This window comes from Biomphalaria glabrata, chromosome 18, assembly GCF_947242115.1.
Source record: "Biomphalaria glabrata chromosome 18, xgBioGlab47.1, whole genome shotgun sequence".
Taxonomy (NCBI): Eukaryota; Metazoa; Mollusca; class Gastropoda; family Planorbidae; genus Biomphalaria; species Biomphalaria glabrata.
In genome coordinates, this window is record NC_074728.1 from 5,283,534 (window position 1) to 5,344,481 (window position 60,948).

Here is a 60,948-nt window from a genome sequence, read left to right on the forward strand (position 1 = left end):
AAAAAACAAAAAGCCCGCATTACAATGCTCTCCCAGCCCAAGCATTTTTTTCTGGTCCTTAAATTCTATAAGACCCCCTTTTTTTTTGTTTTTGTTTTGTTCTTTCATTCTGAAATCGAACGGCCCGCACCACCCCCCCCATAGAGTATACACAAACGCTTCTTATACCTTTTAGCTGTAGCCTTCCCTTCCTCCTGTATTGTGTTGCCCCCCCTCCTATTTCAAAATGAAACTTACCCCAAAAACACACTTTTTTTTTTGGCCCTTGTATCATCTAACGGAACGTCTGGCCTGGTCGTGCGGTTTGTGCGCTGGACTGTCGTTCGGATTTATCGAGAGTTCAAACCCTGCCCGCTCCCATCCCCCGTCGTCCTGCGGGAGGTTTGGACTAGGAAGTAAACTATCTTCAACTCTGAAGGAACATCCGAAACACGTAAAACATTTTTACAAACACAGACACAAAACAATCCACAAACGTCTTAGGCCCTTGAATTCCAAAAGCGAATAGCCATAACGCATTTCTGGTTAGTTTCACCTGAATCTTTATTAGTATTATTATTATTATGCTAGAAACGAAAGAGTATTCATTCTCTGACGCTGCCAGGAAAGAAAAACAAAATTCATCGTAGTCCCTTTATGAGCTTCCACTGAGGAATTTTCTGGTGATGTGGCAGGTCTGCAGCAGTACCGCCCGCTGACAGGCAACGAGAATGTTCCTAGGATTGTTGAGGACTTTGAAGATATCTGTGAGGTCAGTTGTTATTATCCCCTCGGTTGATATAACAATGGGGTATATTGCTATTTTGGATAACTTCCATAAACGCTTAATCTCCAAGCCTAGGTTCCCATATTTTCTTTGTTGTTCTATTTCAGTTTTTCTTAAATTCTTCATATTATTATTATCCTTATTCTTATTATTGTGTTAGAAGCGAACTATTATTCATTATTATTATTCATTATTTAATAGAATGTTCTCATTCACAATCATGAACTTTTTGGCAGCATCCTACAACCCCCCCCCCCTTTTTTTTCGTCCCCTCAACGGAAAGGCCATTAATGCAAAGTTGTAAATAAAGTACACCCTTCTTTAAATCAGCCATCGCAAAACAAATGCCCACTCACTGCACACATTAGTGTTTGTGAATGAGCACATTGATACCATGATAGATAAATCAGTTTATCTTCACTATCTTTATCTTCTTATAGATTACATATACAGACGTTACTTCAACGAACAACAACAGCTTGTGTTGAAGCAGACCAGAGCCCTCCATGGGCTGTAGTGCCACTGGGATGAATGTATGGATGAATGGATGGACGTTACTTCAAAAAAGAAGATAATTAAGTCCTCTCACCTCCTCTCTCGAAAAATACTACTGAAAAAAAAAAAGTACATTAGATCTATATACTGAGACAGGTCGTAAAAATCTTTATTTGTGAAGAAGCGTCTGAAAATCCGAAAACAAAGAACAAAAAACTGGCAAACGATAAATAATGGCTGCAGTGATGATGAGATGTTTGCGTCAGAGAACTTGAAGTGACAGCTGACTGCTCGAAGCGACACGCATCATGAAACGAAGATGCAAAGAATTAAAAAAAAAATCTTTAAAGAAAAGAAAACAAAGCTTATCTAAGAGAAAGAATTTCGCACTTACAACTATATCTCGCAATACTGTATAAATTATTTCATTTATTCGATATCAAACTAAATAATCAATTAATTGACGAATTGTTTAAAAGAAAAGTATTACACAAGCTTCTTTCCCTTTGATTCTATTTTCCCCCAGTTACCCACAATCTCCAATTCAACTGACCTATACAAGATAGTGAAATGTTAAACTGTTTCCTTTATTCGAAATCAAACTAAATAATCAATTAATTGATGAATTGTTTATTTTTTTTTAAAAGTTGAATCATATTTTGTTAAGTAAATTTGATCCGACAACGGGTGGCTGTCTGGTCGTGTGGTTTGCGCGCTGGACTGTCGTGTGGACATATCGATGGTCCCGGGTTTTTCAACTCTGAAGGAACATCCGAAACATATAAAATTTACAAACAAACATTTACAAACATTGGTGTGGGAGGAATATCGTGTTCAATTATCTAAGGGGACGAAATCATGCATATTTATCCGAATCTGTTAGTAATGAAGGATTAATTTCCTTGTTGGTTTCCCATTTACAAATAATTAATTACAAAACTTGGTCCGAGAATGGGTGCGGGAAAATAACCTAGTCAGACAGACAAAATGAATTGATATAAGCTTTGTTTTTTCCTTAAAAAAAGCAGTACATCAGTTGTTTACAAGTAAACAAAAGGATTGTCCATTTTAGATGTTTCGGGTGTTCCTTCAGAATCAAAGATTATTACATCCTGGCCCAAACCTTCCGCAAGACGGCGGCGGATAGCGGGGAAAGCAAGTTTGGAAACCGGGACCATAGAGATGAAAGTTCAGATCGCATACCACAAGATCAGGCAATCATCCAAAGTCAAAACTTGATAACTGAATGAAAATAAAGAACTTAATACATGCACTGACAAAGGGAGGCTACCAATTTTTGAAGCAAAAGAAAAGTTTTATACAAGCTTCTTTACCTTTGATTCTATTTTTCACCACAATCTCCAATTCAACTGACCTATACAAGATAGTGAAATGTTAATTTTAACCGGAAGCGGAAAACACGATTTCGAAAGTAATTTTTTATCAACACTTTATAAATAAATTCATGTTTATCACATCCGTAACTGTGACAAATAATTACAAATATCTCGGATCTGCTTATCTTACCACGCAGTTGGATCAATACAGCATAAAGAATTAGAGATCTGGCTATTGTTTATTCTAATTAAGGAATGGGTTTTTAAAGAACTTTCTGTTTTTGGTGCTATAGACTAGTATAGAATCTCATTAATTGTGTTGAAATATGGCGGCGGATTACAGTTCTGAAGACGAAGAGAGACAGGGCTTAACTAGCTCATTCCGTACTCAGATGGGTTACGGAACGGCTCCTTCAACCGCGATAATAAAAAAGTCAGCACCAGTCACTCGAAAGTTTATATATAGAAAAGTCAACAGAACGGATACTTTGATGGGCATAGCGTTAAAATATGGAGTAACAGTAAGTCACTTATTCTAACTAAGACATGATAAATGATATTGATCAAATTCTTATCTTATTTACTTAGACTTAGAGTAGAGTAAGACTTAGCATAGCTAGAATCAAGTCTAGATCTACATTAGATATCTAGTTATCTAGATCCTAATTCCTAATTACTTATGTAAAGAAGTGTGTTATTTAAATTATGGTGGCCCGGCTTTTTCAGGTCAATAATTTGGCAGCTTATTAGTTTTATTAATAATACAAACATAATGACAACATAATGCCTTTAATTTCATCAATGATGAATACCTAATCATCAGGCTAATGGCTTGATTCCTTGAATCCATTATCCATTGTAATAAAAGTTTTATTATTATTAGAAAACTTCAAATTAGATGTAGAAATAATCTAGAATGTCTAGATCTATATTACTATATCTAATTTAAGTAATATCTAAAGTCTCTAAAGTTAGATCTAGGCTTGACCTCTTTAAGGGGCCCCTGCATTTTAACATTTGACATCATAACATGAGATAATAGTGTAATATTTAATGTAAAAACACATTTTGGAAACTATTTGGGTGCACAGGGAGGATTTTCAAACTCAGATATATTGTGAATTGAATACACTGATTCCTAGCATCCCTGGGTAATCTGGTTCCATTAAAAGATGGTTCCACCAAGGCACCACCTTGAGGCCATGGTAACTGGAGATCTTAGCAATTAGGGCACGGTCACCTGCTAAAACATAATGATAATAAAAAAAATGTTTAAGAATATATATTGTTGGGTTTTAGCTCCAGACTGTTAAATCCATCTCTATCATGTAGGTATATCACTTAATTCTCATACCAATTTAGAAGAGCTCCAAACTTTTTTATGAACAAAATAAACTCTTTTTTGAACAAATATATTATATACAGGCTTTCATTCTCAGATATACAAATAACAAAATACAAATTAAATCACAAGATTTAAAAATATATCTCAACTCTTTAAAAAGCTATTGATCTTAGCATTCAATATTCACATGTGGGTCCGTCTCAATCTTCCATTTCATCAGCATTTTGCTTTTTTTATACACCATACATTCCATCAATCATTTTAAAAATTACTTATAACCTAATACACACACACACACTCCATATATAACAAGTATTTTAAAATGTGTTCTTGACTGCTTGTGGATTTAGTAATTTTTTTTTCATGTATTTTATTTGGATGACTTTCTGGTTTTTATGTACGAAATTTGTAAGCATTGATGCACTGGGCATTATAGGGTTAGTGCACAATTGTAGTGGACATAATTATTTATTTGAATCATTTGAACTAGCTTAGATTTATAATTGTTGTCTGGTACTTTGACCGATGCTCTTCCGTTTTGTTGACTGGCTATTGGGATGAATTTGCTGGAGATCAAAACTTCATCATTTTCCACATACTATTTCTGCTGATGGTATCACAAATATGTAAGATAAAAAAGTAAATACACAGATCACTGTGCTGATCTTGGGATATTTCAGATCTCTGATTTTCAGCTTTTTCTTCGTTCTCCTGTTCTCAGCAAACATATCTTCACTATTGTTAACCTCTTCTTAAACAGTATATGTTATTTAAGTTATACAGTAGACACGATTGGCTGCTTGGTCAAGTGGTATGCAGTTTAGATGTTGTCAATGGCCCCTAGTTAAAACCTCAGCTGCTGTCATCTCCTGCTGTCCTACAGGAGATGTGAGCAAGGACATCATAATCTTCATATCGAAAAGAATGTACGAAACTTGTAAAACAAAAACATTACATTTTTTAAATGGGCATACGAGTTGTATACATTTTTTAAATATAGATTAGTCTAGCTTGCTCACTGTTCTAAAAGTAGTTTATAATAGTTTCTTCAGTATAACAAAAAAGTCATCAGATAATGTATGTAAATTGAAATTTATAATATACGTTTATTTAATATTTGTTGTTGACAAGCGCTGGTGACATGAATACAATTATAATGACAACTAACACAATCCATAACTCTCAATATTGAATTACCAAAAAATAAAATTAAACAGTGACTCATCTATAAATTTGAATTGTATATATCATGAAAATATGCACAACATGTTTTTGAAGGAAAATGTTGTTTTTATGCTCAATGATTTTTCAATTGTAATTTTTTAAAAAATGTTAATTAGTGTTAGAAGCTTCAAAGTAAAATTAAATAACTAGAGAAAGAAATAGCAACCTTGAAACATTTTCAATGATTCATTAGACCAATACTGTTTAATTGAGCACATAGGACAAGAGTATGGATATTTGGTTACTTAGAAAAATTTATTATCTTTACTGATATCTTAAGAGTGGCCTACGCTTATCTAGGCCAGTGAACCTCTTAAGTCAAGTCATATTGCAAAGCTAACAAGAAAGAAAATGGGAACTAACCCTGTGAAGATCTATATTGAAAGATGATAACTTGTAAAGCATTTATTTTCAAGGTCACTTGATATATTAATTATATAAGTCATTCTTTTATTGCCTGTTGTATTATAGTAGATTGTGAATAGGTTTAAGCTAATAACGACCCATTGAAGATTTTCTTTGTCATATTGTAGTACTTTGCATTAAACAGTAGGAGTTGATTTCTAAAGTTATGATTTTTTTTCTAGTTTTTTCAGACTGAGATGTCTTGTAGGTGTTTGTGAAAGAACCGGCTTTACTTAATTCATTTTTGTTTTGCTAGAGATGTTGAGAGAGGATTCTGGGTTTAAAAACCAAGTGCTCTTACACTCAACTCACCCATAATATTTTTCCACTTAATATTAGATAGAATTGTTGAACTTCACACCTAGATCTAGTGGTTTATTGTGTAGCATCAAATTAAGCTCATTTGTGTTAGTGGCAAATGGGTAACAACAGTGTCATGTGACCATCATATTAGCCAGCTGACTTTACTTTCCCTGTCTTTATGGCTCCTTCTGTCTCGGAAGACATTGGATGCGCCCAGATGAGTCACTGGCTTTGGTTTTGTCTTGAGACAGGGCAGAATCTGAGGTGACTGATCAAGCTAGTTCTGGAGCGGCAGAGTTTGCCACATTTCGTGCATCTATAGGCATCTGTCCTAGGGCTAGCTGACAGGGCAGCATTCTTTTTATTTCTCTTGACTGATGCAGCTTCGTTTCTTTTGCTCTCAGCAAAGTTCGTACCAGCACGTACAGTCTGTCTCCATGCTGCCTGGTCTCCCACATACTTTAGTCGATGCCCGTGGCTCTCATGCCATGCCACAGGTCAGTGATCAGGCCTTCGATGGCGATTGGTCTCGATTAGACTCAGGGAATCCCAAAAATGTTTAATTTAAAATCCCAGCATTCTGGCATTCACCTTAACCAGCTAAGTGCTTGACCACTTTGTCACTTGACCCTACATGCACAATGTTTATGATTTTAATTTAGTCTGTCTTGTATCTAGAGGCAACATCAAAACAATAAAAACATCTCACAGAATGTATAATAGTCTATGAATATTTGTTAATTTTTTTCTAACAGGACAATGACCTGCTTGACTCATGTGACACAATTTTTCAAGTGTCTCATCCTCCTCCTCCTCGTAATAAATCTAAATGTAATTCACGTCTATGTGAAATGTGGAGTATTCAGGGGGCGTAACTTCGGATCCCTTTAATTATTGATTGGGTTATCTCCTCTGTCATTTATGGCTTGTGTATTTGCAGAGTACTAAGAACGCATCTGTTGATTAATTATTTGTATGCTTACATGTAATTGCATTATAATAAAAAAACAACAACAAAACAACGAATAGCTCTTGCCATTTACGTCTTTTCTTTTCATCTTAGCCGGATTGACTTTGTATCGATACTTTTGTGGACACGTGGAGATAGTGTGGTATAGAGATATACACATTCTCTCTACAAATAGACTGTGAATCTGAATTTACACAATGGCACAATTCAGTTTTCTGCTGCCTCCCAGTTCTTCAGTGTCACCTCGGATAGACTGGAGATATTTTCTTTAGCCAACTTGTGAACACTGAATTTTCTATGGTGACAGGAAAATTAAAATAATTGATGCATTTCACTCAACATAAGCGAGTTTTTTTTTTTTTTTTTTTTTTTTACAACGCTTATATCAACTCATTCTGTCAGTCTGGCAAAAAAATTTGTACACATTTTTTCTCCCACACCCAATATCGGATTAAGCTGAACAAGTGAAGAAATCGTACTTGACTGATGTGGTAGTATAAGTTTAATTAGTCCCCTTGAGGACTTTCATGCAAACATTCACCAAGATACTCCCCTTTCTACCCCCCCCCCCCCCAACTGGTCCAGACAATTGATAGGATCATAGCGCATTGAGAAAGCTAAAAGCTAAAAAAAAAAATAATTGCATGGCTGATCCAAACTAATTGATACAATTACACTTTATCTAAGCTTTTTTTTTTTTAATTATTTTTTTAAATGTTTTTCTTGTTTTAATTTTTTAAAAATATTTAACTTTAAAATCGTGAGAATGGAGAAGAAAAAGGTGATCGACAACTCTGTTATCATTTATTCAATGATGATGATGATGATGATGATAGTTACGATGATCTGTGAAGGTTTTCGTGCGCTAACGTCTCTCCCTTTGTGTCACTTGTTGTCGTCCCTGACAGTTGAGCTGAATGTTTTGCCTTCAACACCCGTTTCATCTCATAGTAAATAGTTTCAGTTGACTTGTACACTGTGAAACACTTATTTAGTGATATTAGTTCGTACAGAGACGCACCATAGTGGACAGACTTTGAACGTGACATTTAGTGAAGTCACGACTGAGTTGGGTTAGAGATTATTTATGTTAATATAGTCTCAGTTAGTGTTAGGATTTCAGGGGATAACGTGATATCACAGACAAGAGACTCCACTGTGGCCTTTACCATATTAAACGTCATCTGAGTTTGTATAACGGTTTGGGCTTGTTATATGTGTAGGTCTTGTTACTTGTTAGCTTGTAAGCTTCGTTTTATATTTAACACCATTGACTGCCTCTTCTTGCGTAGATCCAAGGTTGCCTACACATAGATGATATTAGGCCTAACTAGGTTATGCAAACATTAGACAGAATTGGTTCACTTAAGTCCCAGATAATGAAATTAAAAAAGTGAGTTTTAATTAACAGAAATTACAGTTGTTTTTTTTCTAACCCGAGCGTATTATCAAGTCATTCCGTCTGTCTGTCTGGGGTGGAATGTTTTACACGTTATTTCTCCCACTTCCCGTTCTCGGATTAAATGGAAACTTTGCACATTATTCAATGTCGATTGTGCCTGGACCATAGTGCATCGAGCATGCCATAAGAACGAAAGCAGCGCTAAACAAATTTCATCCGAAATAAAGGTCAACGGTCAACCCAAATTACCAATATGATGACAAAATGACTAAGATAGGTAAGGAGTGCAGCATGTCACGTGGCTATGCAGTCCCAGCTGCGACCTACATATTTTGAGAGAGTACTCGTTTTTTTTTTGTTTTTTTTTTTCAAGAACTGTCACAAACATTACTGCCTTCAAAGCTGATTTCATTGGAGTTCACGAGTGCCGGAACCTGAGCATTATTAAGAGACATTTCAGAGATCTGGTAGAGCAGTAAAACGGGGCGGGGTAACCTGCGCAGACGTCACCGTGTTAACGTTTTTAAATATTTCTTGTCACTAGTGACGAGTTCAGTGACTTAATTGTCCTTTGGTTACTTATCGCTATTCTAACAAGAGGATTGTGGTGGAAGGCCGATGACATGTTGTTTAAATAGTTTTTTTTTTTTTTGGCAGGGGGCCCAATCACGTGATCAGAAAATAAGGGTGAAAGAGAGGTCACTGCCTCGAGCATAAATGCAAATTTCACAATGTTTTGTAATCGTTTTAGGGAGGGTAATGAGGGAGAGCTGAGGGGTGTATCACAGTCCTCTCAACCTTTTTTGTTGTTATTATTGTTGTCAACCGTCTTGAGACGTTTTCTGACATTTTCTGGTCTCATGGGAAGCTTCTATTTCTTTTTCTATTTTAGCTATTTCTACGCTTCCACTCATGTCTAGAACCATGCCACACGATCTTATGGAAAATTTCAAAATAATTAAATGTTTTCCTTTAAGTTGACTCTTTATGAAATAAAGTTACTTTCAGGAACTTTGACAATGCTGACATCGTGTGTTTTGTGTGTCATTCACCGTTGCAGCACCCATCAGCCTGTCTATCTGATAAAAAGTTGGAACATATTTTTTCTCCCATTTCCCCATTCTCGGATCAAGTTGAAACTTTGCACAATTATTCATTGTACCTGACAAGACATGAATCTTCATCAATCAATAAAAAAGAAAAAAAGTATTAATTATCGGTGATTAATTATTTTGTTTGATATCGAAATACGGGGAATAACTGCTAGTCAACGAGAGATGTTGTTTCTATGGATTTAATCCCCTTTTTACGTTTTGACACGTTTTTTTTAATCACTTCCCATTATCGGATCAAGTTTTACATAATTATTCATAGTCGATGAGAATACACACATCAATTCAAAAATTAACCAATTCGTTAATCAATTAGTACTAATTAATTAATTTTTGTTTTATGTGGCAGAAAGGGAGCTAAACCCGGCCATTTTCAGATAAATAGCAGTAATTAGTGGTTCTTCCCTTTATATAAGCTTTTTTTTTTTTTAAGTAATATTTTTTTAGGTAAATCTCCATATTTATCCTTACATTGTTGGTGTATTGTGTGTGTGTGAATAATTAAGTTTTGCGTTTTTGTGTGTGTGTCTGTATTGTTTTGTCTGCGATACGATTGGTTAAAAATTCAAATTGAATTCCCAAGGATAAAGCAGACGCTATTTGTTTTCCCGCTAACCGAGCGTAATCTTAATCATTTTGCTGAATACATCGAATTGTCAACGTTACAGCTAAACTGTTGGTGTTCAGAAGTATTCCTGGGCGTTGACTGTAACTAAAACAGAAAAGTATTCGTTGGGTGTGGGTTCGAAGTCCATTAAATTGCAAACGTTTGTATGCATGTATATACAAAGGATGTGGCATTATGTTAATAATAAATCAACTTAAAGCTATTTGTTATGCATTAAATGACGCCGTTGGCATGACCCCAAGTGCGGACCAGCCACGCCCACTTTTTTTTTATTCAAGGACATGTACGCATATGACCAGTTGGTTTAACTCAAACCTTCGCAATAAACATACATAAAACATTAATAACTCTGAACTCGTTTCCCACTGCTACAAAGATCTTTGGGTTGAAGGGACATGGTAGACTGGAAATAAATCTCTCTAGACAGTCGGCATTCTTCACAAAGTTTTCAGTCTGATCCTCTCAGCATCTCGTTAGTCATCGCCAGTTGATTGGAAAGTCTTGGACATGCCATGCGAGTGATTTATGTTTCGTCCCGGTCTTCCAGCGAGGACTTCACAACAAATAGGAATGTATTTCTCTCAAATTACTAACTTTATAGGGAAATATTTACTGTTTTATACTAGGGCTGAAACATAAATTTAGAACAAGAAAAAATACTTAAAAAAAACACAACAAAGATTATATTAAACATAGTTGTATCAATAAGTTTGGATCAGCCATATAGTTAAATTTGTAATAAATCTAGACTAACAATTAAAAAAAAAAGCATTTATAAAACAAAATGGGAGAATGACCTGATTTCGAACTCATTCCTCGAGCCGACATTGTAACCACTCCGCTATGAACATAGAAGATTGAATAGTTATGTATTCTTTCTATAGTCTCGTCGTATCATGTTTGTTTTCACTCAGACGATGACCTATAAAGGGGACTAGTTCAGCTCAAATCACAGCTTCAGCCAAGTACAGTTTCTTTCCTTTGTTCGAGATATCAATCAAAATAATTAATGACCAATAGCTAATTAACTAATTGTTTTATTATTATTACCATTATTGATTCCTGTGTTGTCAGGTAAAGGAAATAACTGTGCAAATGTTCACTTTGATCCCAGATTGGTTGTCGGAGATGGAACGTGAAAAAAACATTTTACCAGACAGAAGGAGTTTATATAAGCCTTGTAAAAAAGGTTTTTAAAAATTGATTTCCCGGTATATCATTGGTTAAGTTTTGCATGACCGTTGACGGTGAACATGCAGCAGGTAGAACTCAACATGACCTGGCGAAACGACCCCCAGCATACAGCACAATGCTCACATGACTTTGTAGCTTCATCAGGATGAGAAAGAATAAGATCCAGTAAAAAAATGTATTCTGGCCATATGGCAAAATAGTCATTAAGTTCTGTTTTTGTTTCGGTTTTGTAAATACATTTTCTGTACCTATCTTCTTTTACTTTTTTTTTTTGGCTTGGTTTGAAGATTAATTATGCATTTATCGAATTTTTAAAAATCAAAAAATGCAATTGTAATGTAAAATGTTTGTTACCAGAACAGAGATCCCTTCCAGAACAATAAATGGAATGTAGTTGCATGTGTGCAATAGGCACCTCCACACGACTGAAGACTATACTTTTATTTTCTAAATCTATTTTTAAAAATAAGATTCCAGAACTAAGCAAACTTGTTTTTTTTTACTAGCCGAGAAACAATCGATGGGTAAAAATACACAACACCGGGTGAAGTTTGTAAGTCGATATAGATCTAGGTCTTAGTGAACACCTCGTGATTCCGAGGGAGGGACACGTCAGGTCTTAGTCTGTCACATGATGGCTTAATGTCACTTTGTGACAGCTTTAAATCACATTATTTTATTTGTTACAGTTGTGTGTCATTTTGTCAGGTGACACTTGTATTTCTGTTTGAAATTGTCTAGAGATTAGCCGATTTTTTATTGTTGTCGCTGTCCTGTTACTATATCGGAATCTATTCTCTCTTGCATAACAAATATCGTCACTAAAGGTGTGCACTCTTCGGTATCTCTATTTGTTGTCACCTTCATGATCCTGTCCCATGTTTAGTGAAAGCGTGGTCGAGAGGCTAAGTGCGCTTGAACTTGGCTTGTCTTGGCTACCTAGAAGGGGGCTCGAGGTTCGACTCCCGACTCGGGCAGAGTTGCGTTTACTGAGCGCCTAAAGGCAGCACGGAAAACCAACTCCTAGATTAACCCCCCCTCCCCCCAACTGGTCCACAAATGAGATTGGACCAAAGCGCTCTGAGCATGCTATAAGCATGAAAGTAGCTATAATAATAATGTTTATTTCTTAAAGCACATACGCGTTATATAATATATATAAGACGTGGGCGATTTAGTTGAATACCACGGAAACTTACAATTTTTCTAAATTTTTCCCATTTCCTGTCTCTGAGAAGTTGTCGCGGGGAGGTAGAGCTGTCGGTCAAAGGCCAAGTGTGAGGCATTTTCCTTTTTTTAAATTTTTGCTTTCATGTACCGCTTTTGTGACAAACTCGTTGCTCAGAAGCGGAATCCTCGACATGGGGTCAGAAGCCACGGTATATATTTCTTTCGTTTGTACATATCAGAGTAGTATTAGTTCTGCTCCCGCATCTCTTGTTTCTACCTACAAAATGGTACAGGCATCTTTGCAAGGTAAACCTTACTAAAGCTTACTAGTAACAGTTATCAGTCAAGGTAGAACCCACAAGTAAGTGGAAAATTAAATCACTAACAGTTAGACGTTTTTAATTATTGCGGATTGAATTTTTCATGAGCCCTCTGTGCTTTTTAAAAAAGCTAATTATGTGGTCTACAATATCATGCCCCAGAAGACAGACCACCCTAAGTATTCAAAGACGACCGCCATTGTAGTGCGCCCACGATACTACTGAAAGTATAACCAACAAAATGCTGTTTTATATGAGGAAAACGAAAGTGTGCATATTAACCATATTTTCCTGTATACAATTCCCCTTTTATCCCGAGTACTTGTCTGCGCCCTAATGCCCTAACACTTAGAAATGTGTACCAATTGGTCAAAGTATTATTGTGTTATGAAATGCTAAGTTACTTTTTATGCCATGATGACCATGTGAACGCTAAAACTTATTTTTTTCTGGCGGACGTATTTTTGTTTCAGTTTTGTTACCTCGTGCGAGGCAAATTTCTTGAATGTTTTGTAAAAAAAACAACAACAGAAAAAAAAAAACAATAACATGAATAACTCTTTCTGAGTAAGGCGCCAAATTATATAAATAAATAAATAACTATACTTACTTAATCATTTTGACTCCCAGTGGAGCGTAAAGCCGCTTTCTCTGGGCAATACTCTTCATTTGGGTCCATGCCCACCCTGCCGTCTTTACTTCTTGTTCTGCTGATCTCTTCTATGTTAGCTTTCGTCACTCATCCCTTCCCCCCTGTGGGTTCCAGTCTAGAGCCTGTAGTGCAATATTTTCAGTTGCTTTTGAGACTGTTATGTCCAAGCCAACCTCCATTTGGCGTCTTTTGATTTCTTGCTGCATTCGTATTTGCTGGGTTGTTTTTCACAACTGTATTTGCTGGGTTGTTTTTCACAACTGTATTTGCTGGGTTGTTTTTCACAACTGTATTTGCTGGGTTGTTTTTCACAACTGTATTTGCTGGGTTGTTTTTCACAACTGTATTTGCTGGGTTGTTTTTCACAACTGTATTTGCTGGGTTGTTTTTCACAACTGTATTTGCTGGGTTGTTTTTCACAACTGTATTTGCTGGGTTGTTTTTCACAACTGTATTTGCTGGGTTGTTTTTCACAACTGTATTTGCTGGGTTGTTTTTCACAACTGTATTTGCTGGGTTGTTGTTCGCAGATAATTTATTGGCCATCTAACATCCATTCTATGTCGCAAGTTTCGCAAGTGTTTTTTTGTTTGTTTTGTTTTTGGCATGCCCGAAGCTTGTCAATATTGCTGTTTGTTACTCTGCGCCATATTTCGTGTCAACTTATATGCATTTTTTGTTATTATCAGTGGACATTGAACACAAGAAAAGCCTATTTCTCCCTCCCCTCTTGTCTTTTTGTATCAGAACTGGCACTATCTCAAGAAATGGCCTTCGTTATTAAAAATAGAAACCAGTCAGTGAACTTGGGGGGGGGGGGGGGGCACGTTGTTTGAACAAATAGATCTTATATACAGGAGAGCGACACAAGTACGTAACGATAGGCGAGTAGTGCTAAAATGGAAGGTCGAGATATACCGGCAATGATCGTCTGCTGAGAACAGGGTCGCACGTAGACGAAGTTAAATTATGAGGCTCCTGCGGTACAGGCGCGTAGGATGTCTTTTTGTTTTGGAGCAAAGCTTAGATTAGTTACATGTCGAAATAGAATTAGTGTATTAAATCAATTTCATGCACAGTATACATACAGTGAAGCTTTTTTAATTTATCTAATCTGATGTACAAAAATATAGTAATTGTTGAAGAACAGGATAATAGATCCACACTCTTTAGTACTACAGAATCAAAATTTTCAGCTCTTCTATTTGTCAATGTTATTTAGTTGACAATGAAGTTCAATTTAGCGACTCTGATCTAGTTAAGTTTATCGTGAACATCTCATATACGTTTTGGAATTTTTAGAAGTTAAATTGGATGACCCAAATGGGGTAGTTCCGAATCTCTTCTCAGTCACATGGGTGTGTTGTTTACATTAATGACCTCATTGATTTCATTGTAATTTAAACATGAAAATAGTCTAGATCTAGACATCTTTAAGTAATTCACTAATTTTTATGATTATATTTAGTAGGTCTACTAGATCTAGGCTAGCACTAAATCTAGATCTACATCTTATCATAGGAAGATATTGCCATGTATAAGACCACAGTCACGTGACTTTTTATAAAGTAGGTCAGAGATTCGGAACCACCTCATTGCAATGTATGCTGGGAAATGCTATTAAGGTGAAGAGCTTAAACTATTAAACATGAAGTTTGAATCTTATTGACTGACCCCGCTTATTGTATTGTCGTGTGTATATGCCTTCTCTAAAAATTAGCTTCTATAATTACTACTAGACAATAAAGAACCAGAACCCTCTATTGGAGAGACCCCTGCTTATTTCTAACCCTCTTGCGCTTCTTTGTAATTTGAAATGTACTTTCGTAATGTAATCATGTTTTTAATTGTTTATACAATTTAAACCACCTTGACCTTGACACTTATACTACCTGACATGATATTCCTCCTACTCCTCTTTTTTTTTTTTTTAATTTAACAAAATTGTACGGGTTGAAATTAATGTTATAATGCTAGCAGCATGGGCTGTAGCGTAAAAGCAAAAGCAGGTCACGGCTTAGCCGAAGACAAGGCGGGCGGCCCCCTCACCATGTCCACGCTAAGGTAGTGCCTTGCAGGAGAGTGACAAAGGATAACACTTATTACAGAGCTTTATATTAACTCACTCTGTCTGTCTGGTAAAAAGTTAGTACACACCCATTCTCGGATCAAGTTACAACTTTTGCTAAAATGATTAATTGGCATAGACAAGACATGAATCGATAAACACAGTTAAATAAACAAAATTAGCCAGAGAGTCAATTAATTACTGGTAATGAATTTATTTGTTTGAATCGAATTAAGGAAATAACGTGTACATCATTAAGAGATATAGTTGTAAGTGTGAAGTTATTTCCCTTATATATATATATATATATATATATATATATATATATATATATATATATATATATATATATATTTAAAGATTTTTTAATACCTGCTTGTTTTTAATCTTTTTTTTTTTTCGTATGCTCGTCAATATTTCAATGACATTTCCATTTTTAGCGGCCCCCGAAAGTGGAAAAGACACTATTAGTTTTGTGTGGAATGTCTGTGCGTCCGTCTGTCCGTCCGTCCCGTTTAGATCTCGTAATCTAGAAAAGATAGTGAAAATCCGACATCATGATATTTTAGACTATTCAACGGCTACTTTTTTCTTTTCTGAAAGCGAAAAATCTAATTTTTTAAATCACCTATGCAAGCAGTTTTTTTCATAAAAATACACCACTTTTACAACTATTCATTATTAATAGTAACAAACACGGGAGGCTCCTTAGTAGGGAAGATCACAATTTACCATATTTTTAACACATAAATGCAAACGGTTTTAGATTTTTTGTCAAAATTTTTTTAATTACATTTGTACTGCTTAGTTAAGTTATGTTATACTAACTACTACATTTACACACACACACACACAAAATGTTTACTTTTTTTAAAGAGAAAAAATCTATTTAGTATACATATAAGTTGGACATAATTTAAAATAACAATTGATAAGTAGTTTTTCATATTATCGCGTGAATTGCAGGATGGATTAGTATCAATAAAATACTAAACTAAAGGAATTTTTTTTTTACGGAAATGTTTCTCTCTTGAGGAATAAGAGATTGTCCCATTACAAAACAATTAGATATTCATTATAAGACATTAGTTAGGCTAGGTTCACATCCAACTTCACATTAACTTTCCTCTATCCTTTCGTCTGTAGACCGCTGGGGCACCACATAAGATCCGTCTACTTTCTTTCTCCATTCTTCTCTGTCATTTGTCTTTGATAGAATTTCATTCTGTTGTTCTTTCTGAAAATATTGAAACCTGCCCTTTTTTTTTTGTTGTGGATCACTTCAGGGGCCGATTTTGAGTTTGTGTCTCCACACAAACTGTCTTTGTAACCTTGATTTTTTTTTTCGTTCCTTTTATTTTAATGTATTAGTTTCAGTGTCGTAAGATCTCAACGATGAGATCTCTAAAACTGTTCACTCAATATTGCTTTCGGCGAGGGAAATCGGTCGAATTTTTGTTTTTGTAATCGCGTCACAACTTTAATAGACGATATTTTAATTCGCGTTACAACACCAGTGAAAAGTGAGGAAAAAAGTGTGTGTGTATGTGTGAGTGTGGGGGGGGGGATCTATTTTACTCATCTTTTTACCGCTTGCAGATCTGCAGTGATCAAACTCCATACAGACTGTTGTTATAATATCTATTATTTTTCGCCGCTTTTTTGTTTAACTCCATTCGTCTGGTTTAAAACATAGCGTTTAATCTTTTTGGGGCACGTCAAGAAACAGACGGATTCATACAACGACCACGTTGTAATTTAAAGTGAAATATGAGGGGGGAAAAACGAATTGCTATTTCATATGGTCGATGTCGAACACAGTGCTCTAAACATAATAGTGTTTTTTTAGCGCACTAAAATACAAGTGTATTTTAACAAATATTATATATATATATATATATATATATATATATATATATATATATATATATATATATATATATATATATATATAAGTTTACCATTAGCTCTATCTATACATACGAAAAACAAAAACTGCAGTAATAACTTTCCGGTGGTCATAAGGCACGCACAATGTCTCTGTAGGAAATGCAAGTCCTTCAGAGTAGAAATGTGAACGGCGAACATGCTCACCTCCAGCACGGCATGTAGTAATATCCAGGTATCTCATATCTAGACCCTTAACAGGCCCCCATTTAGGGATGTCATTGACGCGATCTTTGATCAACAAAAAGATAAAGCTAACAACAAAATTTTTTTTTTTGTGCTCGCTTGGTTAGAGGAGCAAGTCTAAATATAACGGAGTTCGTACACCTTGGATAATGGGAGAAAAAGTTCCACGAAAAATCGGGATAGAAATGACGTTAGTAAAAGCTAGTAGTTTAATAATGTAACCGATGTATGTGCGAGTTGTGACTTAATGTATTTTTACAGTGCCTAGACAATGATCCTTACATGCTTGGGTGTACTGTATGTTGTATTACAGATGCGAGCACGAACCAGAAGCATACATCGTCACAAAAAGGATCATTACATAATAACTAAGTTAAGTCGTGATGAATAGAATAGTGAACTTTATTTCAGAATGGGCCCCAGTTAAGTCAGTAACAAAATAGGATGTTATCCTGTCGAGAGCCTAGCAGTAACTGTCCGAAAATCTACACATCGATAATCTGTAACCCAATACCTAAAAATGGCGCCTTCTAGACTAAACTAAGTGCCTTAAAATAAACACACACAAAATTAATTAAACAAATGTCACTATTATTAATTAAACTATTGCCACTTTGAGCACTCTCCCCATTGTATTGTCTATGGCTTACATAGATTATAATTACATCAAAGTTGCAAAGTTCTATTTCATTGCTTTCCTGTCTACTCTGACACTGCTGACCAAAACATTTCAACAAAAGGCGCTGACCTACTTTCTTTGAAGTGGCCAATCATAGTTTGACCTAGTTCGATACATTTCGTTAAGGGACTGGACTATAAAACACTTAGCAAATTAATTGCAAAGAATGAAAACGACACAGAAAACCCGTTTGTCACAAAATGTTTTGTATCGTCAAGTCTTAAAACGCTAACCTGGTGTTTCTACACTTAATCGCGTATTTTTTTTTTAAGCCAAAGAAAGTCACCTTGAAAAAAAAAAAAAAATCGCCGCGCTTCACCACTCGTGTATAAAACCAAGGGAGAGAACGCTCGACGATTAAAACTCCAAGGACCAGACGATCAAGCGACGTGTTATGATTCTGTGTGATTATTATTATATTTGTGTGCTTTTTAAATATATATAGATGTAGATTTATATATTGTAGCATTAGATTTAAATTTTCGTATGAAATTTCCTAAGGATATTTGGTAGAAACTGGGATTTATTTACATTCGTGTTCATTCGAGTTCTACAATAAGTGATAGAAGAGGCTAACCTACATTCAAGTCTACTTAGATGTATTTAAAGATTTAGTTATAGTTTCATAATCGTCTTGGCTTTGAAGTCAGTTGATTCAGTAGAGGATAGATCTAGATCTAGTTGTGGAAAAAAAGCAAAACAACTTTTTTTTCAACGTATTAAAACATTTTTTTTAATCCCTAGTATATAGTAGTAAACTATTTTCCTGAAAGTTTCACTTTTGCACCCTATCAGTCCCGCCCCAGCTTCAACTGTTTATGAAGATAGGGCAGGCTATTCTTATGAGATTTTTTTTTTCGATGTTTACATTCGTGGATATATTGTAAGATAATTGTGAGAAGAAATTGCGCCTGTAGGTTTGAAAGTGTGTAAAGTTCATTTCGCTACTTAAAGCGATTTTTTTTTTCTCAACGATTTTACAGACACCCGTTTTCAAATCTCAACCTCTTTTTGTTAGAATTGTTCCGTCGCTGGTTTCGTTCTGAAGTTTTAGCTATGTGTGGAACAAATACTTAGCGAAATGTTGCCGACGTTGTGATATTGTGGTTTGTAATCGTTCTCTACTGTGTATAGTCTACACTGCATGTGAAATAGCAAATGTGCCTTTATAGTTGTGTCTTTCTGTGTATTTCATTAGGTTCTGGCCTGTGTATAATTGCTGATAACTTTTGAGTTTTCTGCTCGTGTTTGTTGACCGCCACTCTCCCCAAAAAAAGAAATTTACTATAGGATCTAATGAACATTCCCTCACTGTATTTGTAGCGTTGGTATACTATGTGCAGTAGCAAGTTTGCCTTTATATCTTAGTCTTTCTGGGTATCCCACTAGGTTCTCTTTTGTGTATTATTGCTTATAACTTTTGAGTCTTCTGCTCATGTTTGGTGACCACCACTCTCCCTAAAGAGAAGTTATTAATGGGACCAGAAGAAAATTCCCTCGTCTTATATGAATGGCACATTATACGAGATCAATACAGTTGTATAACTTTGTGCATAAATGAATCTTAAAAAAAATTTTTATGCAGTTTTCGCCCTTGCTTCTATTTCACCATTGGCTTCGCTGTGGTTCCAGTGAGAGTGACACTACGTGTTTGCGCAGAGCCTCTCTGACAGAGACTTGTCTCTTCAACCATAACACATATTGATAACACATCATGTTTGTGCTTTCTGTGTGAGTCGGACTTTCGACAAGATAAACCCGACAACACAACAGCGCGTGTCATTTGTATCATGACAGTTATCTTTGTGTGTGCTTATATCTGTGGCCCCCATACTTATCGAGATAACCTTCTTTACTGCTTATACCACTATTAGTTAGTTAGCAATAATATCGGTGATTTTTTTTTTGTTTTGTTAATGCGCTATAACCCACTAGCTAACTAGGCTTATTATTAGATATAAATAACTTGCCAAACTTGTAAGGGAGATAACCTATGGTTAGTTATTTAGGGCATGAGAAAACACGAGAACCCCATTGTACCGAATGATAATAATAATAGTATTAGTTACAAATACGGCTTGAATCTGAAGACAAAAGAAGAGTGCGGTATTGTAGTACGTGGCTACTCAGATCAAAGATGTGACCCACACATGTTTACCATATATAATGCGTTGCTAACAGTTCAAGGGCACTATTTTGTAATAGTATCTCATATCTTTAGCGGAGGCTGGGTGGATGATATTGCACCTAAGGCTGTCCCGAAAAGATGATATTTTAACTCTTTCTTTCCTAATCGACGATGCCAACGTTTATTTGACCCCAATTACACTAGATTGATTATTTAATTTATAAACTTTTATTTGTGTTGTTTTAAAATAGCATGCATTCCCATATAATTCGATGTATATTATTGAAGTTAAATCATAACGTGATAGTGAAATAGTATTGAGTAAAATGAATAATTCTATCGGAACGAGGAAAATAATTACGGAGAGAAAGAGTTAAACAGTTTTGAAGTCGAGTCTTCTGGCCCAGAATTGTTTATCGTTTACTGCTTCTGACACCCTTGTAAATGTAGTATTATTGTTCCAAATAGCACAAATAACAAAACGTATTGCTAAATGTAACCGGGTTGTAGAGACTTCACTCGTGATCGTCTATATGCCCTTGTTAATGTTTACCTCTAACACCCGGTACAAGCAACCAGAACTTAGTTAGCTACGAATTGATTCCTATACTAGCCAGTCCCCCACGCCAAAACCTTAATAGTTGAGATAACTGGGTCGCCTTCCCCTCCATGAAACGTTTATATTTGTTAGTAGTTCAGCAGAGAGTCACTCGTGTATACTTGAATGTGGAGTCTGTGGAGCTTGATGGAGAATGTGTATCACTGGTGCAATTGGTAGTGTCGGACTGGGATCACACTCTTTTTAAGTATTTTCAGTTGTGGGGCGAGAGGGTGACAACGAACTTAAAGTGCAACGCGTAGTAGAGTGATCAACAAGATAAAAACAGAATTGCCACTTTTTTTTTTATATATCACTGTAAATTAAATACGGGACATAGTCTACTAGATACATGCACTTTGGGCTTCGTGTGGTCTTTCAGCCTTATATCTGTCCTGAATACATTGAGATCTACTTTGTGGCTGGGCTTATGTGATTAGTTTCTTTTTTTTAAACTTTGGAAACAAAGAAACATAGATTGGGGAGGGGGGTAATGGCAAGAGAAAGCTAAATTCGTTTTATGTTCTTGCTAACATGTTGGGAGGTGGGGACGCGGTGGCCGAGTGGTTAAGTAATTGGCTTCCGAAACTTGGACCATGGGTTCGAATCTCGGTGAAGACAGTTTTAAAATTTAGGGATTTTAGGGCGGCCTCTGAGTCCACCCAACTCTGTTAGGGTTAGGGTACCTGACTTTAATTGGGGAAAGTAAAGGCGGTTGGACGTTATGCTGGGCCACATGACACCCGGCTCGTTAACAGTTGGCCAAAGAAACAGATGGCCTTAATTAACATCATCTGCCCTATAGATCGCAGGGTCCTCAAGGGGAAACTTTACTTCTTGTAAAAAGAGAATATACGTTTAAAAAAAAAGGCTAGGATTGTATTCACACAATTGTTTTGTAATACCTCGCCACATCTAAATAGTCTTTTTCAAATGTGGCCAAGGTTCCCATTCGTTTTAATCCGATCTAATCTATAGAATAAATTTCCCATCGTTCATACTCGCCTGAATATTTGTCCTTCCCCCTCTCTATGTATCCTCATGTTCATAATGTTCTGTTTAGCTCTGCCCCCTTAACATTTTGGTAGTTGCATTAAGATGTAAATTTAGGGTAACCTGACGTAATCCTTATCATGACTTGACTCCTGTTAAAACGCGTACTTATGGTAATTTTATCTACTATAATTATGATAGGTCTTGACAGTCTCATTCAAATCGGATGGAGTCTAGAGTTATACAATAAAACAAGAAAAAGATTTTTTAAAAATACTTTTAGCTTTCTCAATACACTATGATCCTATCGCTTGTTTGGACCATTTGGTAAGGGGTGGGGGGAGAAAGAAAGGGGTGTCTGGGTCATCACTTTTTAAATGCATTTAGTAAAAAAAAAAGTGATCGAGTGAATTTAAACTCATGGGCTAAAGTCTTCACAAGCCAAAACACTAACCACTATAGTTTTATAGCTATCTATTGTTAGTTTCAAACTTTTCTCTCTACAAAGTATAAAGGGGACTAATTCAACTCTTACCAATTTATCAGTCAAGTACAATTTCTTTCCCTAGTTCGAGATACCAAACAAAATAATTAATTATCAATAGTTTTTTTATAGAAAAATTGATTCTCTATTGTCAGGTAAAAGAAATAAGTGTGCCAAATTTCAGCTTGATCCGAGATTGAGTGTTGGAGAAATAACAGATACAAACTTTTTATCATATAACGCGATGATTCGCCATTTTGTAGGTATCAACACCCTGTAAACAATGCTTGCTATAAAAGAAAACGTAATATTGTTTCTAAGCGCACAAATGTGCCGAGCATGTGGTTATGCCCCATGTCCCATTGGACGTATTAGACTTTAAAAAGCTGCAGAAGACTGGGCTAAACTAGTCCACCTTGATCTAGTGCTTGTGTACCGGCGTTGAGTATTGTATGTCTGTGTAGACAGGTTCACCTTATGAAACCTTGTTTACTTTTGATAGTTGTTCTTGTTCGTTTTATAAATAGAAGAAATAGCGTATGTCCCATTTACCGTCAATGTTTTTTTGTTGTTTATTCACACATTGTAACACCACCGTAACACTATATGTAAACTTTGTTACAGAAATAGTTTAATCAGTGATGCCCAACCTGTGGCCCGCGTGCCGTGTGCGGCCCTTGGCGCAGCGCTCTTTAGCCCCTCGAAACTACCGTCCACAGTTCAGAATGAAGCCTTAGCTGGATAATTTTATGCCCTGATCCGTGTGTCTGAAATTGATTTGACCCCAGGCCCATAACTGTTTTGCACCTCTCGTTGAAATAGTTGAATGCTGGTGTCGCTTCCTTCCTTTCCGGATTTTCTGTGTAGGGTTTCAAAGTGTGGTGTACATATACGAAATGTATACATCCTATTCAGTTCAAGGAAGGGCCCGCTTACTATGAGCTCTAGAATATACATTGCACGGAATAAGCCTAGTCTAAATGTGCAAACAAAGCATGGGTACGGCATGTGACTATTGGGTGTATTTTGTGTGTGATGTCATTGAGGCGCTACAGCTAATTATTTAACGAATTCACGTCATTTTCTTTTTTTTTTTGCTATCATTTCCTAAGGAGTTGATCACTATGGCTCTGGAGTGGGTTTGTTTGTGTGTTTCCTAGATGATTATGAAGAAAGGGAGCATTAATTGTTAGACGGAGAAGAAAAAGAGCATTAATTATTATTTTTATAGAACGATGCAAGACAAGCGGCTCTGTCATAATCTATGTTAAGATCGAGAGACGACTCCAGGATGCCAGAGTGTAAAGACGTGTTTTTATAGTGGGTTAGATTTGTTTCAATATCAGTGTATTTCATTTCATCTCAAGTTGAATTCGTTTATATATAGTAATAAAAGCTATATTTAGTTTACTTCACAAACAAAGTTTATTCACGCAAAAGTTTGTTCAAGTTGTTTCAAGTTGTCATAAGTTAAAATAGAATACGCCTAGAGTGGTTTAGTTGTCTACCAGCAGTTTTGGTGCTCCACGACTGTCAACAACAGGCACTTGCTTGTTAGAGGCCGTAGAACAGCAAAAAGTCTTACAACTTTTTTTTTTTGTTCACACATTGTAACACCACCGTAACACTATATGTAAACTTTGTTACAGAAATAGTTTAATCAGTGATGCCCAACCTGCGGCCCGCGTGCGGCCCTTGGCGCAGCGCTCTTTAGCCCCTCGAAACTGTTGTCCACAGCCCAGGATGAAACCTTAGCTGATCGGTTCCATTGGGCTCTCCATTGAGCCCTTTCGAATTCATTATGCGTTGTGGGCAGGTCTCGCGGGGTCGGATATGGTCCGCGGTTTTGAGGTTGGGCACCACTGGCTTGGTCAGTGTTGAGAAGAAATTCTTAAAAGAAAGGGGAGAACACTGCAAAGTCATCCACGTGGATCTTTTGGTCTCATCACCGATCTTTCGATTGTATAGTCTGATGAAGGTGATGCGTTCTGGGAATGGTTTCATTGACTGGGCAGAACTGGGTATGTACATAACTGTTATGCGTTTCTGCTTATATATTCTCCTAATCTCTTAATTAAAAATCAGATCTATATTTTGTAACCTTTTGCACCATGTTATCTACGCTGTAGATCGATGTTATATTTGACTTATCGTTCGGGGTTTCAGATAACTCGTGTGTGTTTTGATGTTATTGTCTGATGTCGTCCCTTTGATATTCACGTCTACAACCTCCATACCGTTGTATCGATTTTATCATCTAGCAGATCCGTAGGCCTGTAACAAACGACAGCGTTTATTGCTATGCACGCGTAATATGCAAATTATATAAACATTCTCCATTATTAGGGGGCGCGGTGGCTGGGTTGTAAAGCGCCTGGCTTCCAAACCGGTGGACGACGAGTTCCAACCCGGGTGAAGACTGGGATTTTTACTTTCGGGATCTTAAGGTCCACCTGTTCTAATGGGTATCTGACATAAGTTGGGGAAAAGTAAAGGCGGTTGGTCGTTGCGCTGGCCACATGACCCCTCGTTAACCGTGGTTAATGAGTTTGTTTTGGTTTCCTTAATGGTGTCAGTGTCCAGGGACGGCTTAGGCATAGGCAAACTAGGCAGTCGCCCAGAGTCTCCGATTGATGTCGGCATCGCACAAAACTCAAATATTTAGAGTGAAAATTGCGATACTTGGGGAATTTCATAGATGATAGTTTGTTTGTTTGTAAAAATGGTTTACATGTTTTGGATGTTCCTTCAGATTGGAAGATAAAATACTTCCTAGTCCAAACCTGCCGCAGGTTTCAAATTAGCAGAGCTCTTTGGCCCTACATCTATCTCTCTCTTTCAAATCTCAAATTAGACTCTAGATCGTACAGGTAGGTTTATAATGAATTGCGTCCCTTTTTATCTGTCTTAATTTTATATTTTCAGTTTGCATCAATTTGTTATTTCATTAGTGGCCACCAAATTCACTTCGCCTAGGGCCTTCAATTACATAAGGAAGGCCCTGCAGTGTCTATGTGTTGTTGTTTTTTATTGTAGAAACAGCATTGACATCCAAGTCTAGATTTAAAAAAAAAAATCCTAATGTATGGTCAGACCAGACTTTTAAAAACGTGCTATTTGCATTGACACAACGCATGTCTTCATCATCACAATGGAATAAGGGAGACAACTTGCTAATACCTTCAAATTATAGTTTTTCTTGTGTGTTTTTTTTTGGTCTAGTCTGTTTGTCCTCATTCTGCCCCACCCTCCCCACTCTCCAGAGACAGAAGAGAGACAGTGATAGATAGAGAGTAGGAGATAAAAAGACTAGGCAGAGGTTATCGGGCCAGGAGCATATCTATGTTTCTACCGCATGGGACAATATTGTCATGACCGATATCATCTCAGCGATTTCCAAACTGTCTTGCGTCACGTCCCGTGTAGTAAAACCAACTGATGCAGTTTTAAATAGAACGCGGCCCGTACACATGTAGTCAAAAGGCTTTTGAAATCATGGCCCTAGGGCTTGAACCCGTCTGCTCTACTAAACTGATGTGCTATTTAGCAGCTCCAATGTTTTATTTAGTCAGTTTGCTGACGGGATTTCGTGGAGGATAGTTTGTTTGTTTGTAAAAAATGTTTTACATGTTTCGGATGTTCCTTCATTGTTAAGATAAAATTACTTCTTAGTCCAAACCTTCCGCGGGTCGACGGAGGGGATGGCAGGGTATGAACCCGGGACCATTGACAAGTCCGAACGACAGTCCAGCGCGCATAACGCTTAACAGGCAGCCAGAGACTCCGGCTTCTATAAACTAAGAGGTGTTTCTTTTTCATTCGTGAAAATATATAAACAATAAATCCACAACGTTTTCCCCTCTGGTGTGTGGCTTATCAGTTTACAATTTGAGAACTGCTGTGACGAAAGTCTAGGTGTTCTGCAAGAGTTGACACTTTGGTATAATTCCTACCGTTTTATTTGTCTTCTTGTGTGTGTGTGCGTATAGTAAGTGGATTTGTGTGTGTTTATGTTGGTTAGAAGTTAAACAGATAGAGAAAAAAAAAGTGGTTTTGAAAAAGGAGGGGGGGGGGGGCTGTCATCGGATTAAACAAACATCTATTCAAACTTGTCATTTGTGATAACTATTTGCACTCTGTAGGTATGTTGGTCCCTATTTGACTATCCAGAGTTGGAGGGTCCAGGTACGACATGAACCTGAAAACTCCATTCGAGTCACAAGTTTCTTGGTCGTTGGTTTCACATTTCAATAGTTTGAGGGTTTATGACTTTCAATACTAAGTTCCACCATTTTGTAGGTATCAAACCTTGTAAAAAAATAAAAGGTTTGCTATAAATGATTACTTTCAACATTGTTTCTAGTCTACATTTAGCAGCGTTTACATCCACAAGACCTTCATGTACAAGTATTTCTTCTTCTTCTTCATTGCCATTATTATGTTGGAGATTTCAGATGACTAGACCAACATATTAGATGAACTGTGCAGTGGTTTCCAAAGCAGGGAGCTCTCCATATAGTTTTCTTACTAAAGGGGTGTTTTGGGCCTGTGTCTTGTTTGGGCCTCTTGGTAACGAATTTCATGACCATGTACATGTGTGAGGAAACCTGAACAGTAGACCCTATTGTAATTCACTGGCACTGAAGTTTTGAAATGTTACCATACAGCCTATTTAAAAATGCAATATTATATTTGATAAAGAATGTAACATAGAGTGATATAAGGAAATGTGCCATTCTTATTCTTCTTCATCGTTCTCATTATTATGTTGGAGCGTTCAGATGAGGAGACCGATATATGAGATGAACTGCGCAGTGGTTTCCAAATCATGGAGCTCTCCATATAGTTTTCTTTACATATGGGTGTTTTGGAAGTGTCTTGTTCGGGCCTCTTGATAAAGAATGCAGTTTTTAGGGACATGATCAGCATTCTCTGGTGACACTCCACATGGGCAGATTTTGCTAGTTCCAATTTTTAGCTTCCGGAACATATTTTTGTCTCATTCTGTTGTGTCCGGTCCTGAGTTGAAAGATCAGACGTTGATCATGTCGGGATAGCTTATAATATGTATCATCTTTCTTGTGATTCGGATGAGAGCTTGTCCATTTCTCATTTATTCTATTCACTATTAGTGTCTTCATTTCATCTAGATTGAGTGCAATGTTTAATTGTGAGTTGTTCTCCCACACTTTGTGAGTGTGTCAGCCTTCTCATTTCCTTCTAGTTCCATACGTGCTGCTAACCATTGAATAGGCCTACAAGTATCTCAAACACAGTACTTTTTGTGTAGAGAGTTTGACGTTGTTAGTACTACAGTGTAATATATTCGAAATATTTTTTTTACTTACAATTTGAATCAAAGTTTGATACAAATTAGATTTTTTAGAAAAAAAAAGTCAAATCTATTCAATGTCAATGGCTGCCCGGTCTGTGGTATGCGCTCTGGACTGTGGTCTGGAATGTTCGAACCCTGCCGCCGCCCTCCTTCCTGCTGAAGTTTTGGCCTAGAAGTCATTGTCCTCAATTAGTATTGACATCCGAAACATGTAGACTAGTAATTAAATTCCCACAAAAAAAAAAAAATCCCGCAGGTTATCATGACTATTTGTGGATTTGGTGTCCGCGGTCACATGTCGGCTCCCAAACCATCAATTAAGAATCAAGTACATGCGTTTTTTTTTTCGACGTTATTTGTGTGTGTGTGTGTGTGTGTAAAGGAGTGAAGGAGGATGAAATCCCACAATTCTTAAATGTTGATTTAGTTACCCTAATTGGAAAAGGTCCGAGGGTCACTCGCACCTGACATTGGTTGGGGAAAGTAATGGCGGTTGGTTGTTGTGCTGGCCACTTAGCACATACGTTAACCTTGGGTCCAAGAAGCAGGTGACCTTTACGTCGTCATCTGCCCTTGCATTTGCAAGGTCTAAAAGGGGTACATATTTTTTTAAGAGTCTGCAGGTTTGGATATATAGTAACTCTTCTTTCGTGACGCCTCAAGAATCTTCTCTTAGATTTGTGTGTTTGGTTTTTGTCTTTTTTTTTTGTTTTTTCAGAAGCTGCTAAGGACTAGACTAGATAAAAACATATTCTTAGAAGGCACTTTTTGGCAAAAGGAAATGGTCGGCTACGAAGTTATTTGGACCTTCGCCGTCATTCTGATCTTGTATATTTGATCTTAGATTTTAGGAAACGTCTAGAGCTGGAATGTTTTTTTAAAGTGGTTTGCGATTTTCATCTCATCGACCAGGGAGCATCTGTGGCTGTCAAGGAGGGTTAATTGTGTCATCCTGACGTCAGTACCCCCCACCCCTCTTTTTCCTTGTTAAGCATTTCGTTCAATGGTTTGACAAGCTTGACCTAGTCAAAACTATGTTCAACCTGAGATTTCGCTATTGACGTCACCGGACCCCCCCCCCCCCCCCGTTTCCCTCCATCTCGATCTCTATGTCTTTAAAAAGTTTGCGTTGGTTCAGTTCCATACTTACTGTCACGCTTCAGTCGATGCCCCTCAACTGGAAAAGCGTCCCACGTGGATCTCTTTTAATTATTTGTTTTCTTGTACATGTCATGTCACGTGACACAGTTTGAATACAGTGCGTGTGTGGGCGGTGTCCACCTTTCCTCCTCGCGAGCAACTGTCACTAGGACCTGGGTCGTAATTTAAAGGGACTTTCTCGTTTTGCGGTGACACTATCGTTAGGTTGTAACCCCAGACATCTTGTCTTCTAAATTACAGACGTTACCGGTAGTTGAAAAAAAAAAGATAATTACGACCTACGCCTAACCATGTGTCAAGACATCGACTTAAATTCTGCTAAGTTGTTGGCTTTTCTTGCTGACTCATGCAACCCGTTCCATGCTCAAATTGCACAAGGGAAGAATGAGCTATTGTAGGAATTTGACCTATCCAATGGAATAAGGCCTGTACCTCTGTGTCTGACCAATCTTTAGTCCAACTAAACCGTTGTAAGCGTATCGTTATATCACTACTGAACCTGAATACAATTTGGACAAACTTGTTTTGAAATAAAAAATGAAGTTAACTTTCATTGACTCGGCGGCGTTCCTTTACAATGGAGATGTACGTAGAAACACGCGTGTAGTATATTAATATGTTAAACAATTTCAACTTTAAAAGCTACAATAAACACACGTCTCTGTGTCTCTCAGACTTCAAGTCTAACGTCAACTCACTTTCATCATCCGTTCACTCCCTGTGTATGTACCGACTCGTGCTTACATCAGAGTCAATTCAGCCAATCCGAACACATTGTAACAATTCTAGATTTGTATATGACAAGCATCTGATAACATAGGTCTTTATGTATTTGATTAATATGTGAAAGCTATTAGCAGTGTATGCAATAAATCATAAGGCAAGATCGGTAGTTTGAAATATTATTATATAACAAGTGGAATATAAAAATACTTAAAAAATAGCAACAAAAGCTTATCTATGGGGAAGAACACGAGGAAGTAGACTTATACAACTAAATATGTCAAGAATGTAGAGGTTCTGTCCCTTTTACGATATAAAAAAATACCAATAATTAATTGATTGGTTATTTTTTAAATTCATTCATTCAAGATTCAACTTGATCCGAACATTGGCGTGGGAGAAATAACGTGTACAATAATCTAAGGGGACAAAACCCCAAATACCTTGCTGAATCTCCGAAGAATTATTTTCCATTGTCTGTATCAAATGAATTAATTACCAGTAATTTATTGACCCATCGGTTAATTTTTCCACTGATTCATGTATTGTCTTCGCCAATGAATAATTTTGCAAAATTTAAAACTTGATTCAAGAATGGGTGTGGGAGAAATAACGCGTTCAAAAACCTTTTACTGGCCAGACTGACTTGATATAACTTTGTAATAAAGGTAACTAAATACGATTTCTGTCCAGTGACCTTTCTAGTTGCTATTGTATTTCGTTAGCAATCTTATAAGTTAAAAAGAAAGAAAAAAAAAGTTTAGCGGAAATTACTTATGAAACAATATTGTTATTGAAAAGATCACGTAAAGTCGGTGAAATCTGTTGCTTGTATCAGGTTTAATTTGCAGTAATTTTTAGTCGCGGTAAAAAATACTTATTATTGTCTGCCCTGTAGATAAACGAGCTGTCATGGTTTTTAATAATTTATCTAGAATCAAGCGAAAACAAAAGGAGCAAAAGAACGAAGCAAAACATGGAGAGGGAAAAAAATACATTAATTATCCTGACACATATACTTCTGTCCACTGCGTGTTGTCGTCTGCTGTGCTCAGGGCACGTGGCTAGATATAAATTGTTACTAAGTATAGACACGGGGCGTAAAGACAGACATGTGTAGAGAATGGCCTTTTTGGTTACCGTGGTCTATTGTTTATCTCTAGTTGAAAACACACACCAGTGTGCCAACGTGGCTATTTATCAATGACTGAGCTAAGGGGTTGAGCTAAGAGTCGTTGATGGAATGTGCTGGTGGGCGATTCTTGGGTCTTCAAACACGCTCGGATAAACTTTGTTTTCTTCTGTTGATATTTATAATGAATGCCCCGTTTCTTGCTTTATCGAGTTACGTGGTGTAGGGTATAAATGGACGCTTTAATTCATTTCGATCTTCACCTATACTTTAACACTGTTTATTTACTCTTGCTTTCTTTTTAGTGACGTCATATAAGAGTTCAAGCTGTATTATTAGTGTAATTACGTAATTCTTAACTTATACTGTTTTGGATTACTGGCTTATAGACAGAATACGCTGGACTTATAAATCTAAGGACTGTAATATTATATGTTATGGCAAATGTAAACAAACTCAATAGTGAAAAGTTTTGTTTTCTTTTAAAGTAGTAAATCATTGTTTATAAACGTCGTATCTTTTAAAGACTCAAATAGATATAATACGATTCTTCTTAAAAGGGCTACCATTACCGTGGTGTAGACAATGTTGGCAAAGGTGCCGTTGGTTCAAATCCTTCTTGCGATGCATTTATTTGTATTCAAAATAAATGTCATTGTTGGCGTATCTTTGTGTATGCAGTGCAGACTTTCGTTAGAGCCGAGAGGCGCTTTACTCATAGGAGGTTTTGGTTTTCTGTTGTTTTTTTTTCTTCTTTTGAATTCATTAGGTTCACTGCAAATTCAGTTCATACGTTTCAGCATTTAGATCAGCAGCTAGATCGGTTTCAGTTGGCAGCTGGATCGGTTTCAGTCAGCAGCTAGATCGGTTTCAGTTAGCAGCTAGATAGGTTTCAGTCAGCAGCTAGATCGGTTTCAGTTAGCAGCTAGATAGGTTTCAGTCAGCAGCTAGATCGGTTTCAGTTAGCAGCTAGATAGGTTTCAGTCAGCAGCTAGATCGGTTTCAGTTAGCAGCTAGATAGGTTTCAGTTAGCAGCTAGATAGGTTTCAGTCAGCAGCTAGATAGGTTTCAGTTAGCAGCTAGATAGGTTTCAGTCAGCAGCTAGATCGGTTTCAGTTAGCAGCTAGATAGGTTTCAGTTAGCAGCTAGATAGGTTTTAGTTAGCAGCTAGATAGGTTTTAGTTAGCAGCTAGATAGGTTTCAGTTCTGTTAATCCGTATCAACGATTTCTCGTTTACACATAGTTAGACTTGGGCTATTTATAAACGTCGTTACGATCAGCTGACGCGTTCACTTCATCACGTGAAGTGCACTACAGTAATAATAATCGTATTCACTCCAAATCGCCATGGCGTAATGTTTCCAACTTTGCTGGTACTCTGGGTCAATAAAAAAAACAACAAAAGTCTGCATCTAACTCTAGACTCTCTTGCGTTCTTCCAGTGGCGTTGGACATTCAGTTGTACTCTCAACTTATAGGAAATGTGAACAATGTACATTGGGATGCGATACCCAGTTTTTTTAATGCCTTGTAACATTTCCTTCAGCGGGAATGTATTTTTGTTCCTGCGTCCCCTCCCCACTAATCTCTTCTTTAAAGCCACTTATTAAAATGCATTTCGGTGCCATTTTTTTTTCATGTATACAAGTTCTAATAGAAACGAAAATAGGATATCATAATATATGTCGTTGTAGTGTAGTGTAGATGTTAGTCTAATTAGGCGTATCGGTTGATGTTTTTTTGTGCTCTTTCGTATAGGAAAATCTGAGACACTGAGTCTTAGTAAATGATTAAACAATTTTTGAAACACTTTGAGGTTGATCTGGTGATCTACGTGTTTTCATTGTATGGATTATTAGACTGTTGATTCTGGATGACAAAGTGGTCCGTTATGTGGTGAAACGTGTTCATTCATAATATTAATCAACATTTTACACTGGGATTAACAACCACCCTGAGGCCGTGTGTAGATTTGTGAGCCAATGGCAGGACAGATGGAGAAACGGTACATCAGTCATAAGTTGTCTCGTGTTGACAATCTCGTCAGTTTAGCCTTGAAGTATGGCGTGCCAGTAAGTTGTAGATATATATATATATCTAGAGATTATTTTTATTTTGGGCTACAGATATGTTTTAATAACTCAGTAAAAAAAAAAAAACAACACTTGCAATTTTACGGAAATTAACTTAACGAAAGTCACGCGGGGAAATGCTTTGGATGTAAGTATCAAAGATGTATGGCTGAGAGGTACAGCGCTTAGGAACCGGGTTTGAATCCTGGTGAAGACTTAGATTTTTAATTTCGGGATCTTTGAGCGCCTTTAATGGGTACCTAACATTAGTTGGGTAAAAGTAAAGGTGGTTGATCGTTGTGCTGGTCACATAACACCCTCGTTAACCGTAGGCCACAGAAACAGATGACCTTTACATCATCTGCCTTATAGACCACAACCATAAGGTCCGAAAGGGGAAATTTACTTTACTATTGTTGAGTACAGTACCAGTATTTGTTTTTTTCAGAGATTTTATGAAGATATATGAAGAAAAAAAAAGGAACTAGACTGTAGATGGCCAAAATAAAAGAAAGTTTCGAATAGAAAGGAAAAACATTTTACCAGCCTCAATTTCTCCCCTCTGAAAAAAATTCTGTCTACGCCCATTTAAAGATCTACTAGAGTGGAAGTTTGGTGATATAGATCCAGACATGGAGAAAGTTCCTTCAGAAATGAAAGCTTATTGTGACATAATTCAAACCTTCTGCAGGACAGGGTGGACGCGGGCAGTGCTAGAACTTGAGACTAGATTGACGACAGTCCAAAGCGCATAGCAACACAACCAGGCAGAACGTGTTTTCTGTATCTTTCGGATCCAGTTCAAGAGCGTTCTATCATAACACAAATAATGCAAACACATTAATACCTTTATTTTGTCACAAACCACATTCTTTCTGACATTTGATAGCATTTTCAATAAGTCACAACATATCTCTAAGCTTGAAACGTTTTTTTGCGAACCCATCGTCATTAAAAGTTTACAAATTAAACTTCTTTCAAGTGTTGTTTATTTAACTCTTTCTCTCTGTCACTGGGTTATTTTATATAGTATTGAATGTGGCTGTGGTTATCAATGTAGGCGTGGTGGTGACATTGGGTTCTTGTTACAAATCACTGAATAATGAAATGACGCTGGGTGTAGCAGATACAATAAGTTTAATATAACACCACATAGTGAATACACCATACAATTCGACCCAGGAATGGTCAGTATTAATCCAACAGTAATATACGAATATCACAACTTAGTACTTATTCTATAACCAACTACTTTAAACATCTAACTCTACTGCTTATATCTTAAGTGACTCAATACAAGTGCTTGCTACAAGATCTCTATGTGGACTGACTGCCTTTAACTCTCTGGTTCACCTAAGGTCAAAAGTGTTCACCTTAGTGCAACATGGGTTGTGAATAAGATTCACAATATGGAATTAACATACACAATACAGAATTAGGGTTTCTACTCTATGGCACCAACTTTGAGGTGGTGACATTACCTATCACCCCCCTTTTGAAAAAAATTTTGAAGAAATTTTTTTCAGCTTGACGACATAATTATCATAAGTAGGATCAATTGGAATTCTTGGGGTCTATGAAATGTTCAATTGCTGAGTTCAAATAGAACTACAAACTTGAAATAAAATATATAATATGACAGTGTTACACAAAATATTTGCTGAATCAAAAAAATTCATACAAGGGCAAAATTCTCTAATTCATCATATTCTTGTAAGGCAATTCAAATAATTCTCTGAGTCAAATGCTTAACATCCCAAATAATTCTTTACATGTAGTTCTAATATATACATCAATATTCAAATGTGTTCAATATTTACAAGTCTTTTTCATAATAATATGTGCAAAGTGTGACAAAAATTTCAATGACAATCTCCTATGTCACAATGTGAAAAATTAATACAAGTTTTTATTCACAATATCTATTTATAAAAAAATCTTTGACACTATAGAAATGTTAGAAGTCTGGTTTTTGACACCAATAATACAATATGTATAAATCATGTAGAAAATGTTACAAGTAAGTCTCAATATGTAAGTGATAAGTATAGAAAAATTCAAAATATGTGTCAAAATTCAAGATCAAATTGATTAATGATCATTGTTACAAATTCAATGTATCTGTTTACTTCAATATGAGGTTTGATATCTCCATAAAAAATTGTTGTGCATTAATATTACACAAGTAAATATGTATAATTCAAGTATCAAAATATTGTTTGCTCAAAAGTATGATCATCAAATCAAAGTAATAAGTATCCTTCATAGTTCTTGTTGCATGCACCTTATGTTTCAATTAAGTATTTTTCCATATGACAGTTCAAATAATTTGTAGCTAGTAATGGCAAAAGTTTAATGTTACATTGTTTATCAAATAATTATTGTGTACAAATTTCAAAAAACTCTTTTGTCAAAAAAAATTTTACTGAGAAAATGTGTCAGTTGTGATACAATCTTTGAGTTTACATTAATTTGTTCAAGCATATATATACAAGCATAACATCCTACTAGTTTAGTTGTATTCATTTTAATCTGTTATGAAAAAATGTGTAAGTCCAATTTAAAAGAATAATATCAAGTGTCTCTTTCAGCACTTGAAATATCAAAAAGTTTGTACAACAATCTTCTTGTTTACATCAATACAAAAATTATAGTCCATAAGAATAGTTTGACAAAAATGTTTTCAAAAAAATACAAGTGTATGTCAATATTTGATTACACTAATTGACATTAAATAAATAAGTTACATTATGAATCAATCTCCTTTTTTCAATAGTATTGAAAAATGTGACTAAGTTATATAATTGTGATAAATGACATAGTAAAAAAATTCCTATCTTGTTTACAATAGCTGTAGAAAAAAATTTTGTCCAAGTTGTTCTCAATACAATGAGAAAAAATAATGTTTACATTGTATGGAAAAAATTAAGCTAGGTACTGAATAAGTTGGGAAAAAATTCAATATTTGTTTACATTGTTGAGTACAAAAATGTTATTCTTGTTGACAAAAGAATGTGAAAAAAATGTTGGTTACAATGTAGTAATCAAATTCCAAAGTTTGTTTACAAATAGAGTTTAAAAAAAATGAAGTCTTAGTTCTAGTTCAATGTTTACAAATAGTACTCAATGTTTACAAAATAATGCTCAATGTTCACAAAATGACATCATAGCTGGTTGTAAAAATAATTTTTTACTTTAAGGTGTGAATCTTAAATCTTTGACATTTAGCAATACAAGTTTTGACTAACATGACATAGATCATTATCTAAGTCATTCTGATTATCTTGAATATATCTGGACATAAAATCAGCAATAACATTATCTTTCCCTTTTATTTGTTTTATTTCAAAATGGAAATCAGCTAGGATCATGGTCCATCTTGTAATTCTACTATTAGTATTTGCTTTAACATTTAGAGTGGTTAATGGTTTATGATCTGTAAATATTAGGAAAAATCTGCCTAACAGATGTCTTTTTAGTCGCAGTGTACACCACACTATGGCTAAACATTCTTTTTCTATGGTGCTGTATCTTGTTTCTGCCCTGGATAATCTTCTACTAAGATATTCTATGGGGACCAGATTATTCTTATCATCTCTCTGCATAAGACATGCTCCTATGGCAGTGTCAGATGCGTCTGTGTATAATTCAAATACTTTATCTTTACTGGGTATATGTAATCTCTTATCATCATTAAATATTTCTTTGAGTTTATCTACTGCTTCTCTACATTCTTTAGAAGCTGCAATTATTTTCTTATATGTGTCCTTGTTGCTGTTCTTTACTTTTAATAAGTCATAAAGAGGAGATATTAATTGTGTATAGTTACTAATAAATTTCTTGTAAAAATTAAATAATCCTATAATGGCTTGAATGTCTTTTTTAGTTTCTGGTGGTTTAACTTGCATTATTTTATTTAGGTTGCTTCTAGTAGGCCTTATTTGTTTGTTTCCTATTTCATAGCCTAAAAATTCTATTTTAGTTTTCCCTATATGTAGTTTATCAGGGGCTATAGTCAACTTGTTCTCCCTCAGCCTATTTAATACTTGTTTGAGAGTTTTAATGTGATTTTCCCAAGTTTTTGAAAATATGCAGATATCATCCACGTAGAAAACTACATCTTCTATTCCCTCCAGCAACTTGGCCATACATTTTTGGAATGTTGCCGTACTGTTCACCAAGCCAAATGGCATCACATTCCATTGGTACACTCCTACTAGACCTGGCAAATTGCAGCTGAACGCGGCAAACTTTTTGGATCTCTCCTCCATCTCTATTTGCCAGAACCCACGGTTCAAATCACAAGTGGTAAATATTTCTGAGCTTCCTATTTTTTCTATCAACTGTTCTGGTAGAGGTAGTGGTTCTGCATCAATCACTGTTTTGCTATTCAATTCTCTAAAATCACAGCACACACGTAGAGTGTTATCTTTCTTTTTGACTATTACTATTGGGGACACATATTCACTTTGTTCATCTACCCTTCTGATTGTTCCATCCTTCAGTAACTTATTTAATTCTTCTTTAACTTTGTCACAGTATGCTGTTGGTATTGTATAGTTTTTTTTCTTTATTGCAGAATAGTCTTTCAATCTGATTTTATGCTGAATTATGCTTGTCCTCCCTAGTTGATTTGTAATCACATCCTTGTACTCTCTCAATACATTTTCTACTTGCTCTTCATTTGCTGCTGGTGTTTCAATATGTTGTGATACAGCACAGGCATGAAGAAAAAAATTTAGTTCGCTATCTGTCTCATCTTCAAATATCTCACATTCTTCCGCATCATTGCTTTGTACTACCATAGCATGTTCTCTTCTGGGGCTACCTTTCAGTTTGTTGACATGTAATTTCCTCACTATTCCATTCATCTCAACTTCATATGTTACGTTTCCTACTTTCTTTTCAATAGTATATGGACCATCATAAAATTCTTCCTCATCTCGCATTTTTACGTAAACTGTATCTCCTTCTTCAAATTCTCTTAACACTCTATTTTTGTTTTTAATGTCTCTGTGTTTCTTTGTGCTTCTTTTAATATTCTCTTGTGCCGTTTTGACCGCATATGTTAACTGATTTTTGTTCTTCACTATAAGTGGGAAATCTTCTTCTTTAATCTCAAGCATGTTTTGTTTCCATAAATGTAATGGTCCTCTCATTTTTCTGTTATGTACTAATTCATATGGAGAGAAACCTGTTGATTCGTTCTTGGCTTCACGGTACGCAAACAATATATATGGTAGCATCTCATCCCAGTTGTTTGGGTTTTCCATACATACTTTGTCCAACATAATCTTCATAGATTTATTCCAACGTTCTACAATACTGTTCGCCTGTGCATGGTACACTGTACTAAAGACTTGATTGACTTCTGTTAACTTTGTGAATGCAGCTGTTAGGGCCGCTTTAAACTGAGTTCCGTTATCACTGACAATGGTTCTAGGAAAGCCTATCATGGTAAATAATAGTAATAACGTCTGACATATCGTACTTGCATCAATGTGTTTTAATGGGAAAGCTTCAGGCCAGCGTGTGGCAAAATCCATGAATGATAATATGTATCTATTTCCTTTAGCTGTTACAGTTGGAAGTTCAGCTATATCCATGGCTAGTTTTTCGAATGGTGTCTCTACTGTATCTGTTTCTTGTAGAGGTGCTTTGTGTTTCCCTGTGATTGGATTTCTTCTTATGCACTGTACACAACTCTTAGTATATGCCTTCACTTCTTGCTCCATCTTAGGCCAGAAACAGTTGTGTCTTATTTTTTCTAGTGTTCTTGTGTAAGCCATATGTCCAGCCAAGGGACTGTCATGACATGTTTCAATGATGCTTTTTCTCAATTGCTGAGGTATTACTATTTGTAGCACTTCATTTCCATTTCTTATTTTCTTATGCTTTATAGCTACTCCATTTATTTTGCTGTATGGTCCTTCAATTCTGTTGCATAAATTCTTGCATATGTTCGAAATTGTTGGATCATTTTGCTGCATCTCAATTAATTCATCTTTGTTGACATTCATGTTTGGAATTATGGCCATAAAAGATTTGTCTTTCTTGTCATTTTTTATTTTTGATGTGTTCTCCGTTTGACACTCTATATGTACAGTATCTTTGTTTGAAATATACTGTTTGCCTTTATTTCTTTCACTGGTCACTTCACTTGTGTCAGTGTTTCTGCTTTCCTTATCTAATTTAGCTTGAGCTCTTGTTGTTACTGCAGCTACTTCTATATTTTCTTGATTTACACTATTAGCCCATTTTACTAAGGCTTCTTCTGACAGTTCAACTATATTCTCTATGTTCCCTATAATTAGTTCTTCAGCTGGGTTGTTCATTACTATGGCTTTGTATTGACCAGTGAACCATGGTGATTCAATGAAAACTAATGCTGTTTCACATACTTCCCATAAGTCTTTATTCGCATAAGTCAGTGTGACCTTGTCTTCTAGTATCTGTTCAGGTTTTACTAGTGATTTCTTCACAATGATTGAGGTGCAGCCGCTGTCACGTAATGCATATACCTTAATGCCATCCACATAGGCAGGATACACTTTTAATTTGGCTACCTTTGTCTGTATATATGCTACTGTTTCATATTCTATTGGTCTTTCAGTTGCTACAGCTGCTATGTTTTGTCTGGTATGATTGTTATTGTGGTAAGTATGTTGTCTATCTTGAAATTGGTCTCTTCTAGACATTCTGTTGTTTTGCCATCTTCTGTTTGTTTGATGTGATCTACTGTTAGTTGGACTGTAGCTTTGCCATGTTCTTCTGTTATATTGTTGTTGATAGGATCTATTGTAGTTAGGACTGAAGCTCTGGAAAGTTCTGTTATCTCTTCCATATTTATGGTTTCTATTTACATATTGCTGTTTTTCTGATGCCATTCTCTTTCTGCACTCTGCTTTGGTGTGACCCAATATGCCACAGAAAAAACATTGTATGCTCTTGGCATATTTAAATTTATTTGTAGTTCTTGGATGGTTTTCTGTCACTGTTGCAGCTACATTGTATAATTCCCTTTTGTCAATGGTGATGTTTGGGTGTGAGTCTTTGTATGTTGTTAAGTTTGATATCAATTCAGCTTCATTTTTTATTTTTCTCTCCTTCAGGAATGAGAATGCTGCATCTGTAACATTTATTAGCACATTCTCAATGAGAAAGAAATCTAATATCTGTTTGGGGTCATCTAAGTTACAGTTTGCGAGTTGTAGCCACTTTGTCATGTTCTGGCGCATGTCATGTATTGTTCTTTTTAAATCTGTATTCTTTGCTAGTTTTATTTCCCTAAAAAGTTTTCGATAGTGTTCCTCCGTTTTGCCAAAATGTTCAATAAGTCTTTGTTTTACTGTGTTGTAGTCTTTTCTTTGCTCCATAGTTAGTGTGTCGATGATGTTTAGTGGTTCACCTCTTAGGTTAGCTAGAAGTTGTTGAGCCATTTGTGCACTATTCATATTTGCTGTTTGACAGATGTATTCAAATTGAATTATGAAATTTTCCAATGTGTCTTCTTTTTGGTCAAAGTTCCTAAATTTGCTATGATACTGATGATGAGATGAAGTTTGACTTGCTGAATTGTCTTTATTTTCTTTTGCTAGCTTGGCCATTTTTTCTTCATGTTCTTTTAATTTTATTTCATGCTGGCGTTCTTTTTCTTTCTCTAAGTTTTCTTGTTCTTTCTCTCTCAGTCTTCTTTCATGTAGCCTTTCTTCCCGTTGCTTGTCTTTTTCTACTCTAATTCTATCTATTTCAATTTTAATGAATGCAGCTCTATCATCTTCTTTTAACTTTAGTTTATCCACTATCTCTATTAGTTTTTCATACTCAGCCATTTTCAAAGATTCAAATTAGTAATATAGTTTATTAATAGATATGTGTACACAAAAAGGTAGTTGTAAATGAATATTGTACAATAAATACTTATTATTGCTCAAATAGTAATTACAGGTAATAGTAGATATATATTTTGTGCGAAACAATTGAGGTTATGAGGTATCTTAAGTTATTCTTGGTACTTTGTCTAGTTCGTAATGTAATACTTTACTGATCAATTATGTGATTATGTATTTTTAGTATCTCCACTTGCAATGTAAAAATTTATTGCAACAAGTAATTCACAATTATGTGAGCCTTATTAGTCTGATAAATAGTGATCAATGTATCAATAGTATCAAAATAGTTCAATGTGCTCAAAGTATATATTATATACAATCAATCTTGTCACAATCTCAAATCAAAATATATCACATAGTGTATCAAGTGTGTAGTGTAGTGTTGATAATAATAAAAAATAGGTTGAAATAAGAAGTAAAATAAATATATATATTAATAAGAAATTAATTAGACAAACATAAATACACTATAGATACTAAACAGTCTGCTTTAAAGAGACATTACAAGATAGTAGAAATAGTAGACAAAAGAATTACAATGAGAAATAACAATGACGCAAAAGAAAATTCAACAAATGTAAACAAGACAATATCAATACAAGAGTTTAACAATATGATAGATACTTGACAAATACAAACTTAACTAATACAGCTATACGATCAAGTATTTACTTTATCTAAAGAGTCCCTACCAATACCTGGATGCTTACTTGAAAAAAAATATAAATGCTCAGACTCTATAGATAATTAAATTTAGTCCCTAAAGTCAAATGTATATATATATACAAATGTAAAAAAATTGTGGTGTAGTTCAAGAGAACTAATCAATACTGATAATACTAAGGGTAATTAAAGTTACTTCCCTTAAATATTCACTTGATGCTTGACTTGTACATAAAGTTCCGGTGATGCTCCACATAAATTATGTCCACAGTACAGTTCATAAGTAATCCACTTGCTAAATCCGCAGCAGAACGGTACAGTTCATAAGTAATTCACTTGCTAAATCCACAGCACAATGGTACAGTTCATAAGTAATCCACTTGTTAAATCCACAGTACAATGTTCCAGTTCATAAGTAATCCACTTGTTAAATCCACAGTAGAATAGTACAGTTCATAAGTAATCCAATAAATACTTCAGATGTTTGACAGGTAATCCATTTTCATACAGTTGCTGAAACAAATATAAATAACTAAAAATGACCATAGGTAGTGACGACAAGAGAGGTCTAAGAGTGAGAGCGCTCTCTTATTAACTGTGCTGTTAGACAGCGACAATAGGAGTGTGTCATTAGAATTATGACGAGCACTCGATGTAGATGATTCTTGAATATGTCAGCTACTTCGACTGACCATATATCAGCTGTCTTCAAACGATGACTTGAATGACTTGTAGTACTAGATTTTCACCCACACCGGTTGTAGTATCACGGTTGTCTAGTTTCACCCACACAGGCTGTAGTATCCAGGTTGTCTCAGCATATCATGTTTGATCTCTTTCGCTTAGGATGTTAAAGTGACTTTGAACAATGCTGTGCTCCTAAAGCTATCTCAACTGGTGTACAAAAAAAATACAACCACATAAATCAGGCTTCCAGATAAATGACACTTAGGACAGTAGTCAACTGGAAAAGCTGAAAATACAGCTCAGACAGGAACAGTTCAAATTGTTCAGTTCATCACAGATGAAAAAATAGCTTGCTAATGGTAACTGTGTCATGGCAGGTCAACATGACATGTAGTAGTAGATCTACATACCAAGTGTGTAGTCAAAAAATTTAATAAATTCTGGATTAGTTGCAATTCATGTAAAGTTCAATCTTGAAGTACAAGTTAAAATAGTAGGCACAGTTAACTTTCAATTTCAGCTCTGTTTTCTGTTAGAGTTAGAGTGTTAGACTAGCTGAAGATAATAATAATGAATAATGTCACTCTTGGATCACGTGAATCTCACTTGAAAAATTGTGTGCTGGTCTCAATAAATGTAGATCTAGGTCATCTCTATAATGTTGAATGTGTCGCTGAACGACCAAATGAGAAAAATAGTAGAGTCTATAATAATCAGGTTTTAGCTTTCTTGCTCGTTGAGTGGCGTCATGATTTGTGTAAACAAATATTTTTTAGAGTTACTTCTGACACCATTAAATGTCACTGGGTTATTTTATATAGTATTGAATGTGGCTGTGGTTATCAATGTAGGCGTGGTGGTGACATTGGGTTCTTGTTACAAATCACTGAATAATGAAATGACGCTGGGTGTAGCAGATACAATAAGTTTAATATAACACCACATAGTGAATACACCATACAATTCGACCCAGGAATGGTCAGTATTAATCCAACAGTAATATACGAATATCACAACTTAGTACTTATTCTATAACCAACTACTTTAAACATCTAACTCTACTGCTTATATCTTAAGTGACTCAATACAAGTGCTTGCTACAAGATCTCTATGTGGACTGACTGCCTTTAACTCTCTGGTTCACCTAAGGTCAAAAGTGTTCACCTTAGTGCAACATGGGTTGTGAATAAGATTCACAATATGGAATTAACATACACAATACAGAATTAGGGTTTCTACTCTATGGCACCAACTTTGAGGTGGTGACACTCTCCTAACTGACGATACCAGCGTTGATTCCACCAGAGTGTGGTAAATAATTACGGAGAGAAAGAGTTAAGAATAAATTCGCTATAAATAGCAAATAAGGCTATATATAGACAAAAGCCATGGCATTGCTGATCACCGATATTCTTCTTCTTCTTTGTAATTATCATGAAAGTTGAGTCGTAGTCTCTTAGAACACTAGGCCTAAGCGTGACCTCCGTGACCCGTATCACGTTGGCTGTGGCCTATGAGAACTCCCCTTCACTGGCCTGTCTGTTCATCCAAGCAGATGTAAATTTGTTACATCTCTATCACCGGTGGCCCGTGGCAAACTCCCACGTATTTCTTTTCTATACCACATTAGCCGTGTAGGTGTCCGCCATACATAGTATATTACATACTCTAAAATCTGTGGTTTTAGGCAGAAACTATTGTTGCCACTTAATAGAACCAGGAATTAAAAGAAAAGATTTCTAACCTTTAGCCATTTCAACGCATTATGATGAAAGTCACACGTGAATGTATCACATGCAACAAGCCTTTTCTTTGAAAGATATAAGAGAATTAGGCGTCACTTCCTGTTCAAGCATCGCACTTAAAGTTTAAAAGTAAACTAGCATCTTAGTTCATAGTGCATGTATTACATCAGTACACACACGCTACTCATAACAACCACTTACCATCACTATAGAGCGATTAATGTTTTTGGATCACATTTCTCATTGTGAATCTAAGACTGTTAATTTATCAGCATGTTTGGTATCTGGTAGCAAGTGAAGAAATTAAAACAAAATAGTTTTCAATGCCTCTACACCCAAAGATGTAAAATGAGGATCTGCATTTCTTTTATAAAGCTTATATCAATTCATTCTGTCTGTTTGTCTGGTAAAAGGTTTGCACTTGTTTTTTTCTCCCATTTCCCATTCTCGGACCTAGTTAAAATTTTGCACAATAATTCATTGAACCTGGCAAGACATTAATCAATTTAAGAAATGAATGAATTATGTAATTAATTGTTTATGACTAATTCTTTTGTTTGATTTCGAAATAAGGGGACTAAATGTTACTTAATGAGGGATGTGGATATATGTATATATGGATTTAGTCCCATTATTACGTTTTGATACGTTTAATCTCCCACTTCCCATTCTCGGATCCAGTTGAAATTTTGCAGATTCATCCATAGTCGATAACAATGTAAGAATCCAAAAATTAGCTAATCATTTAGTACCAAACAATTAATTATTTTTTTTATATAGCAGAGAGGGAGCTAAACCCTGTAATTTTCAGACAAATTTTCTATTTCTTGTTTCGTTAATTGTTTTGTTTCTTTCATAGGTCGGTGACCTGAAGAGGGAGAACAAACTCTGGAACAGCGACCACCTGTTTCTCCGAGAGCACCTCCTGATCCCCCTCACGGCCGAGAACGAGAACGCCCTCGACGTAGACAACGACACCATCGTGGTTTACAACGGCACCACTGTCGTGAAGGCGTCCACCTCCTCCCCGTCCGCGTCTCAACCACACCTCCCCAACGGGAGCTCGAACTCAGATTCTCTTCCCTCCTCCTCGTCGTCTCGCTCGGCGTCCAAGAAGTCTTCCAGGTCGCAGTCCAACGGCAGTGACCCGGACGCCATCGAAAGCGCGGCGGAGCCCAAGACCAACGCCAGCGAGTTCTTCAACAAGTACGACAACAGTATAGCCAGGCTGAAGGGCGACGTGGCCAAGCTGGGGAAGAACGCAGCGTAAGAAGTCATTCACATTTCACCACGTGTTTTAGCATTAACCCTTTCCTCTCTGTTTTGTTTCGTTTCATTTGGTTCAGCTTTTTAAAATTTTCCTTTCAAATGAAATACTTCTGAAATGTATAGGATTAAAGTAAATTAAAGACCATAGTCATTATTACATTAATTAATGAGCATTTTTAATAGTGTAGATTTAGATCTAATTGAGTTCTCGTTTTAATTTTATTTCGATGTGCCTATTTTTGTTTAAGTTTAGTTATAATAGATGCATTTAGTTCAGTATTTTAATGTTTTATGCTATGGAAACTCACTTAGATTATAATTTAGTTCCGTATTATTCTGTTTTGTTATTGAAGCCTAATTTTTTTACTTCTAAACTTTGGGGCAAACTGATGGAACAATCTTTCCTCCCCCCCCCCTTTTGTTTAAACTGGTTATGTTGTGTGTACCGCATCAAATATTTGCTCCTTTGGTGTGACGCTTTCAATGCCTTTCGTCTCTAATTAATAGGCTACTCCTAACTGTTTGCTGTCTTGATTTCATTACATGTTGATTTCATGTCACAATATCATTAAGGATCCGCCATAGTTCTAGAATGATATAATTATGGTGTGGCGTATGCGTATGCCTGACACATGGAGTCATGAAGGATTTTAAAAGAAAATGGTGTTTTCTGTGTATCCCGCGTACAACAGTGTTGCCCAAACTTGTGACCTATGTGTATCTCTTTTATAATTTTTGTAATGCTGAGTACCCCTCGCCCCCCCCCCCCAATCTCCCACTACATTTTAATTTTATTAACAGAACATAGTAATTGGGTAGTCAAAAGCAAATCAGCATAGTTGATGAGATGCAATGTGTACCCCCTCCAAAGTCTTAGCGTACCCACAGGGTACGCGTACCCCACTTTGGGAAACTTTGGTGTACAAGATACCGATGAATTTTATTATTTTTTTTCTGCACTGCAGAATTCGAAGTCCAAGCTTGCAAATCTAGCAGAAAGTAATATTGATTAAGTTTGCGAGAGCTATCTTCCATTGCGCTTGACATTGTTTCTTTATTCACAAATCTTCTCTCCGTCATTTTTTTTCTTTTTCTTTTAAGTTCTTTTTTTTAATCGGTCATGCCGATTCTCCTCATCGCTTTCTCTTCATTTTCCTTCTCCGTGTATTTCAGTGCTTAAAGAACGCCATCATTGGTTCATAATTTGTTTTTTTTTATGCTGTAGTCCTCGATAGGTATTTAGGCTACGTTTTTTTTTTTCGGTGCAGCTTTGTTGTTCCTAATTCTATGCCCTAGTATAGCCAAGGCTTTTCTATCTTGTCGTCACATATGTGTCACGTGTTAGCCTGACGTGCTGTACAAATGTATTCTGTCAAAGAGTAAACTTACAGTTGCCCTTACGTAAAGGCAGTTTTCAATTTCAAAACATGCTGTTTTCAGGGATTATTCTAGACCAGAGTTTCCCGAACTGTGTTCCGCGGAGCCTTAGTACTCCGCGAAGCCTGAACAGGTGTTCCACGAACTACTGGAATAATGAACTAGTGAAATAATGTCTCTTAAAAAAATAATTAGTAAAGTGTTCCGCTAAAAACTCAGAATGTGCGAAGTGTTCCGTTAAGGAAAAAGTTTGGGAAAAATTTGTTCTAGACTTAATTCAATGATAAGATTTTCCTGTACTTCAAGGTGTAATAGAGATTTTATTCATATAAGAGTATTACTGTTAAATGTAACTATCCGCTTTCCAAGTAAGACAAGAGATGACAATAACGAAACGTCAAGTGATCACGTTGAGTCCAAGTGGATAGAGCTTGTGCGTGCATCTATGTTTTTCCAAAGCATATATCAGCTCTCTCCTGTCTGTCCGTACCACCCTTGTACACGTCATTTCTCTCCCATTTCAACGAATTCCCATTCTCGGATCAAGTTGAAACTTGGCATAGTTATTCATTGTCGATGACAGCAGATGAATCAATCAAAAAATTAACCAATTAATCAGTTAATTAGTGCTAATTAAATACTTTTAATATAAAAAGTGTTATAATTCTTGCAGTATTGAGATATGACCATATATTAGCGGCCCTTTCTTTTAAATTTTAACTCTATATTTTGTTTTAATATTGTTTTTATTTCGTGGACTCTTAGTTTGCGTGCTGCGATTTGGTTGGGATTAAAGATGATTTTTTTTTCGCTCTAAACAGACTTTAACATTCTTAAGATTGCTTGAATTGCCTTAAGTATAATCTGAGTTGGAAGCCAATATAGGATTTCCTGGTGATATCAACATACATTTTACTTTTTTTTTGGAGGGTCAATTTACAAATGTTGTTTTTATCACACGCTTTTATTTATTTTATTTTTTTTACCAGCTTTTGAAAACCATTTTTTATATATATACATTTTACGGCATGACCTTTTGTTTGTTTTAAAATAAATAAATAATGTTGTTCAAATGTGTCCAGATTTCCAGAGTGTTTCTTAGCAGTTGACAGACTGTGCCTTAATTTATTGCGACATTAATTTAGGATCGGATCTCAATCGTAGATGTCCCGCTAGATTTCGTCATTGCCATTGCCTTGGCTTTCAAACGGAGGGGTCTTGGGTTCGAATCTTGTTGAAGGTTGGGATTTAATTTTTTTAAATTTGTGTATGCCGTGTCCCCCCCCCCCCTCCAATTTTAATGGCTACCTGACATTCGAAGAGATTGGTAAAGGTCGTTGTGCTAGACATTTGATACCATCGTTAACAGTAGGCCATAGAAACAGATGACCTTTACATCGTCTGTCCTATAGGTCGCGAAATCTGAAAGGGATACTTTACTTTATTTACTTACTTGCGTCTATGAGCCATTATCATTATATTATTATATCAACTGCATATGTGTGTTTGGGGCCGGGAGTAGCCTAAAAGCCGGGATTTCCTTGATAGCTTGTAGTATGACCCATCTGTGATCTACATATTTTGCCGCACTTAACGAAGAAGAATCTGTTGTGGGCAGAAAGTCGACTTTGTTTTTTTTTTCTCTTTTTTTTTTAATGTTATCTGCGTCGGACCGAGACCAATCGTTATAAAAGGCCTAAAACTGGCCTGCAACGTCACAACTTGTGGGTAGCTTACACCACTGGCTTTTTGCCACGTCACAGATGTGTACGGCGTGGCAACGAGCTATTGGTCTAAACTGCCTACAGGTTGTAACGCTGCAGGTCAGTGTTGATGCCTTCTATATTCGAATGTTCTCGGTCGGACGGTATTGAAAGAATCTAATGGGTATTGCTTCGCGCCGTTTTAAGGAAGTCGAGAATATTTTTCACCACCTTTGTTTGTGTCCTCAATGTACGCTAAGCCAATGTGGTTCACGGTATCTGGCACCTCCTTCGAAAATAAAAAGCGACTATTTGTTTTGAGTTAAAATATAGAGGGAGAGAAAGAAAAGGGTGGGGGGAGGAGCAGGGTGTATTAAGTGGTGAATGTTTAAGTGTGTATTCACGTAATTGAAATTACCTGGCTGTCCTGGTTGTATTGTATGTGATTATGAAAAGCTTGTTCGGATCCTTTTCATTGTGGTTTGAGTTTTTTACAAGTTTATGTAGTGAGATGAATTGTCGAATCTCGGTCTTTAGAAAAATTATGTTACAAAACTTGATGGAACAGCCTGGCCTAGCTTGTTCAAAGGATGATTTATGCTTAGAAGTCTTTGTGATTAGAAAACAACGAAGTCCTTGTAGAGCTAGCCTATTCACACGCACAAGATTTTGACGCAGTCAGCGGATTCACGCGATGATTATTGTAGTCACCTGCTAGTCTCGTGGAGAATGGCAAGGGAGACAATCGGCCTTTCTAGCAATTTAAAAAATCAACCTCAAGTTATCGTCCTTTATACTTCAAAGTTTAAAAGTGCGTGTTTTGGGGGAGAGGGATGACGTAATATATAATGTCGCATAAAATGCTGCCTTAAAATTTTAGCCATGGATGAAATTATTTAGTCAAACTTTCATCTTTAGCAGACATAACAATTAGCCATATATCACAGGCCTAACTTAATAACGTCGGTGTATATTTTCTATATATTTCATCCTGCGCATGATTCAAGTATTTTTTATTTGTGTGTCTATGTAGGCATGTATGTGTGCTTCTGTCCTAAGCAATACAAATAAATATATTGCACATAAGAGCATCACATTCATTGGTAGGCTTAGCATTAGCTAGCGTTGCAAACCGGCGATATTTAAAGTAGGCTAGAGGCTGTTTTTTTTTATTGAACACATTTACTTTCAGCCCAAACACATTCTGTTGTATCCGTCGCTCTGACCTAATCTCTTGAAGAGACGAAGAGGAACATCCACGTGTATTTTCTAGTTGCAAATTAAAAGTTGAATATAAAAGTAGAAATTAACATTGAAGTTATGTGTAAGCTACACAAGGTGTTCTATGCTGAATATGGAAGTGTTAAGAACAGGAGGGACAAAAACTGGAATGGGGCGGTGGGTGTAAAACATTTACGAGTTTTATTTTTGGTGTTATTGGACATTAAATGGTTAGATAAATAGCCAATATAATAATCTCAGCGTATGCGTAATCCAAACCATACAATTACATTGTTTTGTTATTTCCTGGAATCGTTCACGGATCTAGTGTCAACCTAAAACAAATTTCCGTGTTCTAAAAATAGAGCAGTCCCCCCTCCCCTCGGTTTGCTACTAGTAATATTGCTGAGTGCTAGTGTCGCTGTATTGATCTCGTACGTGATTTTAAGCAGCTGGCTTTCAATTTAATGTTGACTCTGCCGTCTTTGCGACATTACTCCAAAGGGGGGCCTTAGCAGTTCGCTGGGTCCTAGGCGAGTGTTATGTTAGGGCCATGAATGTTTGTACGATGAGCTGACGGTGACAAAACTTGTCTTTATGGGGGGGCCCCATAAGGCGCCACTCCTGGGGAGTTGGTCCATTCACAACCCCTAAGGCCGCCTCTGAATTACATATAGGCCTACTCTTAGTATATATATATTATAATATACGATATATCGGATATACGTCTGGAATTTCCCCCATTCACCCTTTTACGTTCGTTGTACTAACTGCATAGGTCTAGTAATTGACATGAAGAAGAGCTACCAACAAACTAAAAAATCTATATATATTCAAATATACTGATAGTAGGTTGTAGATCATGGGTTTACAAAAAGTAGAGCTATCCCTTTTTTGATCCATCATTATCATCTATGTAGTCTAGATCTAGACTATGTAGCATACTATGATACTTAGTTTCACTTAACCCTAGATCAGATGCCAAATCTAAATCTAGTTTTGCAGTGAGTGTGACACTGGAAGTTACTAAATCAAAATAATTTAGACCTAGATCTTCTTACTTTTAACCTACTAATTAAGATGCCATCCAATTTCACAAAGCTTTACTTTCTCATCTTCTCTTTCTGTCAATCTTATCAGACAAATAGGTACAAATTTTATTTATTTTGATTCTATGATTTTCCAAGCTGGAGAGAAACCTATTGCATTTGGAAAGGATACATGTGTTTGTCCTAGCAGAAGGGATAATAATTTTTTTTTTTACTATGTCAAATAGAGTTTGTATGTGTGATATTTGCAGTTAAATATTCTGGCATAAAAATGTCTCAGTTTAGTGCTACTATAGTTGAAAAGAAAAATTTGTTTGTATGACTCCACATATTTTTCTCATTTAAAGAGAAAAAAAAACAACTCATGTGGCACACTTAATTCCTTGAGACTACTTACAGTGATGGGAATTTTACAAAAATGTTTGTAATTTGGAAAATTTCGTCTGCTTTATTTATTTCAGACAAAATGTCAATTTTTTTCCCCCTAATATTTCTCTGACAAAAACTCATGTAATGTAACTAATTTGTAACAATTTTCAAAAGAAATAGTAAATATAATCAATTTCTACTTGATTTAAATAAAGTTACACAACTTCTTATTTAGGTCCCTGTGACATGGTCGTTCACAAGCAAAAGTGTAGAAAATTTCCTAAAATTTTTGTTACAAAGTCTGTTCCCATCACTGTTCTTATCATGTCAGTCTAATCACATCTAATTTAGCACTCTTAATTCCTTCAGATAACTTGTCATGTCAATCTAATCACAACTGATGTAGGAAACTTAATTCCTTGAGACTATTTGTCATGTCAGTCTGATCAAAACTATACTGTTTTTATGAAACCAATTTGTATGTGTGACCAACTAATTGTTGAATGTCCTAACAGTGCAGGCAAAAGCATGGCCTCAGAAATCCGAGTCAGTGTTTCCTCCAGCATTTCTTCTCGATCATCGACATCTTCCTACCATATGGTCAATGACGAGATAGAGTTTGTGGAGAGTGAGACTTGCTGCTAGTACCAGCACACAGGGACACACAGAACAAGATAGCAGTTTATTATTTTACCTGTAAGATCAGCTGACGATGGGCATAAAGAAACCTAACATCAGGCTCACCCTCGTCTCTTTCCTAAATGGATGTTTGTTTGTCTTGCTTGCATTCAATTATTTTACTCCAGATTTGGTAACCCTATGCATCCATGTATTTGAGCATATGCATTTCTAGAATAATCCTAAATAGCTCTATCCTTGAAGTAACATTTAATGTTTCAGTATTCTATTCAGTTTTTCATAATATTTGGATTTGACATAACAATGTATAGAAGGTGTTTTAATTTTTTTACAAATGGTTTTGCATGTAATTTCAACAAGCTTTTGTTAAAAAATTAATGACATGGAATAGTGGTATAAATAAGAGAGTTTATTGGTAAATTTGTTCAAAATCAATGCATACTTAAAAGTTTTCTTTTTAAATCTATAGACATGCATTAAAAATCTAGAGATACCCTTTCCTAATCTTCAAATTTTTAAAATATACACCCAAGAGTTTTATATAATTAGCATTCACTCAGTAAGATTTAAATTATGTTTAAAATACACTCACTTTGTATATATTGTTATATTAAACAATTTTTTTTAAATTATGAAGCCTGTCAATTTCTCTCACACAAAAGTATATAAGACTTTGCCTCAACTCTAAAGGAAAACCTCTTTCTTTAAAAATGATTTTAAGCATGACATCACAATAAAATTCCATTAAAAAAAGTTGAAAAGAATAAGTTTTAAACAAAGTTTCCACTTTCAAAACCAAAGACAATCTTTTTTTTTGTTTTTATTTCTAGGAAATGCTTTTAGTTTAGTTTCCAGTTCAAACTAACCACTCATTGCCTTTCTGTTAGTGCTAGTTTATCTAGTAAGCTGTACTCATTTCAACCCTTATATCATTCTATACAATTGTTCTTTTTGTTTGAAGTAACAAGAGAAGAACTGCACTGACATTGTTAAAAATACTTTTTTGACATGTAATTCTAAAAGCATACAACAAGAGTATCAACATAAATAATTCTTTAGAATACAAGTCAACATTATTATAAATCTTTATGATTGTTATTTCATTCCAGTTAGCCTTTTTAAAATTTATAAATTAGTTTAAGGCGTCCAGTAATTTATACAAGGTTCCCACAACTTTTTGTTCATCTTTTAAAAATAAGCATATGCTTATAAATTTATGACATTTGTGAGATAATAGAATGCTAACCTTCAAGTGTAGACCAACATTTTCCTTATTATGCTTAAAATATATGGACTCAGAGAATTGAGTTTTTGTCAATCATGTGCTTTTCTATTTTGAAACACATTATAAATTTAATTAGATTTGCAATTAAAATTATTTTTTTAGTGTATTTTTGATACCACATATACAAGTCCCTTTTCAACTTCAACTTGATTCACTTGACAATCCAAATTTCAGTTTATTGACAAAAAGCATTCTCTTTTGAAATAAAAACTGATTTATCCAAAATCTAATTTTTGGTATTATTAATATTAAATTTTTAAATGTACTCATACTCAAAAATATAGCTACTCACATAAAAAATGTGATACAAATAGTTGAGAAATATAACATTATACATTTTAGAAATGAAATATAGCTATATAATGTAATAACTGCCCCAGGGAAATGAAATTTGATTTTTTTTTTCCAAAAGCTTTAGCTTGATAAAAGGTGTTAGAAGCTTATGTAATTTTATATATTTTTTTATTTAATAATAATAAATTTAATAAATAATAATTTGTGGAAAAAAAATGCATTGGTAATGGTAACAATATTTAATTTTGACATCATATAAATAATGATATTAAATACAAAATAAGAATCAGTTAAATGTTATCTCGCTAATATCTCAAATGAGCTTTACTGACTTGTATATCTTTTTGTGGGTTGACATCTTATATTGTCATTTTATACATGAAAATAAATTATATATGTAGTATTAGTATATTAATATATCTTACTTTTAAAACTAACAGAAAAAAATATATTTATTTTTCTTTTGCACTTTGTCACCTTCCAGTAGACCCGTGTACAATCCAAATCATTGCATTTTTGTAATGTTTTAGGAATGTGTCCGTTGTTCAACTCTTGTGTTGGTCAGTCTGTGGAATAAGTTTGTTCCAGCAGTTAATATATTTAGAAATTAGTAATACAAGTTTTTACTGATATTTTTTAATGCTTTTTTTCAAAGTAATTTTTCATATTTAAAAAAAAAAAATCATTTTCATTTACCCAAAATTATTGCTTAAATTTTCAATTATTGAAGAAATGTTTCAACATTTTAGACCAATGAATAATATATGTTTCTAATGGTAGCCCTACTATGCTTTGCATCTCTCATTTGTATTGAGGTAAAATTATAAGGTCAAGAATTTCTTTTTCAGCTAACATGATTTTTTTTTTGTTGGTGGTGTATTTTAAACATCTTTATTGAAATAAAAGCATGTATGTTATAGTGAAATTTTCTCAATATAACATTATTTTTTACTGACTGGTGTAATGGGTTTTATATATACCCGGGTATTTATTTGGAGCGGGGGCAAGGAAAATAAAAAGATTTAATAAAAATTTATTTTTTCAAGATTATTTGATTTGACATGAAATTATGTCTGATATATATATATAGAGAGATATATAGGCTGAGCATATATTATTTAATAAAACTTTATTTATATGAAATAGTTAAAAAAACACATTGAAAATCTATTTTGTATATCTAGAATGTAGAATATATATAATAATTGTAATAAACAAAATCAGAACATTTGGTTTCTTTTTTATTGACAGAAATTTGAATGGAATCATTGATGCCAATCCTCTGGCGCTCCCACCTCGCAAGAGCTCATCATCATCATCCCGTAGGGGAAGCAACTCTTCCACTAGTTCTGCAAGCGAAAGGAGAGGGCGTTTCTTATCTGAGGAAGATGTCAACAGTTCCCCAGTCCTGATGATCCGATCACGAACAAATAATAAGCAGGTCAAGACGGCTATTGAAAATTTGGAGCAGGTTAACGATGACATATTTGAATTGTGATGCTGCCCTTAAGAGCTAGGAAACATAAACTTTCTTTTTTTTTGGCATTTGTTTTTAAATTATAAAGCAAAAATGATTTTGTTTTGTTTCATAGAACTTCTTCCAGAGCAGAAATATTAAGATACATGTTTTCACATTATATTGCTGGATTGAATAGTAGATCACTTTTACAACACTTTTACAACATATGATGTTGACCACAGAGTTATAGAGATGTAGGCAAATTAAGTTTGGTTAGTTCCATCATCTTAAATTTGGTAAGAACTAATCTTAATTTTAAGTACCGGTATAGTAAAGTTAGATATTAACTTTTGGCAGTTGCTAGTATATTATGGGTCTCACTGATGCATCTAAATAAAAAAACACTTATTTCTACTACGAATAACCTTTTGTACAGTATTTTTATCCAAATATTTCACAATGTAAAATGATATAGAAAACTATCAAAATCTTCATTATTCTGCTTCTAGCTTGAACTCTACTTTAATGACTTCTTTATCATGTCATGAGACATTATTAATACTGCATGTCCATTTGGATATTTTTTAAAAATTTATATGTGAAATGTCTGAAAAAGCCAAATAAAAAAAAATCTAGTGTATCCCTGCACCCCCCTTTTCCCCAATGTTTTCAAACTATTCCATAATATTGGTTGTGATACTAGAATCACATCTAGTTCATCTTGTAATATCCATTTTTGTATTTCTGCTGTTTCAATGGGCCAGTAATTGATTAGGCTTTTTGTAAAAAAAAAAAATTTGCTTGCATGTTACTAATCCTTTATTAAATAAATGATGTTTGGATTATTTGAAAATTTATTGAAAAATACCGTAGTTATTAAAATTTTGTTATAAAATTTGTTATTATTTTTTTGCATTCGATTTTTTCACATAAACTTTTAGTTAATCAGAGACTCTCAAAATTGAAATGTAAGGAGTCATAATTAGGATTATGAAGTAAATAGAAATAACATTAGTTCAGTGTTTAAAAATTTAATTGAAGCTACTGTTATATCCTAGTCAATATCAATTCACCAAAAAATGTTACTTGGAAACTATTGAATTCAAATTTCAAACTGAAAAAAAAACAACAATAAAAGAATTAATTTTAATTAACTTTATTAAGAAAATAAAGTGAAAGCTTCATAGAAAACATTAAGCAAGGATGGTTTATTGATCTTGACTGCTGCTTTACTGGAATATTTAAACATTTCAACTGAAATTTGAATCATATTATTGCTTAGCCACTAGAGGAGGCAACAATAAATTTGTGTAGAGTTGACCCAATGGCTCAAAGTGGATTGGGTGAAATAGATCTTTCTGTCTTTACCTTCATCAGCTGATTAATAACAATGAGACTTGTGTAAACTATCTTGTCAACTCTCCCAATGTGTTAGCCTTGTGTGGGCCATTGAAATCTTCGAAGTTCCCTACATTAGCATGTATATTTCTGAAATGTCTCTTGAGTTCAATGTAAATTCCATTCTGCAAGCGTTTTTATTTGGTATGCTAAATCAGACAATCAGTTATCTTATGTTTAGAAATGTGCAATTTGTATTAGTACCCCATAGTAAGATGGTTTATTGATCTATACGTAGGCTAATTTTTGCTTTATTTAAACAATTCAACTGAAATTTGAATCATATTGTGCTGAGCCACTGAGGAGGCAACAATAAATTCATGTAAAAATGGCTGTGAACCAAACTACTGTAAATTATATTGTACATATGTATCTTTCTTTTTGTCTGATTCATCATTCAGTCATAATCCTGTTGGTATACCTAGCTATTTAGACCTGTTACGAATTAATCCTGAAACTAAAATGATCTAAGTGGACTTTTATTTTACACTGATATGAAAATTATTTAAAATTTAATTAAAAAATGGTTTTGAAACTCATTTGGCTTACACTAGAGGGCATGAGAATGTCATAAAATCTATTATTTTGTATATCATAGAAAGTAGAACAATCTAGTAATACTTATTTGTAACACACTTTTGTCTTTGGATATTGAAAAGCTCAAAATGGTCGCAGCTGTAAATTAATGTAGTTGGCTGGATTAATTATTGATACATTAAAATTAATTGTTTTTTTCTTATAGGTATGCATAAACTTACAAACAAAATAATCTGTTTTTACAGTTATGTTTTTAGGGTTAAGCTGATTACAATTGTTATTTCAAAGTTTTCTATACTGTACTTGCATAAAAAAAAGTGTTTTTCTTGATTTATACAAGTATTCACCATTAATCATCATGATAATTTGACTTACAGAATGTATTGATGATAACAAAATCTTAATGTTTCATCATGTATCATGATTTGAAACATTTTTACAAAGCTTATATCAACTCACTCTGTCTGTCTGGCCAAAAGTTTGTACATGTTATTTCTCAAACACTCAATCTTGGATCAGGCTGAAATTTTGCAAAATAATTTATTTTACCTGACAACACAAGAATCAATGTAAAATAAATGAACCAATTAGTTAATTAACTATTGGTATTATTATTATTTTTTCAGTATCTCAAACAAGGAAAATAATTTCTACTTGACTGAAGTGGTTGTATAATCTGAATTAGTCCCCTTTTTAGATTGTCGTATGAGACTTAGTGAACACAAACATGAACTAGAAACAATAGATAACTATCTTCCATGTTCATAGACTCTTCATTAATAGAGTTGTTACCGTGTTGGCTTGCGAAGGTATGAGAAGGCTTTAGCCCACAAGTTTGAATTCAGGTCGTTCCCTTTTATTTTTTAAAAATACATTTAAATGTGATCACCCAGATACCTTGTTCTTTCTCCCCCTCCCCTTTCCAATTGGTCCAGACTGAGAAAGCTAAAAGCATGAAATTGCGCTAAAAAAAAATTGATAAAAAAATATTTCTAATCACACAGATTTATTATTGTAAGTCTTGATCTGTTACAAATTTAATTACATGACTGATCCAAATAACTGATACACTAAATATAATTTTTTTTTTCGTATTTGCTTGTTTTAAATGGGTTTAGGCATATAGTGGAATTTATTTATATTTTTTTATGCTAATTTTTTTTAGGTATCTTTGTTAAATAGTTCACGTTCTTTGTATGAAACACTGAAATAATGTTAAGAAGTTTTAAGTAGCATTTTATTAATACAACATTTTGATTTTTTTTTAATGGCTGTATAATTTAGTAATAGATATACATAATTTAGTAATAGATATACATCTTTGTCTCATGGCTATTCTTAAATTATTTTGGCCTTACTAATGTGCAAGATACCTCCAAGCAAGCAAAATTACTTTTCATCTATGAAGCATTTTGTTTTCAGCTGAGACACATTATTGTTTTGATGCACTCAACATTTCTCATCAATTTTAAGTACCATGTTTGTCTTGAGTCATCCCAACATCATCAGTGTCCTGATGCGCATGATCAACACTTTTCTGTTTTCAATCAGTTTTCTTACTTTGACTCTCACAAAGGGTATATTACTCATTGGTTTACATTCAAAACTAGTCTATCCTTCTGCTCTGCAATCTTAGGAATGTGGCAAATTTAATAGGATTTGTTCAGTTCAGAGATCATTGGTATATAATGACATCTTGATTTAATCCTAAGGATCGCACGAATATTAAAATGTTCATTACAAAGAGACCTGCTGACCTCAGAAATCTGACTTCTTTCGATGTTTGGTGGAAGCAAAATTAAATGATGAAATATTTAATATAAATATTTTTCTTTTATCAGTTATGTGTATTTGAGTATGTCGAATCAAGGATTAGAATAATAGCTTTTATTATCCCTCTGGTTTATTATCCACTGCTGCATATTGGTGCATAATGTTGTGAAATTTAAAATGAAGTCTGTTCAAGATAAATATTTCATGTCCTTTAGCCAAATTTAAATTATTTTTTATATACTTTGAAAAATATGAAGGTCAAACTAGAATTTTCCCAGTGTGGCCAACTAGCTTGGAGACGAAAGGCCCAGGAGAGATCTGAATGGAAGGATGTGTTAAGCAGGCCAGAGCCCTCCATGGGCTGTAGCGCCACTGGGATGGATGGATGGCCAACTAGCTAGTAATTCTTTTCTGAAAGATATACATCAATTGTCAAATTTCACAGAAAATCGTTTGAGCCGTTTTTGAGATCTATGTCCAGGTTCCGTTTCTGTCCATCTGTTGTTTTTTTTCCGATGAATGTGCAAGCTGAATAGAGGAATTGTACAAATATATGTGGAGAGAGTGATAGATTTTTATACAAAATGAGTAATATATGCAGTTTCAGAGCATGTGCATTTACACTAACATGTTGCTATCTTTTCTGTTTATAAATTTTTTCCCACCTTTTTTGTAGCAGACTGCATCTTAGCTAGGTATCTTAAGAAATAATAGTATGTACATAAAGCACCTTTTCTGTTGTCTCATTTATTTATAATTTTTTTTTCATGTTGAAGAACTGTGGCCCAACAAGCAACTGAAACCGAGCTAGATATTTTATGGCCTGCTTAATTAAAATTGGTTAGCACTATTTTCCTTATTTCATTTTAGCTATGAAACTAAAATGATCTAAGTGGACTATTTTTGTGTGTAAGCTATTAATTAATGAATAATTGACATTATCCTCCATTCATCCAAGTGGCATTACAACCCATGGAGGGCCCTGGCCTGCTCTAGCACATCTTTCCATTCTGATCTATCCTTTGCTTTAGTCTCTATGCCCAGACTCTTAGTTGTTATAGATTTGCCTCTACATCATCAAACCACTGTACTTTTTTAGTCTGCCTTTGGTACTGACATTATCTATCAGGACTTATCATGTAAGCCTATCTGTTTAGCCCCTTTACCATTTTTCTGTATCTTGCAATTTATGCTCTCACTCTTTATTGTTCAGCGAACCTGGTCCCTTAACAATGCAATTGGAACAGGTGTGTAATTGTGTTCTAGTCCATATACCAGTTTCTCGCAAAACCTGCTGTATGATATGCATCTATAAATATATATATATATATTAAATGTATATATTATTTATTCATCTTGTCCTAATAATTAAAGTGTATATTTTTGGCACACCTGATTGATGTACTTGTATAAGTTACCTACTTTTGTGAAATGAAGTGTACATGTTATTATGATGTTCATGTTGTTGTTTTTTATTGGAAAAACTTAAATATACTGATAATAAGCAGTTTTTTTTTCCCTTTAATGTTAGATCTAAATAGTGAACAGATTATAAATAAAAGGGTTAAAGGTATCTACAATTTTCTTTTAAGTTTCTAAAAAGGATATTCATCAAGTTAGGCAAATTATTGTAAGCTTACTTTTTTTTTTTTTGTTGACTTGCTTTGAACATTAGTCCATTTTATAACAAAAGTGTTTTTTTTAATGTGAGTAACAAGTAAAAATTTTGATTGTTGGTAATTTTGTTCTTCTCTTCTCAGAACTTAAATTCATGGTTAGATTTTTGTTTAGATCAGTGGTCATCAAAATTTCAGAATAACTTCAATGCAAAGATAAGATATTTAGAGAAGCTGAAATTCTCCACTGTATCCTCGTTGGCCAAAACATTTGTCATGTGTCATGAACCAACAGAAATAGTTGAAGTTTATCCCCTAGTTCAGATAAGTGAATGAGATTTCTTTTTGTAAGGCATTTTTTACTCAGTGCTAAACAGTTGGCACACTCTAGATAATATGACTTTTATTATTAGACTTTATTCTTTTTATACAAAAGAGGCATCATAGAACAAATGCAGTTTCATAATCAGATTTTCTTTCACATGCTTTATTTTAGCATTTACATTGTCATTACAATTTCTTTTTGCTCAATAATAGTTTCATACTGTTACTCCATTCATTTAAAAAAAAATAAGAGCATATTTTCCTCCATATGCAGAATTTATTTTTATTATTTAATTTTCTTTTTATCATTTCATAATAGAGGCTGCACATTACTGGGTTTTGGGGAGATTATTTTTTTAGAGCTCGAATCTGTATTTAGAAGAAAATCAATAAAAAAAAAATGTGTTTACTAAATTGAAAACTTTTGTAATTGTAATTGCCTCTTGTACAGGTTTTATATGTAAACATTTTTATTGGAGTTGAATGTTGGGTAATGTTGTACATAGGTTTGTCTTTTCAAGTGCTTGTTGGTGAAAATAGTTTGCAATAAATTGAATAACTGATAGGATTTGTTTTGCTTGTTATGTGTTCATTTAAAAAATTTATTAACTGCTGTCAAAAAAGTAATTTTTTTAATTAAATGCCAAAGCAGAATGGATGCATTTTTAATAACCTTTTTATTTTACTTATTTGGCACAATTTTCATTAAAAAAAAACAGCACATTACATTATGAGCTTTACATAAAGGTTTAGCTTTACAAATTTGAATAGATGTTTTTTTTGTACTGCAAAAATAAAATAATTAAATTACATTCTCT

At 34.8% G+C, this 60,948-nt stretch overlaps 1 protein-coding gene across 6 annotated transcripts; it reads left to right on the forward strand.

Moving 5' to 3' along the window:
- Positions 1-2,688: 2,688 nt before the first annotated feature.
- Positions 2,689-60,695, forward strand: LOC106056001 (lysM and putative peptidoglycan-binding domain-containing protein 2-like). 6 transcript variants are annotated; one of them, XR_001215638.2, is made up of 4 exons: positions 2,689-3,119; positions 44,677-45,083; positions 51,321-51,501; positions 54,275-54,415. XR_001215638.2 is itself a non-coding variant. In XM_056016752.1 (4 exons), exons 2-4 carry the CDS (start codon positions 32,741-32,743, stop codon positions 54,519-54,521), a joined length of 744 nt encoding a protein of 247 aa, XP_055872727.1. In that variant the 5' UTR covers positions 18,520-18,607; positions 32,517-32,740; the 3' UTR covers positions 54,522-60,695. The 6 variants fall into 6 exon arrangements, 5 of the variants coding, with proteins under 5 accessions (XP_013067988.2, XP_055872727.1, XP_055872728.1 ...); XM_056016752.1 differs by lacking the exons at positions 2,689-3,119; positions 51,321-51,501 and adding exons at positions 18,520-18,607; positions 32,517-32,830 and having other exon boundaries at positions 54,275-60,695; XM_056016753.1 differs by lacking the exons at positions 2,689-3,119; positions 51,321-51,501 and adding exons at positions 18,563-18,625; positions 32,517-32,830 and having other exon boundaries at positions 54,275-60,695.
- Positions 60,696-60,948: the final 253 nt, after the last annotated feature.

What these genes read in the sequence shown, in the direction of transcription:
- LOC106056001 (XM_013212534.2), top strand. Translation starts at nt 2,925, where the DNA reads ATGGCGGCGGATTACAGTTCTGAAGACGAAGAGAGACAGGGCTTAACT. An exon ending in CGTTAAAATATGGAGTAACA is followed by an intron (nt 3,120 to 44,676) that starts GTAAGTCACTTA and finishes TTTCTTTCATAG; the next exon opens with GTCGGTGACCTGAAGAGGGA. An exon ending in AAGCTGGGGAAGAACGCAGC is followed by an intron (nt 45,084 to 54,274) that starts GTAAGAAGTCAT and finishes TTTTATTGACAG; the next exon opens with AAATTTGAATGGAATCATTG.